The 68,029-nt window shown below is 40.0% G+C and overlaps 1 protein-coding gene across 1 annotated transcript; it reads left to right on the top strand.

The window, feature by feature from the left end:
- The first annotated feature begins 10,322 nt into the window (after window positions 1–10,322).
- On the top strand, window positions 10,323–58,804 carry IL17REL (interleukin 17 receptor E like). The gene is made up of 17 exons (XM_086739911.1): window positions 10,323–10,424; window positions 30,449–30,476; window positions 36,203–36,352; window positions 37,126–37,235; window positions 38,710–38,824; window positions 40,315–40,359; window positions 42,319–42,458; window positions 42,624–42,695; window positions 44,923–44,977; window positions 46,604–46,767; window positions 49,091–49,138; window positions 49,787–49,844; window positions 50,176–50,321; window positions 54,120–54,179; window positions 55,239–55,296; window positions 57,757–57,811; window positions 58,777–58,804. Exons 1-17 carry the CDS (start codon window positions 10,323–10,325, stop codon window positions 58,802–58,804), a joined length of 1,434 nt encoding a protein of 477 aa, XP_086596037.1.
- The last annotated feature ends 9,225 nt before the right edge of the window (window positions 58,805–68,029 follow it).

Here is a 68,029-nt window from a genome sequence, read left to right as displayed (position 1 = left end):
TCCAGGTAATCGGAGATTGTAGGGATTCTTACCACCTGTATATTCTGGAAAAGGGAAGAGAGAGTGTTAAAACACTGTGATTTGTTGTTTTGTATTGCATGGTTTTGTGCTTTACACCATCAGACTTTGGGCATCCAGAAGGAACTTGGAAATCATAGAATCATAGAATCATAGAATGGTTAGGGTTGGAAGGGACCTCCAAAGGTCATCTAGTCCAACCCCCCTGCAAGGAGCAGGGACATCCCTGACTAGGTCAGGTTGCTCAGAGCCTCATCCAGCCTGGCCTTGAACACTTCCAGAGATGGGGCCTCCACCACCTTTCTGGGCAACCTGTTCCAGTGTTCTATAACCCGCATCGTAAAAAAAAAATGTGTTCTTGTATCACCAGCTCTGCTGTCCAGCAGCTACAAAAGGCCAAGTGCTTCTGCAGGGCCTGAGCTGCTAGAGGTTGCCCCAACATTGCTTATTTTCACAAGTGCCACCAGAGGGGAGATGCTGATGGAGTGCCTCCTACCTCTGTAACTCCTCCCTCTGTGCCTCTGCGCTGTCTGTGTACTGTGTAGCCTCTCTTTCCTACTGGCCCCTATTGACAGTGCAGAGATCGTGACGGGTTGTTGGTTGTTCCTGGGCTCACCATTTAACAAATAACTAGGATTAATATTGACTACTCTGAAGCTTGTTTTTCTAGCAGAGGCCTTGACTCACTCAGGCTTAGTTCTGAGGATATGTAGTCTTTGCCAGCAGTCCTGGTTTAAATTATTCGTGTTCTTCTGCTGCTCATTTACCCATTTCCATTAAGTCTATGGAAAAAGTCTTATTTATTTAAATATGGTTCATCTTGGAGTTTTTGTATTTATTTTTATGTTCTTTCCAACATCTGATTTATATAACAAGTTACATAAATCAGAGTGACTTTATCTGCATTATATAAACACTGAAGTTCAAGATTGAAATGGGAAGGAAAAAAGATAGCATTAAAATTTCACCCTCCTCCATACTAGCTGCTACTACACTGAGTTCCATGAGGACAACTGTGATGCTTCAAACTGATCTGCCTCAAAAGCCCCAAGTCACTCAAATAGCACAAAATCATTTTTTGTTCTGAAGAACTTTTAAAGCTGCATTGGTTTCTTTATTTACTTTTCAGTGTGGCTCCACATCCTCAGTTCAGCTGAAGGATTGAGATTCTACAGCAGAGGACAGCAGATATAGTGGTATCTTAAGCCAGCATTATTGCTACTTACAACATTTGCAAACCCTATCCTAGACTTCCTGGTTTTTGAGGGCATCACTTTGTTGATAGTTGCCACTCTGCCAATTTTTCCAAACTTCCTCATATCACTGTCAGTGCTGGTCCATGCTTTTCAAGGAAAGATTTTTCCTAGATTTGGTGAGAAAGGAGAACATGGTAAGAGGCAGCTTTTCTTCTTTCTGTGACTCGGCTTATTTTTATTTCTTGTTTGGTCCTGGTGTTAATACAGTCTAAAATCTGCAATTCTACCCTGCTGATCTCAGCTGAAATTTTGATAGCTGGGAAGGAGTTTTTATTTCAGTCTTTCCAGATGATTAAGGATTACTTTCTGTTCTAGAAACTCCTGGTATCCTCATGTGCAGTATCTCTTGTGTGTTAACCTCCACTTTTGTGTGTGTGTGTCACGACCCAATACTTCAATATCTATTCTATTCATAATCTGATCCATAGATCTAGTATCTAATCAGAGAATCTATTTCTCTCTAAAACCTGGTCTGTCCTAATAATGATGCACTAGGACTTTAAAGGTGAGCCATAATCTTAGTCATGGAGATGTCATGAAGTATAACAGAATCCTGTCCTCACCCAAAGGAACCCTCAATAACCCAAAGCCTAAAAACAAAGATCACCAGAATGAAGTAGACCTTGTGGTAAGTGATCCAAGAAGATTTTGGCAATGCATTTTCAATTAGTAGCATGGCTGAATCGGTTTTCATATGCAGTGAGGTGGATAACTGAGAGCTTTTCATACAACTGGATACAACATTGTTCTTCACAGAGGCAATTGGGTCTGTTTATTGTCATTTGTTGTGATTGCTTGCACTGAGGATGATTTAAATCTTTGTGTCACCAAGGCTCATTGGTGTGGTCTTCACATATTTGGAACAAGTGAGCAGGACAAGAGGCTTCAGCCTGTTGAATCCTAAATACATGACAGCTCTTTCGGTAGGGATACCTTCTAATTCACTCATTAGCATTATTTCTTTAAGAAGCCATGATGGTAAAATATTGTGGGCGTAGCAGAACACCAAATTAGATAAAATTAATGTTTTTTATTGCTAAAATCGAAGGAACAATGTATTTCACGTACTTAGTTGCACTCATAACTGTGGTCTAGTAAAAAAAGGGTAAATAATATACATTCCAGTTCATATTTGGGAAATTGGTTCCTAAGGACTTGCCTTTAAATGCTTTTCTCTTTACAGATAATCTGATTTTCATCTGCAGTAGGAAACAAAGTTGGCCTATGTAAGCCCATAGTAAAGTCGGGAGATTGTGTTGTATTTTTGCGGTGTTACTTTATGTATGTTCCACTTTTATTTATGTTATTATATAGCTGTGGGAATATGTGGTGATAACAAAATTAGTATATACATCTGAATTTGAGAAATGTAATCTTTTGATTACATCATTTGAAAATGATTGCTTTAGACAATTTAGTGTAAACAAACTCAGATCTTATAAAAGTAATTGATCACAGGGTTTATGCTCTTCCTACCTAACAGTAGTTGACAGCCTCAGAGTTCAGGTAAAAGTGTTTTGTATCAAATTTGAAAAATTCCACATTTCTAAGACTTTGAGTATGTCAGTATTACTCTAAGTAGTAAAACTGAAAAAATAGGTAGATGTAGTCCTTAGCACAGAAATGGGAGAAAATTTTCCAATACTGCTTTTGTTTATTGCTGCTTGGTTTATAGTTCCTTTTGCTTCTTTTCCTCTATAAAGCCAAACCACAGAAATGCACAAGAACTATTTTCTACCCCCAAACCAGACAAATTCAATTTGTTAAGATTTCTAGAAAGGCAATTAAAGTACATATGTTTGATAATTGATTTACTCTTAATTGCAAACCCCCATATTTGCTAATAACTCCAGCTTCTCTGAGCTTTAAGTTCTTAAAATAATAGATTGTTTACAAAAAAGACGGACAACAAGGTAGTAAGTGCTAGAACTGTTTTCTGTCCATACATCTGAAGTCATTTCATTCAGAGCACTTTGGTCTTTGAAAAAAATGTGGGGTTTGCTTATTTCTAGGTTGTTTGTTTTGTTTTTAAATAAGACTTGAATAAAATGACGTTGAAGATGATCTGTCATTAAAAACTAACTTGCAATATTTTAAACAATCCTTAAATATTTAACACTATTATTAGTGAAAACCTGAGCATTGCTGGCTGGCACAGAAGGTGCCATAGATCTGAGTCAGTAATTTGCAGCTAATTTTCTATGTACAGAAACCTCAGAATACAGGCAGTTGTACTTTTTTTCAGGCTTAAAGAGTTCAGTCATGTTACTGAAGTGTCAGACTAGTGCTGCATGCAGAGGAAGAGCAGCACTGCGCCTTCAGCTGCAAGAGTTGCTCAGCTTGTCTTACCCAACATACACCTGAGGCTGTTTCTATAAACAAGAATGGTAACAGTTCACAGATTCTGTGGCGGTGAAAAAATCCCACCAACTGTCAATCCCTCAGTAAGTCAAAAACTTAATGTAGATAATTATATACATACCAATTCAAAACTATTGATTGTGCTAAATGTCTGCTAAGGGAGGTGCTCTGAAGGGCTGCCTCTCCAGCAGCTCCGAGGATAGGGGTACCTCCTGCCTGGCTGTTGGAGCCCACCCTAGGGTGTCCTGAGGCCCAGAGGTCTCTGTCCCAGGCTGTAGGAAAGAGATGAGGTTGGAGAAGAGAGTGAGGGTCACCTTGGATCATGTAGATGAAATAAGGTATGATAGTTTTTGGACATTAAAGCAGTAACATGCTGGATACAGGAGCACTTAGGCAGCTCCTGTTTCACCAGCCTGTCTCGTGGCTCTGTGGGACTTACGTGCTCTGCTAATACCCTCTGCTGAGTACCTGCCCTGGCCGTGCAGGCTCACTCTGGACAGGAGATGTAGGCACGCTCCTGGAAAAGCGCAGCTCCCAAGTAGTTCTGAATCATTGCGAATATTTTGTTGTGATGACAGCAGCACCCCGTGGCTCTGCTCCAGGCCTTGCCCGACATGACAAGAAGCTGTTAAGTTATAAACACTCTGCTGTCCTGTGGTTGATGTGAGTGGCCCTGAGGCAAGAAGTCTGCTGCCTGACTGTTGTCTATTGACTTATTATTAAAAGACATGTGTGCCTGTGTTGGTGAGACATGAAAGTATGTAGTGCTGTACCACAGGATACTTTTGCAAAATGGAGTGTGAATATGGCTATTGTGCTCCAGAGAAGACTGGGACTTCTCAAGTATGGATGTGACAGGGACATGTCTTCCAGCCTACGCATTGACATGTTCATCTCGACAAAATCAGTAAATATGTAGCCAAGGTAGAAATCCATGCCTAAACTCCTACAGAACAATACATAAAACCATGTGTAGCTGCTGAGGTATGTCTGGTTGTCGTAGTTCAGCCCCAATCGGACCAGACTACGCAGTCTCTCTCTCACTCCCCCCACACTCCGAGAGAACAGGGAGAGAAAATATAAGGAAAAACGGCTCGAGGTTTGAGATAAGGACAGGGAGAAATCCTTAAAGTTACCGTCACGGGCAAAACAGACTCAACTTGGGGAAAACTATTCATTTATTACTACAAACAGCAGGATAATGAGACAGAGAACAAGATAACCTCCATCCACCCCTCCCTCTTCCCAAGCTTAACATTATCTCTACTACCTCCTCCTTCTGAACTGACCTTGGCGTCTGCAGCCGTTCCTCACAACAGGCTGGTAGGTGTCTCTCAGGATCTTTTTTACATCTTATTCACTTCTCATCTCCTCTCCACTTCTTGCAGCCGGACTGGACCGAGTCGGGCCCAGTCAGCTGCCTGGCGAGAGGCCAGAGGGTGAGGCCTGCAAGGCCCATGAGGCCTGCACCTCCCCCTCTCCGCCTCTGCCCCCACTCAGCTCCTTCACATCTTCTCCCCTCTCTCTTTTTTTTTCTGTTTTCCCCTACTTAAATATGTTATCGCAGAGGCGTTATCACGAGACATTCTGCTACCAATCAGCTCAGCCTTGGCCAGCAGTGGGTCCGCCCTAGGCCCGGCCGAGTCCACTGAACAAAGGGGAGCGACTTCTAGCAGTTTCCTACAGAAGCTACCACCTTAGGCCCCCCCTCACTAACAAAACCACGACACTGGTCCTAACTTTTATTTCCATGTAATGCTCCTTGAACACACTTGATCAATGGTGGAATTATATTGGTGGTCTTTCTTGAAATGGGCCAAGTGTGTAGCCAAGCATGCAAAATTTGTGAAGCCAGAGAGGAATTAAGAAGAAGGCACCTGGGTTGATGGTTCAGAGATGAGGCTTGACCCAACAGAAAAAGGAGAATGGAAAATACTGGATTTTGCTCTGTACTCTAGGGTGTACCTCTGCATTTTATTAAAGGAAAAATTGAGGATCCAGGCTACCATCCTGAAATGTGCAAGATTTGGACTCAAACCTCCTTGGACTGAGAAATGTTTAGATTTTGGGTTTCTAGATCCTTGATCCGTGCTCTAATAAGGCTTTAGAGCATGAAGTGTCTATATTACCAAAGGGCAAAGGGAGGCACTTCCTAGTAAGCGTTTTTTAAAGATTCTTTATTCTTAAGATAGAGGGAACATTGGTAGAACCAGGATAGCATAATTTACTATAATCTGTTCTTCAGAGATGAAGTAATAAAAACTTAACATCAAACACAAGAAAAATGTTGATTAAAATATAGGTAAAATGTAGTGAGGAACAAGGAATAAAATAAATCTGTCATCAAGAAATTATTTCCAAGAATGATTGTCAAGAACTAGAGTCCCATTTGAGCAGGGAGCCTAGAAGCTAGTGCCCATATAAATTTCACATGCATAGAAGCTTCTACATACATGATAATTTTTTTAAAAAAATTGGCATGGGTGTATTTCATATTTCACTGCCCAGTTTTTAGTTGGAATGTTAGCCTAATGAGGGTTCTGTAACCTGACGTAATTAAAACAATGGATGAACACTGTAATTTCAGGATACAGATTATGTAGGAACAATAAAGTAGATTGTGCTAGTTTAGACATGATTTTAAAAAAGCTTACTGTCAAATAAAATAAATGACAATAAGGTTGTTGCCTGCTGGACTTAATAACAGGTATTACAGAAACTGTCTGGACTGAAACACTGTTCCTGCACAGAAAGAGTACACTGCTAGAGCAGTGCTACTAACCACTTATCTTGGAAGGTGACGGAGGTGTGCTAAGAAATACCAGACACAGTAAGAAAGGAGAAAACTTAATAGGGGAGCAACATAAGTAATTTTTATGGAAACTGGAGGAGCATTACCTCAGGGCATGATGTGGAAGCTAAATTTGTAAACACTACAAATGACTGTTGCTTGGAGCAAGTAATCACAGACCCCATAGGAAGAGAAAAAACTCTTGGTCCCTTTCCAAGCAGCCACTCAAAAAGCTGCTCTTCAATAGTGGCACAAGTTCAACATCCAAAAAAATGGGCTATACAAATATTTAAGTAAAAAAGGAACTATATAAAATAAGTAAGTCTCCAAAAGGAAATTTAAAGGAGCAGTTGAAAGGGTAGAAGCTTTCCAGGCACAAGGAGCTTCTTTAAAAGTAATGCAGAGAAAACTCACAGCAGTACATATATTAGTGTCGTGGTTTTGTTAGTGAGGGGGGGCCTAAGGTGGTAGCTTCTGTAGGAGACTGCTAGAAGTCGCTCCCCTTTGTTCAGTGGACTCGGCTGGTTCTAGGGCGGACCTGCTGCTGGCCAAGGCCAAGCCGATTGGTAGCAGAATGTCCCGTGATAATGCCTCTGCGATAACGTATTTAAGAAGGGGAAAACAGAAAAAAAAAGAGGAGAGAAGATGTGAAGAAGCTGAGTGGGGGCAGAGGCACAGAGGGGGAGGCACAGGCCTCATGGGCCTTGCAGGCCTCACCCTCTGGCCTCTCGCCAGGCAGCTGACTGGGCCCGACTCGGTCCAGCCCAGAAGTGGAGAGGAGATGAGAAGTGAATAAGATGTAAAAAAGATCCTGAGAGACATCTACCAGCTTGTTGTGAGGAACGGCTGCAGACACCAAGGTCAGTTCAGAGTGAGGGGGAAGAGTAATGCGACTCCTGGCCAAGATTCCCCTGCAGCCTGTGGTGACGACCATGGTGGAGCAGGTTGTCCCCCTGCAGCCCATGGAGGTCCACGGAGGAGCAGAGATCCACTTGGAGCCCGTGAAGGACCCCGTACTGGGGGAGGTGGATGCCTGAAGGTAGCTGTGGCCCGTGGAGGGCCCACTGGGACAGCTGTTCTAGAGGGACTGCACCCGTGGAAGAGATGACCCACGCTGGAGCAGTTCCACGAAGGACTGTGGCCCGTGGGAGGGACCCCACAATGGAGCAGGGGAGGAATGTGAGGAGTTCTTCCCCCGACGACGAAGCAGCGGTGTAAAACAACGTATGGTGAACTGACTGCAACCCCCATTCCCTCTTCCCCCCCTGTGCCGCTCATGGGGGGGAACGTAGTAGAGATAATGTTAAGCTTGGGAAGAGGGAGGGGTGGATAGAGGTTATCTTGTTCTCTGTCTCATTATCCTGCTATTTGTAGTAATAAATGAATAGTTTTCCCCAAGTTGAGTCTGTTTTGCCCGTGACGGTAACTTTAAGGATTTCTCCCTGTCCTTATCTCAAACCTCGAGCCGTTTTTCTTATATTTTCTCTCCCTGTTCTCTCGGAGGGTGGGGGGAGTGAGAGAGAGACTGCGTAGTCTGGTCCTGATTGGGGCTGAACTACGACAATTAGATATCCCCCACAGAAAGAAAACATCTTTTTGCAACTCCCAACACAATATTTTTAAGATAGGTCAATGCCATCCTTTAGCCAAAGATGAGAAGGAAGCCTCCTAAAATGTCTATGGAGCCGACTAATACTGGAGATATGAAAGGACACCTTTTGCTCAAGGAATTTAACAGCACAGTAAAAAATCAAAGTACTTGCTTGCAGTGTTCACAGAGTTCATTATAGGGGAACCTACTGAAGGAAGAGTTGGAGGAATTGTCTGAGATCTAAGTTTCAAACAAATAATCCAAAATAATAAGACTAATATCTGAAACAGTATTTGAGCAGTGTTCTACAGGGTCCCATAAATTGAAATTGAAATTGAAGTTGCAAAACTATTAATTGTGGTGTGTGCTGAACTGGCTCGCTGGTACATACTGGTAAATGATACACTAAGGAGAGTCAAAATGGCTTTTTGGTAGAGGGACATTGTACTTCTGATGATTGAGTCAACATCACCATGCAATTGTGTAAACAATCCTTGATCTACTGATTCCTGAATGTTGCCTGCAGGACCCTCTATCTTACAAAAAGGTGTAGTAAAAATGAAGAAATATATTCTTAATCTTGGAAAAAAATAGGGGAGATGATATGCTAGAAATCAATAAAATTGTGACTGTTTTGGCAAAGGTGAGATGAGAATGGGTATTATCTATTTTTTCTAAAGCGAGAACAAGGCGGGAACCCAACTGAACTGTTTGGAAGCAGTTTTAAAATCAGAATAAAGCAAATAAACATAATTTAATTATCTAATTCATTGCCAAAAGAAGTTTTGAAAACCAAAAGGATAAATAGCTGCAAAGAGTTGTTGTACAAATTCATGTAAGAAAGGTCCAGAAACAACTATTAAAACCAGTGATGTGCACATGGCTTTCAGTTCAGGAAATCCATAAGGTCCAGGCCTTGGAACTTGGTAGCATGTAGGTTAAAACAATCCACAAAAGTAGCATAGTTATCTTGACTTCTTTCTTATTTTTCCTAAGCCTCTGCTACCAATCCTGTTAGGCACAGAAGAGTGGACTGGGCGGATCTTTGATCTAGTACATTTTTCTGTGTAGATGACAAAATGTAATTATTGATTTTCTTAAACAAAAAATATAACAATTTGTTCAGCACTGTGGTTGAGACTGCTCTTTATCTTCCAAAAATAAAGTCTTATTGGAAGATGGACAAACTGGACTCACATGAAAGTATCTAAAATACAAGTATAGTAGATACATTGGCAGAGTAGATATTATCTTTTACCTGTTTATTAAAAAAAATATTGGTAAAGCCAGATCCTAGCAGATGGTGTAAATTGTGTATTCCCTACTTTGAGTGGTGTAAAAGGTATTGCAAGAGCACTGAGGACTTGGGCTCTGGCACTGTCCTATGGAAAGATAACTCTCTAAGTTGTGTGCAAGCCCTCTCTAAGGAGGAAAAACTCTGCATTCCACCTATGGGCTTAACACTCTACATATAGCCTCCATATGAACCAGAGAGTGTGTTTTTTGGAATACTTGTTCCTTGTGATACATGGTGGGACTATGCAAGGTAGGACTCAGAAAGACATTCCTGGGCACTTTCTTATGCTAACAGGCACTGAGGTGTTGTGACTCACTTGTACCCTGCTCTCAGAGCTGGTGGTGTTCAGCTTCTATGGCAAAGCACGCATACCTCCCATGTTGAAAATCCAAAAACTGGAGATAGGCTATAGAACAAGAGGCTTCTGTTGATACAATGAAATAGTAAGTGAAATAAGTTCAAAGCACAGAAATGTAGGGTAAAAGAATCTGGTTTTCCTGCTGATGAAAAACAAGAAACCAGTCTTTCAAGACTACCCACGTCAGCAAAGCTGTTGGGTTTAAATTTTTTTTTTTAAATATTTTTATTCACTGCATTTGAAAGCCAGGGAAATGAGTAAACATAAGAATGCATTTGGATTCCAGTGAACCTGCCTGGCACATCACTCTAGAAACAAAATTCCCATTTATACATATAATTTACAGAAAATTAATTTGCTAAAACTGATCTAAAGTGAACATGATGAAATGCAAAAGGAAAAGGCTTTTACTGTTATTGTCACAAATTCACATTTCCCATTTTTCACTACAGAACATAATAAATGAGTTGAACATGCTTTATATTTCCCACAACTAGCAATTTTCTATATTTGGAAAGTTTTAGAGGGAGGAGCTCAGAGGTGCTGTGGGAGGGACTAAAATTCATATTAAAGTTTTGGCATGAGAGGGAGAATTGTCAGAGTAGAAGGTTTCTTCTGAGGTTTTGCTTTTTTTTTTTTTTCAATTTAGGATGATCAGTATTCACATTCAGACTCTTCTAATAATTCTTTTTTGGAACTCTGATTGTCAGATTATTCCCAGGATTGAAGAATGTGGACTTTCATGTTCTCAGGTAATCTCTTACTTGTTCCTATTTGGTATAGTAGTTGTATGCTGCCAAAATAATTGTAAGAAAAGCAAGAAAGCAAAAATGGAAAAATATTTCAGCTATCCTGAACATTAAATTTATATTCCAGTCATTCTGAATTAAGTATCCAAAGTGGCAAAGATGACTGTTAGAAAAGGAGTAAAAAAATGCATCTTATACTATTTCCAACTGCTGTTGTTAGTACCTTTTAAAATCTTTTGTATTTGAAAATCAAGAATAAAAATTATTTAGTTCATATTCATTACTTTGGAGAGTCAATTTTTACAACAGCAGTGGTGCCAAAGAGATGAGGGAGGGAGGAACGGGAGATTTCAGAAATTGCTAATTATATTTGGAATATATGAAATGCTGACTTTCCTGTGAATAAATGAATTACTTCTGAGACACAGTAAAACCTGTTTTTAATTTTGTGGGATGAATGTAACTGCAGCATTAAATTTAATGACTTATGTATGTGCATAAGTGGAGTGTGAACCATACAATCTCTTCAATAGCTTTGAATTTTTTATGTTTCCAAATATCCCCACAAAGGGGCAGTATGGAGATATTCTGCTTCTGTTGGTATTCTGAAACTTCAAGAATAAATTGTAAGATAAATAAAAAAAAGGATAAAATACTACAGAATCTGACTTTCAGTCTTAGTAGAGGATGATACCTATGTACTTGCTACAGAGAAGTGGAATTGATAGCATGAAATAATTTGGCTTTCTGTACAGAATTCTGCTTGAAGATGTCAGTGGTTAGGACAGCCAATGAGACATACTAAGGAATGCCTAAATGTGGTGGTACTACCCAGATATTAAGTTAGTACATGTTACAGCAATTTATTCTGTATTTTATACGTATATCCTAGAAAATATCAGGAATAAAGATGTTTATAAAATACTAGATTGAGAGGAAAAAAAAACCTCTATATTTAAAGTTGTTTAATATTCCTGCATTCAAATTCTGTAGTCTCTATACACTTAGATAATATTTTTAGAATAATAAAATATAGTCATAAGAGATTAATCTCTAGAAGTACCTGAGCACGATTCAAGAATTTTTATGTACTTATGTTTATGAATGCAAAACCACATGCATTTTAAATAATTTATACTCCTTGGTCTGCTGCAATAAGAGTTTAAAATAGAAACCATTTACCATTCTAATTTATTCCTCCAAAGAGTGTACAACTGTCAGACTCAGCATGTCAAAATCAATAGCAACCTTTTTTTTTTGGTGGGATTCAGTCTAGGGGATAGGATTTACCTCTAGGGACCATAAAGGGCATCCTTCCCTGTCATATCTTAGGTAAGTATGCTAGGAAGAGTGGTTCACTAGATGCCTAAGATATAGACACAACCCTGAGCTTTGGTAGACTGGATTCCTTTCTTTGCCTTCAAGAGTTTATTTTACAACTTTTCCAATACTAAAGGTTGGACAACTGAGAAAGCTTTATTTTTTGTTTAATTTATAGGGGAAAGACTTCATTTCCAGTATAATGGAATCAATTATTTGTGATGTTAAAGATAGGATTCAGTTCATGTTCTCTATGTAATGTTTCTGCTAGTTGTATTCAGTAGAATCTTGAATGCATTAATGACTTTTTAAGACAAAAATGTTTTCTCACTGGGAACAATAATGATCTCAACAGGACAAATTGCTGCCAGCACAGCATTTTCAATCTAGTGCAAAGCATTTTAGCTACATGAACTTCAGATTTTCATGACTAGCTTGTTAGAGAAAACTCCTTACTTTCTTTGCAAGTAACTTCAATTTCCCTACATAATCAACCGCAATTGGTGGCCTCAGTCCCATTCCTACGTGACTTACTTTAAAAGGAAGCAGTTTATCTTCTCCATAATTTATAACTCAATAGTCTTTACAGGGGCGCTAACCAGGAGTCACAATTTGTCTTTCTCCATTTGCAATATGTGTGCGCTGCCTTCTGCTAGAGCAGGTCACAAAGCAGAGAATCAATGTATTTTTTCCTAGCAATTTGCTTAATGTGATAATGAGATATTGTAATTTAAAAACTGTCAGAGGTTTTCTGTAGCTGCTAGTGCTACAAGTAAGTATTATAGAAAACTGGTTTTTTTTTCTTTATGAAATTTTCCCGTAAGTTTCTATAATGGATTTCTCTTGTACAAAGTCAACCTTGAGGTTGTGTGGTTCTTCATAAAGCAATAGGGGAACGAAAAGCTATTCATTTGCGTTTTTCTGCATTTTTCAAACTGTGGGTTTTCTCAGAAGGTCTTGAGGAGGGTTAATTACTGAAACTGTTGAGTTTGACCAGCAGACTAGATTTTAAGGTGGCTATGTTCCTTGAATATTTGTAAGCAGTTTTGACCTCCTTGGGTACTCCTTATCAGAGTAAAGCGTTGGTTTTACTCTAAAGGGAAATAGTGACATAACTGTTTTCAGGTATATGACCTAAAACCTCTTTACACTGAACTGTTTAGATCTTGGATCTTGTTATGACTTTATGAATCATTCATAGTTTACCATGAGTATTCAGCAAGACATCCTTGCATTGCCTTGTATAAGGCAACATCCAGGTTTCATTACTGCACCACAAACTGTGCTTCTGTCCAGTAAAAGAAGGGGAAAAAACAGAAGAACATCGGGTGTTTATGCAAGTATTACATGAAAATTTAAACAGCCTGAAAGTTTAAAATTGTGGCTTGAGTGATGGCAGAGGAACAACCAAGCTTTATTATGTATTATGATTTATTTCTCCTTCCTTATTTTAATGGCTTGGCTGTAGAGCTCCCATGATATTCTGGTATTCAAAGGTTAAATACAATGGGCTTGGCCTCCATGCCTCACCCAATAGCAAACACAGTTATCAACCAAGTTTCCCTGCAAAAACATAGGGGAATCCCAGCCTGCAATTGAAATTGGGTTTGTGCCCTACTCATTTTACAATCCACATTTTTTGCAGGCTGTACACAAAGAAACAGGCTTACGCCAAATTTGACTCAACAGCTGGTAAAGATCAAGAGCACTACATTTAAAAAAACTCTCCAGAAAACTATGAAATAGTATTTGTATTGTCTGACATTAAATGTAGTAACATTTCCAAAGTCCATCGATAAAGAAGGAAACCCTAAACTGAATCTGGGATTTCCCTGCAGTTATGAAGGTTATTGGCAGTAAATTCTTGATATAGCTGCTCCATGTTTGTGCTATTAATGGTTGAAGTACGTGGTGTTTCTTTACTGTATATTTATGCCATGGATGAGACCATTCTGGCTGAATACTACACACTGCAAAAACAGGCCACTACCTCAGCTGACACAAATTGGCATTTTTTTGTTCATTATTAAGGTAAGCAATTTGTATTTTAAAAGTGATCCCGAGCCTCTGAAAATGGACTTTATAATCTTGGTGACATAATTCAGTTGTTCTTTAAAATCTGTTTGAAAAACTAGTTTTAGACATGGAAAATGTCTAAAGAGACTGATCAGAGATCTGTCTTCCTTTGAGTGAGAGAGAGATACAGAGTGAAGTCCCAACACAGGAAGATGATTCACCACAGACTTTTTTGTGTATGCATTGATATAATTAATGACTGGAGGAGTTGCATAAAAATATAAAATATATCCTCTGCTGATATTTGCTGAGATGTAGTACAATCCATGAGAGCATGTCCTGGATAAAAAGCCTGGGTTTCACATCCCTGCCTGTCACTGACTCACTTGTGTGGCCCTGTTCAAGTAATTTCCTTTCTCCAGTTTTCACAAGTACAAAATTGTGCTGACCTTCCTGGGTGATGTATCTTAATTATGTTTTTAATTAAGTGCTTTGAATACTATAATTAAGTGTTAAGTACTCATTAGTTAAAGCAGTCATACTTAAGGGGCTCAATCATGTTGAGTCACTGTATTAGAGTGATATTAACCCATTTGCTTAGATATCCCTGCTTACCTTCTCTGCTGGTAGTCAGGAGAGCTGCAGTTCAGCATGTTTAGGTGACTTATCTCTTGGATTGTGTTTTACATTCGCTCTTAGGGTCAAAAGTAGCTTGGCAATGACATGAGACACTTAGCTTTCATGTTTCCTGCTGTGTCCTATGCCACTGGTTGAGTGCCATCCCGTTTCCTTACCCCCTGAGAAGCAAACAGCCAGTGACAGGTACAAGAAGGGACTTAGAAAACTCTCCAGTGTTCCTCATTATTAGAGCATCTACCACCACTTCTGTCAGGAGAGGTGGAGATGGAGAAAGCTCTGCAATTTAGAACTTGCAAAAAATTGCAACAGTAGCTCTTGTTCTTTTCTTTCTTCTCCCTTTCTGAAGAACCCTGGAAAAAAAGGTTACAAGGTCTGGAAAGAGATAAGCCACTGGAGTACAAGAGCAGAGGCACTACAGATGGTCATGAAAGCTGGGGACAGAAAATTAATAGATGTTGGAACAGGACCTAACAAGGCGTCCTGAAACTGAAACACAAAGCAGTGCTAGAAGCTTCACCACCACGAGACATAAGTATGTGCAATCCGTACCTGTAGCAGGAGGTAGATACTAAAAACCAAAAGGGGATATATAAGCAAGATCAGCAGGAGATGGGAGCAGCTGACCTTTATTACTGGCAGCAAATTTTAGCTCACAAATCTCTCTCAGCTCTGATCTTAGGGAGGGAAGATATCATTCAGCTCCTTTTGGACTCAAAACTCAGTGGTGAACACTGAGACTGGGGAGCAGGTACTTTCCACAACTGCAGAATATTGCTGTCTCACTGACAGCTTTGCAGCTGGAAAGCTACTTGTAATTTGATCAAATGTAGGCAGGACGATTTTTTTTAGAAGAGGTAATAACTTTTCTGATTTTGTTAAGATTTTTGGCTGGTTTTTGGATATCAGGAAATTATTTGCCATCTCAAAAACACAAAATAGAAAATATGCCCTGAATAGCACTGCATTGCTGAGGAAATTCCAGGCCAGCTCTGAACTGCTTGGCTAGGAATAATCGCAGAACTGGTAAAATGATGTATACTCAGATGTGATACAGACACATCACAGCCCTGACCTTGCCTTCACAACTGTAGGAGTTCACTGCACCAGAATTTTCTGAGGTCATGAATAAGCTGGAAAGTCACAGTAACTAATGATGCTGAGCACTGGAATAGATTGCCTGCGGAGCCTACGGAGATCTCTGCACATGCTAAGCAAATATCTCTCAGATGTGTCTCAGACAAAGATCATTTTTCCTACGGCAGAAATGTAGAGTAGATGGCATCTTGAGTTCTTTTCTTATCCTAATATCTCTGCTTTCACATGTCATTTTCCCTTTTGTGGGATCTAAAGATGTTTTTTCAAGTCATATTTCACTTATTCCTTTGGAACAGTCAACAGAGCTGAAGACCTGTCTTGCTGTATGGCATATCTTGCCCTTCCAGCACACAAAATATGGGACTCACCATGAAAACTGTGAGGGACATACCATCTCATTCAGGAAGTGTCTATGCAAAAATGAAGAGAGTTTTAGTTTTACTTTGCAAATTCTCTCTTGCAAGAAAGTATTTCAACTTAGTTGCTTTGAATATCTGTGGTAAATTTCAATCATTTCTGGAAAACTGATTGTCTTGGAGTTGCCTCTACTTGCCTGCACATTTTCAGAAAGTATGAATCATATAAACAACATTGTACAGTGCTAGATGTGGATTCATTGTGCATTCATTTTTCTTGGAAAAACTTTGAGGAAATAGAACTTACTGCAGTTCATACATTTCAGTGTCTCTAGTTTTATTTTCCCCTTTTATTCCTACGTATGCAAACTTCCTTGATCTTTTCCCCACTTCCTCATCTCCCTGACATACTGTTCTTCCTTCCATGACTGCAATGAGAGATTTCTCCCTTACTTTTCAAATTTTGATATGTTTTGTTACATTTTATTCCTTATTTGTGTTTTTGGTTTTTTTTTTTTTTTTAATTTATTCTTGCAATTCTCATTATGGTATCATACTTCATCCTTAGTTTTAGTCTTGTGTTCTTTTACTTTTCCCCCTTGTTTTCAATGTATTATATTTAAAAATGATAGAATAATTTTTAGAGCATAATCACATCTGTGTTACCGTTCAGTCTGCCTTTGTAGCTTATTTTCTCTTCCACTTAGGGGGAAAAAAACACAAACACCTTTTAGGTGAATGTGTGGCATAGGTGGTTTTCAGTGAGAAAGGGCTATCATTAAAAATGAGACATAGGGTGAAGCAATATATGAAGGTACTGAACACTGATGGGTTTATTAAACTGAGGCCATGCCCAGGAATTATTGCTGCCTCTAGGGACAACAGCGTGATTGGGAGAGTCAGGTGAAACAATGCTGCTGTTGTAAAGTTGATGGGATCCTGCCTCTTTGGAAACCCTTATTTTGGACTTCTGCCTCCCTTAATTGGACTGTACTAACTTTAGCAACATGGAAGATACACAAGATAAAGCCGAATTATATGATTATTCCATAGTTGGTTTTTTTTTTCCTTTTTTTTTTCTTATTTTATTTTTCTCCCCATAAAATCCTCACAAGATTTTGAGTTAATAGTAAAAAGGGAAATAGACTATGTAATGACTTTTTGAGTAATTATTTTTCATTTGTATTTTATATGATTTATTGTTCTTTAATCGGGGGCCCAGCTGAAGTGTCTCTATACCAATGCACGCAGCATGGGGAATAAACAGGAAGAGCTGGAGATGCTTGCACATGAGCAGGGCTACGACCTCATTGGCATCACGGAGACGTGGTGGGATGACACATATGACTGGAGCGTCAACATGGAGGGGTATAGGCTTTTTAGAAAAGACAGGAAGGGGAGACGAGGAGGGGGTGTCGCTCTCTACGTCAGCAACCGGCTGGAGTGTGTGGAGCTCCACCTGGGGATGGAGGAGGAGCTGACAGAGAGCTTATGGGTCAAGATTAGAGGATGGGGACGGACAGGGGACGTCACGGTAGGGGTCTGTTACAGGCCGCCTGGCCAGGAGGATAGAGCGGACGAAGTGCTCTATAGGCAGATAGGAGCAGCCTCATGGTCACAGGCCCTGGTCCTCATGGGGGACTTCAACCACCCTGACATCTGTTGGAGAGACAACACGGCAGGGCACAGGCAGTCCAGGAGGTTCCTGGAATGTGTGGATGACAACTTCCTCCTGCAGGCGATAGAGGAGCCGACAAGGAGGGGTGCCATGCTCGACCTTGTGCTCACCAACAGGGAGGGACTGGTCGGGGATGTGAAACTAAAGGACAGCCTTGGCTGCAGCGACCATGACATGGTGGAGTTCAAGATCCACGGGGCAGCAAGGAAAATACACGGCAAGCTCTCTGCCCTAGACTTCAGGAAGGCGGGCTTCGGCCTCTTCAGGGACCTGATGGGCCAAGTGCCATGGGAGGCGGCCCTGGAGGGAAGAGGGGCCCAGGAAAGTTGGTCCATATTCAAGGAGCACCTCCTCCAAGCTCAGCAGAGGTGCATCCCGATGAAAAACAGGTCGGGCAAAAAGGCCAGGAGGCCGGCGTGGATGAGCAAGGAGCTCCTGGAACAACTGAAAGTGAAAAAGGAAGCCTATAGAGGGTGGAAGTGGGGACAGGTAGCCTGGGAGGACTACAAAGAGGCTGCGCGAGTGGCCAGGGATAAGGTAAGGAAGGCCAAAGCCCTGACAGAACTGAATCTGGCCAGGGATATAAAATGTAACAGGAAGAGCTTTTATAGGTATGTAGGGGACAAAAGAAAGTCCAGGGTAAATGTAGGCCCCCTCCAGAAGGGAACTGGTGTCCTGGTTACCCAGGACATGGAGAAGGCTGAGGTTCTCAATGACTTTTTTGCCTCAGTCTTCACCGACAAGAGTTCCTGTCTCACCGCCCAAGCTGTAGAAGGTGCAAGCAGGGACTGCGAGAATGAAGAACTGCCCATTGTACTCGAAGAGCAGGTTCGGGATCATCTAAGGAACCTGAAGGTGCACAAGTCCATGGGTCCTGATGAGATCCATCCTCGGGTCCTGAGGGAACTGGCGGATGAAGTTGCCAAGCCACTGGCCATCGTATTTGAGAAGTCGTGGCGGTCTGGTGAGGTCCCCGATGACTGGAAGAGGGGGAACATAACCCCAGTTTTTAAAAAGGGGAATAAGGAAGACCCAGGTAACTACAGGCCGGGCAGCCTCACCTCTGTGCCTGGCAAGGTCATGGAGCAGATTCTCCTGGAAACCATGCTAAGGCACATGGAGAGCAAGGAGGTGGTTGGTGACAGCCAACATGGCTTCACCAAGGGCAGATCGTGCCTGACCAATTTGGTGGCCTTCTATGACGGGGTGACGGCATCGGTGGACAAGGGACGAGCAACTGACATCATCTACCTGGACTTGTGCAAAGCTTTTGACACTGTCCTGCACGACATCCTCCTCTCTAAACTAGAGAGACATGGGTTTGATGGACGGACCACTCGGTGGATAAGGAGTTGGCTGGATGGCCGCATTCAGAGAGTGGTGGTCAACAGCTCAATGTCCATGTGGAGACTGGTCACCAGTGGCGTCCCTCAGGGGTCTGTGCTGGGCCCGGCCCTGTTCAACATCTTTGTCGGCGACATGGACAGTGGGATAGAGTGCACCCTCAGCAAGTTCGCCGACGACACCAAGTTGTGTGGTGCCGTCGACAGGCTGGAAGGGAGGGATGCCATCCAGAGGGACCTTGACAGGCTGGAGAGGTGGGCCTGTGACAACCTCATGAAGTTCAACCAGGCCAAGTGCAAGGTCCTGCACCTCGGTCACGGCAATCCCAGGCACAAATACAGGCTGGGCGGGGAATGGATTGAGAGCAGCCCTGAGGAGAAGGACTTGGGAGTGCCGCTGGATGAGAAGCTTAACATGAGTAGGCAATGCGCCCTTGCGGCGCAGAAGGCCAACTGCGTCCTGGGCTGCATCAAGAGAAGCGTGGCCAGCAGGTCGAGGGAGGTGATTCTCCCCCTCTACTCTGCCCTGGTGAGACCCCACCTGGAGTACTGTGTCCAGTTCTGGAGCCCCCAACACAAGAAGGACATGGACCAGTTGGAGAGGGTCCAGAGGAGGGCCACGAAGATGATAAAAGGGCTGAAGCACCTCTCTTATGAGGACAGGCTGAGAGAACTGGGGCTGTTCAGCCTGCAGAAGAGGAGGCTCTGGGGAGACCTGATAGAGGTCTTCCAGTACCTCAAGGGGGCCTACAAGAAAGATGGGGAAAGGCTGTTTAGTAGGGCCTGTTGCGATAGGACGAGAGGTAATGGTTTTAAAATAGAGGGGGGTAGATTTAGATTAGAAATTAGGAAAAAATTTTTTACAATGCGAGTTATAGAACACTGGAACAGGTTGCCCAGAAAGGTGGTGGAGGCCCCATCTCTGGAAACGTTCAAGGCCAGGCTGGACGAGGCTCTGAGCAACCTGACCTAGTCAGGGATGTCCCTGCTCCTTGCAGGGGGGTTGGACTAGATGACCTTTGAAGGTCCCTTCCAACCCTAACCATTCTATGATTCTATGATTCTATGATTCTATCATTTCCAAATTTATTCCTAACTAGCTTCTTTATCAGTTATCTCAAACTGTAAATGTTTCAGCTGGAATATACAATATAGATATTTTTAGTAGGACTTTTCTACACAGCAAATTTTGAATGTTTTTTGATTTTTGATGTATTCACACTGCTAGCTCTCTCAGGGAAAGGTGTTTTTGGCTTTGGTTGGTCTTGATAGGAGAGGAAAGGCAAGTATGCAGGGATTCTGGTGTAAGAGTTCTGATGTGGGGTTAAGACTTTCAGATGCCATAATAACAGAAATATGAATAGTTAGGAAATAATCCTCTATCTATCTCAAATATTTTCAAGTATACAGCTGCCAAAAAAAGTTTTTCACCTACATATACTAAGATTTTCCTTATTCTGCTATGAGTCAAGCAAGCACTATTAGAGCTAGTCAGGCTCTTTATCACTAAGTCTGTAATGGAAGTAGTTCTTTAACTGATGCTGTGGAATCAGGAAGGAACGCAGTGCCCTCTCAGGGCTGCCATCTGAGACTGCTCTACCACTGCTTCTAGCATGGCCTGAGGGATCATTTGTATGACCTTATATCCTCACACAACATAACAAGCTAGGGCTAGAATAAAACTATATTCAACACTTAAAAATATTTCTCAGCAGGAAGAACTACAATCAAGGGTAGTTCTAAGTTTATTTAGTTCTGAGATTTTTCTCTGTTTAAGGAGAAGAGGGAGGAACACCATTCTTATGGGAGCTACAAAAACCCGAAACATGTGCTCCTGCGTTTCTGTCCATGGCTTTGAAGGGTGTCTCAGCCTGACATGTGGCCTCCAAAGTCTTGAAACTGTTATAAGAAATTATTGCCAAGTGTGCTTTGTTCTAAATTTTAATATGACTTTGTGATCCATGCTGACAGGGTTGGGATTAGCAAGTTCATTTTTGTTTTTAAGACCCTCTGCCTCCAACATTTCAAGATAGATCTGTGCAACATTCACCCATTCTGTGGCCTTTCTCCTTTCCTATTTTTCCAGGTTATTAAATACAGATTAAATGGGGATCATGAGAAAGTATTAGCGACTTGTCAAGGCATTATGAGAAACCTGCATGCTCAGGATAGTGCTGCCTCAAGTTAGGCAAGGGAAAAAGTTAAGCACTGGATTAGTCTGAGCTCCACTCTCTAGAGCCCAGACACCTGAGTTATCAGCCAAAATTGGATGTTCTCTCTTCAGAGTAACTGCTGAGAGCCACTCTTCCAAAGTTTGAGTTTCTGGTTTTTTTTTTTTCTGATAACTGCTCAGAATAAAATGTAATTGGCCTTTGAAGTAGGAAACAGATCTCCCATTTGAATGTTGAAAGCACTCTACTTTAAAAATTACACTGCATCTCACCTGTTCTTTTCTCAGACCATTGTTCTTTCATTTCCACTCTATACAATATCAGTGCTTTGACAGCAGGCTTGGGAAGCCCTCTTGTTTACTGGTCAGCATGGCAAACAGACAACTTAGGGTTAGAACTGCTTCAGGTTAAGGAGGATGTTTAACTTGGCTGTCCCTTGAGGTAAGGACTTGAAAGCTAGAGTATAAAAGCTGTAACATGTCCATATTCTGCTTTCCTGTTCTAATATGTCCAGTTTGAAAGAAGCTAGGCTTGAGCTTTGTTAGTTTGACCTCTGTTATTTTCAAGTCTGTTATAGACCACCCAACCAGGATAAAGAGCCAGATGAAATATCCTGTAAGCAGCTGGGAGAAGTCTCACAATTGCTAGCCCTTGTTCTTGTGGGGGACTTCAACTGACCAGATGTCTGCTGGAAAGACAATAACAGTGGAGAAGAAACAGTCTATGAGGTTTCTGGAGTGTGTGGGGGATAACTTCCTGACACAGCTGGTGAGTGAGCCAACTAAAGCAGGCGCCCCACTGGACCTGTTGTTTGCAAACAAAAGAAGGACTTGTGTTTGATGAGGTGGTTGGAGGCCAACTTGGGCATAGCGATCACAAAATAATGGAGTTTTTGATTCTTGGAGAAGTAACAAGGGGGGTTAGCAGCACTGCTACCTTGGACTTCTGGAGGAAAGACTGTGGCCTGTTTAGGAGCCTGGTTGACAGAGTTCCTTGGGATGCAGTCCTGAAAGGCAAAGGTGTCCAGGAAGGCTGGACATTCTTCAAGAAGGAAATCTTAAAGATGCAGGAGCAGGCTGTCCCCATGTGCTGAAAGATGAGTCGGCAGGGAAGAAGACTGACCTGGCTGAACAGAGAGCTTTGACTGGAACTCAGGAAAAAAAAGAGAGTTTATGACCTTTGAAGAAGGGGCAGGCCACTCAGGAGGACTACAAGGACGGTGTGAGGTTATACAGGGAGAAAATTAGAAGCTAGAACTTAACCTGGCTACTGCCTAAAAGACAATTAAAAAAATGTTTCTATAAATACATTAACAACAAAAGCAAGGCTAAGGAAAATCTCCATCCTTTATTGGATGCAGAGGAAAACATAGTGACAAAGGCTAAGGAAACAGCTGAGGTACTTAATGCCTTATTTGCCTCAGTCTTTAATAGTAAGACCAGTTGTTCTCTGGGTACCCAGCCCCCTCAGCTGGAAGACAGGGATGGTGAGCAGAATGAAGCCCCCATAATCCAAGGGGAAATGGGTAGCGACCTGCTGCACCAGTTAGACACGCATCCCTTGGATGGGATCCACCCAGGGTACGGAGGGAGTGTAGTGTCTTGGCCCTGGTTGGATGCTAGGTGGCCACTAATGACTCTCCTCAGCTGAACAGGGGAAAGAAAATATAACAAAAGGCTCATGGGCCTGTCAGTCTGACCTCGATGACAAGGAAAATTATGGAGCAGATTGTCTTGAGTGCTATCATGTGTCACGTACAGGATAACCAGGCGATCAGGCCCAGTCAGCATGTGTTTATGAAAAGCAGGTCCTCCTTGACCAACCTGATCTCCTTCTATGACAAGGTGACCCACTTAGTGGATGAGGGAAAGACTGGATGTTTTTTACCTGGACTTTAGTAAGGTCTTTGACACCATTTCCCACAGCATTCTTTTGGAGAAACTGGCTGCTTGTGCCTTGGATGGGTGTACATTTCGCTGGGTAAAGAACTGACTGGATGGCTGAGCCCAAAGCATTGTGGTGAATGGAGTTAAATCCAGTTGGTGGCCAGTCACAAGTGGTGTTCATCAGGGCTCAGGATTTGGGCTGGTGCTGTCAGCAGAGCTGAGGGAACTTGACTACAGTTTTTTTTTTTTTTTTTTGTAGCCTCTTCTGTGCTACAGAGATCATTATACCATCCTAACCTCAATGTCCATGGTTGTCTGGAGAGATGTGGATGTCCTCCAGTTTTTCAAGAAATGGCCAAAGTAGTGCCTGACTTAATCTGGTGTTGCTGACAGTACTACTTCTAGCAGGAGGCTGGACTTGGTGACCTCCAGAGATCCCTTCCACTCTGAATTTCTTTGATTCCATTTTATCATCCTCTGTATGAGATTTCCAGTAATTCATTGAAATACCCATGAATGCTGTGTGAGAATGTCCCTGTCCCAGTGTTAGACTAGAAGTGCTGATTTGGTAGATTAGTTGGCCTTTCAAGTAACTGAGTGGTCTGAAATTTTTGACGCTATGTATAGGATGGTGCTGATTTATAGCAGCTGAGGCTATGGCATTCAAAGTGCATTTTAATTTTGCTTTGTCTATTGTATGCAATTCTGTTTTGTTAACAACTTGTATTAATATTTTAGGAAACATGACATCAAAATGATTGACAACTTTTTGTTTTGTTTTGCTTTGTTTTTTTTTTTCTAAAAAAAAAAGAAACTAGAGCGTACTGTTGCTTCAAGCAAATTCTGCGCCTAGTCCTGGAGTTGAAGCATACAATAGAACAGGCAGCTTTTATTTCAGACTCTCATAGCTCCTTTTGGTCCAATAAATTTAAAACAAGTGGTTTTTATGTAGGCCCTTTTTGTATCACAGCATTATTTTTACATACAATTCACTTAAAAAAAAACCCCAAAACAAGAGGGGAATATTCTTCCCAGTTGTGAGACCTCAAAGCAATATTGTTTTGAGTGGACATTCACTTACAGGATAAATGCATTTCACTTCAGAGTTCCCAGAAATATAATTACTGTGCTGCCAACTCTTTCTGCTCTGTGAAAGGGGTACGGCCATGCAGCTACTGTAATGGTCAGAAGATGTTACATACCGCGTGCAGTCCAGCTAAAATACGGGACAGTCCAGTTAAAGTATGGGAACAAGATTCTTTTGCATCAGTACAGTGCAGGAGGAAGCACATACTGACTTGAAGACCGAAATCTCTGTTATTCCTGAAAAGTAGGAGGTAAACAGAAGGACGAAAATCTAAGAGGCCTGAGGGTCTTGTTAGTCACATGCTCCTGGATTACTGAAGCACTACTAGACTGTAATGGAAGTGTTGGCCTTGCGATGAACATCAGGTGGTGGAGGACAGGGTCCATACATTTGCGTATGCATGTGAGACGGCAAATGGTGCAGGAAGCAAAAATTGGTAAAAGGCTATGCTTTAGGCCACTATGAAGCCTTACTAAAGATTGCCCAATTATCTTCAATAAACCAAGTAATCTCTTCCCTGTTTGTTCATTGTCATGTCACTGTTTAGTTGAGAGCACGTCAACATGGTGTTAACACAGGCAGACATCACCTTGCTCTCTTGGAAACAAGCCAGCTCTCATCCAAAAAGTGCGTGACCTTATTAGCATGCTACTGCGCCCGAGCTTAATATCCCACTTCTCAGTAGCACTTATCCTTCCCAGTTCAGCGCTGTGTTAATGTGATAGGATTGTTTTTGTTCCGCTTGGACCGCACACAGAGAGGCTTGGAGCTGGAAAATGCATAGGCATGACTCAGATGTTTTTTTTTTAGCATTCTGTAAAAAAATCCAGCAACATCTAAGTGGTCTTGTAGAAGCAGTAGTTCAAATTAGTCCAAAATAATGCTTTGCCAGAAGTTCAGGTGCCTATTTCTTTTCTGCATGGATGTCAGTCTAAATGTTTCCTTCAAGGATTGCTTAGCTGACCCCACTGCGTGCTGTTCACATGTATCTGATTACCACATTGTCAGTAAAAGTTGAAGAACAACTTTGCGGTTTGCCAAAAATTAAAAAGGATCATCAGTAAGATTGTTTTACCGTGGCAAAGAAAATAATTACACGACTTCAAAACAAATAGAGATGCTCTGTTTGAGAAAAGGTGTTTTGGGGATGCTGTATCAGCAGTACTAACTATGAATTTTTAACAGTTCTAAATTTTTATGTTATGTGTATTACTGATTATAATCCTCTGGTTCTCATTAAATATAACCACAATTTTATTAAATTGACAAGTGTATTCTGTAGGCCTATTATTTTTCCTTTTCACCTATTTCCAATAACACACTTTTTGTATAAATACTTGACCTTGATATCGTTAAGATTGCTTTTAGTAGGACAGGAATCATTATGCTATCTCTCTGCTTTCTCTTTTTGTAAAGCCTTCTGTTTCCTTACATTTCATATAATAAATACAGGGGTGACCTTTATAAGAATAGAATTAGAAAAGTCCTGTGAGGTTCCAGTCCCCACCAGCATCAATGACATCTAAAGTGCAAAGCCATTATCTCCTTTGCCTATGAAAATAGCTCTGGAAGCTAAAGCATACCATTTGTGAAGTCCTCCCTGTATATTTTCCATGTCTGAATGTCTCTATGAAAGAATTACAGTCATTTGTTGATAGTCTGAGAAGCTTGTAACACAGCTCTGAATCCTGTTTCTGTCCAAAGTTCTTAAATTGTATCTCAAATAATATTAAATTGATCTGTAGCACTTTAACTGTGGCTGTCCACTGCTCACAGACCCTTTTCTTTATGGAAGTGATTGAGATCCCCTTAGCATTGCCAGGTTTCTCACTAGAGGCCATGAGAAATAATTTAGGACTCCTATGGCCCAGCATCTGTAGGCTTTTTCCTCCATGAACTGAATGGAGGGAGCAGATGGAGAAAAGGCGGCCGCTGGTGGATTGCTTACATAGAAAGGGGTAAGTAGCTCCCTCTCTGTATTGGAGGATAACTGCTGATTTGACATGGTTGTGGTGCTCCCAACTGAGACAAAAAATATCACCACTTTACAAGGCACCAAATGAACCCTAGCGGAAAACTGTCTTCAGAACTGTGCACATGAAAGCACAGTTGACTGATTTTAAAATGAAGCTTTACCAGTTTTTGAAAAGGATTAGATGATGTGGCGCCTGTGGTTGTCAGGGGACTAAGCCCTGTGATCTGGGAGATCCTTTCTAATTGTGTGCAGAATAAGATGGATTTGTGCAGAGCATCTCCTCTCAACTGGAAATAAAAAGAACTTGATTAGATTAATCATCTTTATCAGCCTTTTGGCTACAGTTTGGTGTATTGGTTATTGCAAGACCACACCACATTAAGACAACACTTTCCCTGTGTTGTAAGCCTACGCACCGTCCCATACCTGCTTTAAATGGTGGTCAAAGAACAGAAGTTGCTGGAATAAAGGGAAGTATCAGAGGATGGTCATGTTCCTTTTTCTCTGCCCTCTCTGACAGTTGAACATAAAGTAGGAATGTAGGTAATAGCTTTGCCACTGAGGATCTTTCAGAAGGGGGAAATCCTGTTCGCTGTACGTTCACTGACTGTAATGTGGGCACCTTAATGAATGAATGTTAGGTGTCTGACAACCTGATCCCAATTAAAGAATACATTTCAAGGCATTTTCAGGCATATTACTGTTCCTTATGGAATTGTGGAAAAGCTGCCATGAAGTCTTCTATGAACAAGGTACAACAGAGCTAACAGGTAGACCATGAAACCAAATTTGCCTCAGGCTCCTTCCTGCATGACAGAACATTCAGGGAAGAATTTCCACACTTCTGTGCTTGATTCAGTGCTTGGAGATATGAGAGGACACGAGAAGCAGGTCTAATCTTTGTTTCTTTTCCTTGGCAATTTTGATTCATGAAAATACTCTCTGTGCCCCCAAATCCAAGTCTTCCTCTGTTGATCTCACTTTCTTCTCTACAGTTTTTAAACAAAACGATGTGATATTACAATTGGCTTAGATTAAGGAGAAGTTGCTGTTCTAGCTAAAAAGTTGGCACCACACCTTCTATTGAGAATGTTGCACGTTGGTGGTGTCTGTTCAGATAACCTCTAGCTACAGTTGAGTAATACCACAAATGGGGAAAACCCTAGAGAAATAGGAAAATCCCTAACTGTTTGTGCATTGTGTAAGTGTATTTTTCTTAGGCTCTTTGCCAAAGCAGATATGAATCAAAGATGCTCTCTGTATAGGAGTAAAAGGTACTGTCATGTTCAGGATCTTATTTTTGCATAAAAGACACCCACAGCATTTGTGAAAGGGGAAGAAAATTTCCATTCTGGTTTGAGTGGGTTATGTTTTTCTATTGCATTCATCACTGAAAATTCCTGAAAACAAAAGATACAGAAAGTGGGAGAGGAACTTGGTTAATTTATTTGAGTTCTTCTTTGAGACAAATGGTCTCTTTTGACTGTTTTGCAAAATGATTATAAAAGAAAATGGCCCCCTCCCTTCCCCCCCTTGGTATTGTACAATAAAAAGAAACACTTTTTAAAAAACAGGAATTGAGCTGTGACCAAGTGTTTGCTGTAACTGGCAAGTGTTTCTGCAAATGTTTGATTATTTATGTAAACCTTCCCAACAACTCCTCACCCAGAACAAAACCAAGTGCTCAAGAACAACAAAACATCTCCCTACCAGAACAAAAATCATTGATGGATATGTTTCTTTTTTCTCATGGAGAAGATGAGAAAATAAACACAAGATGGTACTGGAAAGTGCTCAGATGGTAGGATTCATCCGACTAATAGTGAAAAAGAAGATGTAGGAGCATTTCTGCATCATCCCACAGCCCCACAGAAGTGGGTGCATTTTTTTTCATATTTGTAACTTGAGAAAATTTATATACATACGATTTGCATTTTTCAGGTGTCGTAACAGGGACTCCAAAGCACTGGCCTTCTTTAAGTAAAAGACTGAACCCTCTGAGTTTTGTGAGTTTTTTGTCATTTACTTCAACGAGATCTTGATTTTTTTTCTGATGTATCTTTGTGCCATGATTGTAACCAGAAACAAGTTAGAGAAGTTAGTTTAAAGATTATCTAAGAAATTTTGGCTGGCAATTGGGAACTCTCTCAGGCCTCCTAACCAAAATATTTTCAATAGAATGACTGCAGAATGGGAAGTTAAAGATATGAAAGTAATTTGCTAAATTGTCAACCTCATGAGAGATTAATTCTAGTAAGCAGTAACTCAGCAGTTAGTTGATCCAACAGTTAGGTTTTCTCACCAAGAAAGCTAGCTCCCTAACTCACTAGTCAATTTTTTTCAGTAATTTTGTGTATTTGTCTATTCCACTCCTTAAGGCCATGGAGAACCTCAAGGAAAGAGATTGAATTCAAATTGTCCTTCTGTGTACTCCTGCAGGATTTGATTAGAAATAATTCACAATTAAGGCTTTGAAACAGCAGTTAAAATTCCAGTGCAGTTTTATACGAGCTAGGATGTTCCACTTTTATTGGTTTAATGCTGCACTGAATTATTCAGAAAGCTACAGTCTTCCCCTTTCTATTGATGAATCTGCATTGAGAGAATCAGCAAACTACCAATGAAGCTTTCAGACGGGGGACAGAAATAATTAATAAATGAAAACTATTTCTATGAACACATTGCAACAGAAATGAGGTCACATCAGTTACATTTTTCAGTCCTTCAGGGGAATTTGAGGAATTTATGAAACCGTTGAAATAGAAGTACCTCAGTCACAGAGCAGTTATGCAAAGAAGTTTGATTTCCTTTAGATTTCCTTCTTTGAGTGCCAATGTAGTATTGTGTAGAAGCAGTCAAAGTAATATCTTTAACAATATCACAAATAATTTTTATAATCTTCAGTCTGTGAAAGTATACGACCATCTCTGTCTTAGTATAATAAGTGGTTTAAAATATCACCTTTTATGCATCTGCAGTTTTATGAGCCATAGTGACAAACTGCCAATTGTAAAAGACGACAACTTCCCTCCAGAATTAAAAAAAACCCAACTGCTGAAAGGACAAAGAAATGAGAAGTAATACAGGTTAGATACTGGTGACTGGTTTTCTAAACTTAAGCTTTCTTAGCTTATCTAGCTAAAAACTTAAAAGCAGCGATGAAGGAGAGAAACCACACTTTTCAGGTGCTCGAGGCAGCTGCCACAGGGTAGCTAATGTGCTCTCAGTTCTCACCTGCAGCAATAATATTATTTTGCTCTACAGCTTTGTTTATGAGGAAGATGGAATTACCTGTGGACAAAAGCCTCATGGAAGACCAAGCAGTGGTTGTTTTATAATGTGCTAATGCTTACCCAGGCTGCAGCCTCTGTGTTTGTCTACAACTTTAAAACTTCTGAATGTCCACTGAGAGACTTTTCCGGGCTCTAAAACTTGCAAAGCCTTGGCTTGTTGACAAGATCTTAAAATGTCTTAAAAGGACTGAGAGCTGCCAGTTCGTTTGAGAGCAGAGGATGGTGCCTGCTCCTTTTGAGGGTGTGACAAATATGTCTCTGTGAATGAGACCCTGATTTTAAAGGAAAGCAGAGGGGAACATATATGACATATACAAAGGAATACTGGTGTAAGTGCTATGTCAGAAACTGGAATGCCAGAACAGCAGAAAACAATATTTACCAGCTAAGTAACAGCCTTTCTTTAGAATGTCATGAATAGTATTCAAAATAAGATTTGTTATTTTTCTACTCTACAGAATCTTGGTGTGTGGTTAAGTCTTTATTTTCGTGGGAAAATGGATGTAGTCTTTCTGAAAGATAGCTGGAAACCTGTTAAAATCTCAGTGTCAGGTTCACTTTGCCTCTTACAAAAACACTTTCCCACTTGAACATGGCAAGTACTGTGCCTCGGTAATTTCATTTTCAGGATTCTGAGCCTTATGGTTCTCAGAAATAAAAAGACAAGTCTTATTTCTAAACTTTATTTGCAATTACTGTAATAATTCCTTCCATTTCCCTAGTGTGATGTTCTAAAAAGCATATAATATTTCTAGATATCTTCCTTTAAAAAATTACTTGGATTCTTTGCCCTGGTATGAAGCAGTCCATTGTAAAGTTTGACAAAACAATAAAAAATCGGTCAGTGTGAATGGCAGTACCTGATAAAATGATGTCTGTATTTGATGGAGCTGTTATACTTGTTATAACAATTACATCTCAGTAGAAATACAGGAAAATAAGGATAATGCTGATCTTATATCCCCATATGTATCAGGCTGTCATATGCAGTAGTGACTTGCATTTTCACTGTATTTGAAAATCTTTTTTTTACCTTGAAAATGATTTGTGTTGTGGACTGTGAATATGTTTACTTGTTTAAGGTATGTTTATATTTGTGTACAATGATTAAGCAAATCTTTTTTAATTGTTACCTCAGCTTATATAATATTTTTGTTTCTATTTGCAGGGGATTCACTGTAAAAGCAAACCTTCCAGTGAGTACACATTATTCATAGTTTTACTATATTTGTTTTTGGAAGATAAAGATAATTTATTGCAGATAATAAATCCACTTTCCTGGTGACATCAGGTCACTGTCATTTGAAAGGGTATTTACCACCAGTTTCCTTGTAGAAAACATTAGAAATCGGTAGACTCTGATAAATAGTAGGTTAATAATAATTGTGCATTGTTGCTTTATAATTTTCCTTACCATAGATGGTCATTGGGAGAATTTGCTTAGTCACTTCAGATATTTTTATTGCTTCTACTTTTTATTATTTCCTACAGCAATAATACAGGCTCTTGAATTACCTGAACTCTCCATCAATCGCTCCTCCAGAGCACATAGTCACTTGACAGGGAAGTATGAGGCAGCTGCCTTGCAGGTAGTCCCCTCTGAGAGGACATTCCTAGCTGAAGTCCCAGCTTGGAGTGCTGCTTGTCTCCACAGGGCCTTTCCTGGATCTGTATGGCAGAGTCCACAGAGAGGGAAGCTGCAGCACTGAGCCGCAAGCGTGTGAGATGCTGATGCTATGGCATGGGACGTGAGCCGAGCGTCAGCTGTCACGAGTCTTACTCTGAAAGCAGGGTGTTTATGGGGCAGGTGTTGAGGTGGAGAGAAAGAACATGGGTGTGGAAGGGGTGCAGTTAAAAGTCCCACCTGAAAAAGTCTCAAGCCTTGAACTGGCACAGAGAGTGAACCGTCGGTGGCTAGTTCAAGGACTGCAAATTAATCTTTTAGGATTAGGCAGCTGAGCTGCTAGTTACACAAACTACATGGAAGGAATTGTAGAAGAGGAGAGAAAGAGGAGCTTTGACCTCTGCTCTGCCTAGCTGAAGCATGCCTTCATGCCCTCGGGCAGTACAGGCTGAGGAAACCAACCCTTCAACCCAAGTCTCAAAGGGAACGGCACCTGAAATACTGTTGGTTATGAGTTAAAATCAGTGCTGGGTATGACACAAATGCAGACCTAGATAGTGGAGACTCGCTACAGGTACCACGAAGTGGTGATTCATTCCACCCGTCTTAGGACAAGGTGAATTATGGGCTGGGAGGGAGGTGAGAGGTGTTCTCCCTCTCTTGACTGCCAGGGGTACTTAGATGATGCACATAAGCGTAAACTGGATGTTTAACTCTTAGCTGGATATAGACTTTGGGCACTGAAGAGTTTTAAACTAAAGATCCTTATCTTTCAAGATGATGTACGTGAAGCAGAGCTGGTTGTAAGTTTTCAGTGGTGCCTGAAAATGACTTGTCAGCTGTCCTTAATACAGGTAACATGATGACTCAGCTTTATAGGAGTGACGAAAAAACAGTTTTTTAGTCTTCATCCTAATCCACTTGTGCAACAGTGGGTGTATACTCATCTCTATACTTCCTTTTCTATAGTCATTCTTTTTTATTATTTGAGGTAAAATTACCTTAAAAGACCTTAACTGTATAATAGAGAACCTTTGCAGTAGTCATTGCTTTTATCTGTAACAAAAAGCTGACTTTATTTCCTAGAACTTGCAGCTATCAGCTCAGTAGTATTTGGCAATGTACCTTTGACTCTGCTCTTCTAGATTGTTAGTAGTACCAAAGGGCTACTGTAGTGTTTGAAATTCACTGTAATACATACAGACATTGATATTAATATATCAATGATTTTTAAAAAGCCTTACATTCTCAGAAAATGTATTTGGCATGGTATGTCACCGTGTTGTCCATTATCCTTGAAAGTCTGAAATACTTTTCGAATGTACAACTGTGAAACCCTTCTAATTTACTGTGCATTCAATATACTGTGAAAGAGAGGCTGTCAGTCTGAAATTTAATCAATTCCATAATTGGTGCACCTACTTTTAAGAACTGAATTTCAGTATTTATTAGCTGAAGTGCACCCTGTGGTTATCTTAGGAGAGCATATTTAGTTTGTTTGTGAAGTTGGTTGAATCATCCTAACGCAGAGATGCAGCAGATACTGTGGTAAATCATATGCAAATAGGCTTGAAATGCTACTGTAATTCATACTCATGGAATGATGCTCCAGTGAAGCAATTTTAGTGTGGCTATGCTCACAGATTTAGCACTGTCAGTATCTTAAGTAGTTCAGAATCTTGCATTTCTTGTAGGGAAGAAATATCAGACAAAGAAACCAGTTAAGAATTCCTATTGGGTGTTGGCCTGGGCCTGTTATTAATGAGTTTTCTCTGGAATTTTTTTTTTTTGCTGTTCTCCAATTTAATCTTCTTGCCTCAGGCTTTAAATTATCCGTCTAATCATTTCTATTGCGTATTCATTGCTCAGCTCTGGCTTCTATTATACAAGTGTACATAAGGTGTGTTTTGCTATTGTGACAGTTCTGAGTTGATTGCTGCATCATCAGATACGAAAATAATCTGCTGTGGTTAAGCTGATGGCAAATGTACGAGGAAAGTGTCTACATGCTGAATAATAAGCCTTGGCTTTTTTATGCTTGGGCTTATACGTGTCCATAATTAAGGAATCTTTTATTGCAGCAACAATTCCTCTCTCATGTAGGGCTAATTACAGTTATAATTCATAAACATAAAATTTAGGCAAGATTTACTCAGCAGATTGTTTGTGTGGCAAGATGTATCTTTATGTCTTCTGGAGTGTAGATCAAACTGCTCGTGAGAAAAGGAAAGAGGTGTGTGTTCCAGAGGAAACTATCTAAGGGGGAGATTAAAGGATGATAAGGTAACAGTTTACTGAAGAATCAGTCAGAAATGAGTCTCATACTGTGATGATTTATAGAATGAGAATTATTTTCTATCAGCTCTTCCTTGTTTCATATATTTATTGTGATTCAAACCTAATATCCTCATGCATGATAGCCATTTAAATTATTAATAATGAGTTTTGCAGCATCTTTTGCAATTATATCATAAAATTAATGGGGAAAAATCCAAAATGGAACAATAATGTAATTTATCCAGTGTATTACTTACTTGTTCTCAGTTTGAAGGTAGAAACTGTGATCAAGGAAGACAATGTCCCTGCTTATGGGCAGACAGTAGTCCTTAAAATTGTGTTTGTGCATCTGCCTGGTACTGATCCAATGGCAGCAGTGCACCTAGGTATGACTTAGGATTCTCCTGAGATAGTTCCAAGCCTGTGACATCTGATGATACCATACCTCAGGCAGTAATAACTAAGAACTGAATTCAAATAAATCATGACAATCTCTCCTAAAAATAAGTAGAGTTAAATAATATGCTCAAATTTGCCCAAAGGTAAGACTTTGCAAAGAACTGTCAGCTTTGACAATGTATATATATATATATATATATATATATTGCTCTTCCCTTAAGTAATTTCTACACAGACATGGGAATAGGCAAGATTAGGCCTGGATCAAGACATTTACACTAACACCCAAGGAATTAAGCAGAAACAGTTGCTCCTGGATACCATTTGGTGTCTGCAGCTGCATGTCATACAATGCAGTCAAGAAAACCCCTTTCTGAGCAAAGAGACAGAGCCAAAACTAATCATGACGTACCACATTATTAGTAATAATTATCAGGTAATTCTGCAATATAATAACCTCCCAATTAACTGTGGATGGATTGATTAGATGTTGTACAATACGTCTCCATCCTGAGATACCTTCAGGATTATTACATCACCCAGTCTTGGAACATGGAATATAGTGTTCACATCTGGCTGCTGTGCACCGTACTTCTTAAGGCTGCCTCATCTCTGTGGAAACATGCTTACAAATTCTTCAGAAGTCAATGTACTCCATTGCTCTTAAAGCCTAATTTGTATATTTTGAATGATCTGTATTTTTTCTTTGGTTTGCACAAATTGTCTTCGTTGCCAATATTACCTTGGATAATTGAGAGTTGACTCTGCTGTCAGTTGAGGTAAAGTGTCCTTGTTTTTCCATTCTTTTCCACTTGGTCCATATCAGCATATCCTGTTGCCTCCAAAAAATGCTTAATGGCACAAAACCAAGATAATGGAGTGGAGATTCAGGTGTGAAGCATTTGTCTTTTCTGACTTTTAATATATATAATGCAGGACTTATTTCTCCTGATGCCAAGTGTGAGGGTACCTTATGGCCGGACAGACTCGAGCCAAGGTACCACATTTACGTCAGCCTGTCTTCACGTCCTACACCTGTCAGTATCCGATCCCTGACAATGGGCTTCAGCTGCAACTGAACACTGTGAAAGTCAGAATCTCATAATATAGGAACAGGTTTTGTACCAGTTAATACACTTTGGTTATTTAAATTTAGAGCACTTTCCTTCATTGGAGGGGAAAGTAAGGATAAGCTTTGCTCTTCCTCCTTCACATCCTACCTTTCCTCTGTGAGAACTGTGGATGTGTCTTGGACATCCGTACTTGATGACAATTCTTGGCTAGATATTGAGGGAGGTACCTTTTCCTGATGATTTGGATTAAGAGTGTTATCCTGTATTTTATGGCAAGCACAGTATCATGGCACTGCTGTTTCATACTATGCTCTTCACCATTCTAGTTGGACTCCTCCTAGGAGTATGTTCAGGAGTATGACTAATGCAAGTCAAATGGTTTTCTTGCAGCCTCTCCCCAGGGGGGACAGAATGTGCAGTGAAATTCTTTGTTTTACTTGGGTGTCTTTTAACTTCCATGCTATGTACCAAAGTGAGAAGGGTAAGAAGTAATTCAAAGAAATTGCTATGATGTAGTTGCAGCTAAAATGAAGTGTGTTGCATTGTATACCACAAAGCCAAGGGACAAAATCCAATTCCCTAGCTATTTGTTCTGACAGTCTCTTGAATTCTTAATTTTTGGGATTACAAACAATGCATATGAGGCAGAGAAACCCAAGGAATGTGTTGGGGATTAAATCCACTGTACTGACATAAAGTCATAAACAAGTAACTGATTTCTCTGCAGGACAGTCTGAGAAGTAAAAAGAGATGAAAAATACCTAACTGATGAGATTTTGGGCCTTAAGACTGTTTTTTTCTTTTACATTAGCCTACAGGAGTCTGCTGTACAAACCCACATCCTAAGGCTTTGGGATGACTAAATTTGCATAAGAAAATAAGATGAGACAATAGTAGTTGTTTTCTATGCCTACTGTTTACAACTTGAAGAAGGCCTGGATAATATTTATTCTACTCTTGCTGTTCTGGTCTAAAGGTGAAGGAAATCTGTAGGTGTGAGGGACTTTTCCATGACTAGGAATGCAATGGTGCCCTCTTGTGTGAAAATGATATTTCAACAGCAGTTGAGACCATCAGCTAATCCTAAAGTTAAAACACTACCTATGAGAGTGCTCACAATGTACAAGTAATGGTTTTGAAAACAAGTTTAAATAAACTATTAGTCTAGCCATGATCTAGCAGATTGGATTACTTAAAACCACTATTAGTCTAGGTGTGCTCTGCTAGCCTTAACTGTTCAAAGTGTGATTCCTTCCTCTTGTGGGTTAATACTTCCCTAACCCAGGAAATTTATTATTAAATGCCATCCGTAATGCAGTTCTTTGCAAGCCCCCTGCATTGCTAGGGAAGCCAACTAGCTTTGTTGGTCACGTGAAGGTCTTAGGTAAAGTACTGGTTTTGCTGAAGCCAATGGAGACTTTCCTACTGATTTCAGTAGAGCTGGTGCTTCGCCTTTGGTGCTTTCTTCGACCCACCCCCCCCGCCCCTCAATATCCCCCAATATCCTGTGCCCAATGAAATTTCTCTGTCTTTGTATTTCCATTTGTAGGTGGCATATTTAACAGCTTCTGCCATGATGCTCCTGCATCTTTATCTTCTATGGTACTGAAAAGCATGAAGATCTCAACAGTGATGAAATGTATCCAAGGAAGCCCATGCTCTCTTCATTTAAATGTTAAAGGAACTCTGAATCTAGATGGTAGGAAGCAGATCTGCTACTGAATAATTTCTGTTTACTTTTTGTTTATAACTGTTCAGCCAAATTTTGTTCTGTATTGCAATATTTGTGCCAAAGCTGCTTTCATGTAATTGTATCAGTAAGATTTTTTTTGTGAAACCATTTTACTACAAACCAGGATAAAGCTCTGGCCCTTCTCAAGAGAATGAAAACTAGGATAATGAATTCAAGACAACTGAATTTTTACTTCCAACATAAAACACTTCACTTGTCCTCTGCCAGTGCCCCAAGCATACTGCTGCCCTTCTTTCTTGCTCTGACACGCATGCATGCACGCACACACACTAATTCTGTCTGCCCTGGTAACTCAGCCACGGGTGACGGCCCCAACTGAAGGAGAAACAGTTTATGTGTTTGAAGTTACAATTCTGCACAAAAATAAAATGAAAGCACTCAAACTTTTTGGGCATAGTCTATTTTTACTAGCACTCTGCCATTCATGTGCTTAGCATGTTACAGTTTAGATATTTCCTGGTGTGCTTCACTCGGAGTTAATAGGTTTATTTTTAAAATTTGCATAAAGCAAGCTTTAATTGATAGCAATCTGTATTAAATCCTTGCTCCTACCCCATGTGTGTGTTATATATAATGCTCTTTTTTTTTTAACAGAGATAAAATACACGTGCTTTTCACTTAGAATGAAAGCTTACAATATGGTATATTTTAATTTACTTTTTGTTTTTCTTAAAGATGCTCCGATTATATTTTTGAAATCTATTCCTAACTCATTTCAGAAAATATCCGTGGGCTGGAAATATGTTCTCTTTCACTGGACACACAGCAATCTCAGTGCACAAATGTGAGATTTGCTAGGAAAAAAAGCAAGATGCTTAATGGAAAGAAGGTACACTCCTTTTTTGGGTTACTTTTAATTTAAATCTTTATGTGCCTTTGGAAAAAAAATATATATATTGTATCTCTCTTATTTTATTCTCTTATTGATTTTGTGGAAAACTGCAATGAAATGTATGGTTCAAATGAAACTCCATAACAAAATGTCCCTTTATAATCTATAATTCAATTCTCCACCATTTTCGTACTTCTTACTTCCCTTTTTGCAAGAGAAGCTACCTCTGCAAAGCCTAATTTTCATATCAATCTTGCTATCTTTCTTTTTGTGCCCACCAAATTGTGGGGAAGCTTTTGTAACTCCAATTGCTAGGAACAACAATCCACAGGGATTTTAAGTGCATACATATGATTTAAGTCCAACCATGTCAATGCAATTTACATATCTAGAAGACAGCCAAGTGCCTAAACACTTGTACCCATCTGCCCTAAACCCACGGTAATAATTGCAACAGCAGAGTACAATTTTTTACTAACTAAACCCAGAAGTATTTGTTGTTAAAATTTGCAACTGAGGAAAAAAAAAACAAACCATCCTTGACCAACTGTTTAAGAGAGATTTAATTTTTGCTTTCAGTTACTGGTGGATAACTGTTATTAATCCCATGCAAAATGCGTTACTTAATGTGCTTTGTAAATGTTATATTGATTGCACATGTGAAACAGAGTTATTCTCCCAAACTGCAATTGCAATTTACGCTCTGTATCACTTGATGATCAAACGTCCCTATAGGCGACGCAGGGCCAGCAGTGAACAATTGGTAGCTTTTAGAGTAAGGTGAGTTTTATAGGCAAGACTCAGCAAGCATATTTAATTAAATTTTCTTAGTTTCAGTTCAGTGGCTAGAATGGTAACATAAGATGTCTTTTACCCTCCAAATGCCTTATACTAAATAGTAGTATATCCAACGTGAAAACCTACATGGAATGTAGTAATTACTGCTATCAGTGAGGGAATGACCTGCTACAATTCGACTTCAACTTCTGTCTCCTAAATTACTTTCTTTCTCACAAACTATTACTGGAATTAATAAATTTGCTGAAGTTGTCATTAAATGTTTAAACAGACATTTTTTTTTCCTGTTCTGCAAGTGTTTGTGCTTGTAAAATGCTACAAACTAGGACTTTTGGTAGTATGAAGACATTTTTGCTTTTGAAGTTCAATAAGCATTAGGTACCTGTATTTCTGTGGTTTTAGGATTATTTGATAGCTTGTAAATATTTGGATTTCTGGAAGTGAGGAAGATAGCAGCATCCTGGATTAGAAGTGGTGATGCTCTTTGAAATCCTTTCATTAAGTGGTATCTGCTTTACGTTCTTAATGCTACAATATCTGAGACTGCATAGTGCTCCTTGTAAATATAAATAAATCTAAACAAAGAATATTGTTTGCTTAACTCTGATAACCAGTGGTTTTCATGTATTCTGGAAGTCACGCACAAACTTGATTTTATAAATGTTTTAAACAGGTACAGGTACAATTCAATTGCATTGAAGTCAATGTAGCACAACACATCTATGTGACCATGAAAACAGTCCCAAATTACTGTGAAGTCAAGCTGAGTCAGGAATACTATGTTGAAGGTAGGAAAACATCTCAAACCAGATGTTTTTCAAGAGACATCTTTTCAAAGAAAAAAAACCCAGCCATATAAAAAAACCCACCCAAAGGCAAAGCCAAATCATGTTCTGGGATCTACTGATCTAAGAGATAGTAGATCATGCCAGAACCAGTCTTTTTCTACATTTTGATGGTTTATTTTGTGCATATAAATATCTAACTTGCTGTAAAAACCAGAGACCAGAGTTTATATCTAGAAGTACATGGAAAACTGAACTACACTATGCCCTTGTCCTAATTGGCCTTCCTGTGATTGGCACATGCTCTTTGTCTGCCTGCAGGTTCCATCCTGTGTGCTCCCTGTGTGTAAGATGCAGCCTCTGCTTCTCTTCATAGTTAGACCATGAGTGGTCTCAGAGATTGAGGAAAGCTTAATAAGAAAGTGTAAAAAAATTTCATTTTAATTTTATTAGCTAGCCATTCTATTGCTTGTTTTCATGTAACTGAATATTATAAGGTACCATTTTTCCATGTTTTCGGGGTAAAGTGCCAACCATATGCATTTAAAAATAGATTCAGCACTGTGGTCCAACCAAGATACAGTGTGGCTAGTGGAGACAAGTGCATCAAATGGTGGTGCAAAAATGAGACCCCTTCCTTGATCCAGTGCCTGGGATTGTCCTGCCTTCCCATCTCCAGAGCCTGTGGGTGTGTGGCTCTTGCCCTTGCCCCTTGGTACGGTATCACCCCTTGCACAAGATATCAGGCACATTGTGGCTGTTTCACACTTTCATAGAAGCAAAGCCTTTTTGTATTTAAAAAGCCTTTCATTTTCTGATAAATCCCAACTCACTATTGAAGTGAATAAAGAGGGGGGAAAAGAAGGTTTCATAAAGCCCAGTTTTAAGACACTTTACAAAAAATTTTTCCATATGTCTGAATCTACCTCCCTCTATTTTAAAACCATTACCCCTCATCCTAGTGCTACTCTAATACTGAGTTAGGCAAGGAGAGGTGAAAACAGTAGGCAGCACATTATGAGCTGATTTAGTATTCTTAAATCAAGATCTAAGTTTCAGAGATATAGATATTTGATATTAGTTCTGAAAATGTTGCCTGGCCTCTTCCACAACAGGAAGAGCTTTCAAGGAAAGCATAACTTAAATTATTATTATTATTATTATTATTATTACTTAAATTATTGTTAGATACTAGGTAAAAAAGTGCAGTGTTATATCCTAGATTGCCACCTGAAGCTGCTGATGAGGTTTTCCAGTGGAAAGCCCAAACTGGTGAGATAGCTCCTTAAGGCAAATTGTGATATAATCTCTGTGTGTGGTAAAGATACTTTTCTTTTTTTGCTGTTTATCTAGAAGTGGATGTAAATCTGCCTTTAAAAAGGGGTATAGGATAAAGATTTCCTGTTGGGGAGCTATTGGATAATTTGGCAGTTTATTTACACAGTTGTATAAATAAAGCAGCACTGAAGAAAACTCTGGCTTCTATTTTGCAGATTGCAGAAACAGTGATGTGGGAAAATATATTCCAGCTTGTTCAGGTGAGCTGATCTATACAACATAAAGCTGTGAGATATTTCTAGTGACCTATAGAATGATATGTTTTCATAGCTGAATAAGCAGGGGAAAAAAAGATGATTTGCAACTAGCTCTACTTAGAATTAGCATGTACTTGATAGGTAATGTCCTGGAAAACTTGTTTCTTTATGTTGACTTGTAAATGCTAGATAGCAGATAAAGGTATTGACAACTGTCGTAGTTCAGCCCCGATCGGGACCAGACTACGCAGTCTGTCTCTCGCTCCCCCCACCCTCCAAGAAAATAGGAGGAGATGATATAAGAAAAAACAGCTCAAGGTTTGAGATAAGGACGGGGAGAAATCCTTACAGTTACCGTCACTGGCAAAACAGACTCGACTTGGGGAAAACTATTCATTTATTTCTAAAATTAGCACGAGAATGAGACAGGGAACAAGATAACCTCCCCCTACCCCTCCCTCTTCCCGGGCTTAACATTATCTCTACTACCTTCCCCTCCCGAGCGGCACGGGGTGGGGGGAAAGGGAATGGGGGTCGCGGTCAGTTCATCACGCGTTGTTTTATGCCGCTGTATCATCGTCAGGGGAAGAACTCGCATTCCTCCTCTGCTCCAGCGTGGGGTCCCTCCCACGGGCCACAGTCCTTCGTGAAACTGCTCCGGCGTGGGTCATCTCTTCTACGGGGTGCAGTCCCTCTAGAACAGCTGCCCCAGTGGGCCCTCCACGGGCCACAGCCTCCTTCAGGCCTCCACCTGCTCCGGCGTGGGGTCCTCCACGGGCTGCAGGTGGATCTCTGCTCCTCCGTGGACCTCCATGGGCTGCAGGGGGACAACCCGCTCCACCATGGTCTTCACCACGAGTTGCAGAGGAATCTTGGCCAGGAGCTGCATTACTCCTCCCCCTCCTTCTTCACTGACCTTGGCGTCTGCAGCCGTTCCTCACAACAGGCTGGCAGACATCTCTCAGGATCCTTTTTACATCTTATTCACTTCTCATATCCTCTCCACTTCTTGCAGCCGGGCCAGGCCGAGTTGGGCCCACTCGGCTGCCCAGCGGGAGGCCAGAGGGTGAGGCCTGCAAGGCCCATGAGGCTCGCGCCTCCCCCTCTCTGCCCCCCGCTCAGCTGCTTCACATCTTCTCCTCCTCCTCTTTTTTTCCTGTTTTCCCCTACTTAAATACGTTATCGCAGAGGCGTTATCACGGGACATTCTGCTACCAATTGGCTTGGCCCTGGCCAGCAGCGGGTCCGCCCTAGGCCTGGCCGAGTCCACTGAACAAAGGGGAGCGACTTCTAGCAGTTTCCTACAGAAGCTACCACCTTAGGCCCCCCCTCACTAACAAAACCAGAACAACAACCTATTTAACACTTGAGCTTTTGGAAACAGGTTTGTGTCCTTTCACTTTGAATTGCTGGTTTTATATCTTATGTATGGTCAGATCTCATAAACACATTGAAATTAATTTGGCAAACTACTATCCTGATTTTGACATACCCATGGATATAACCCCCCCCCCGTATCTCCCTCACATATTATATTTGTCTAATATAGTTGCACATATTCTCTGTTGAATGAAGTTGCAACCTTGGGATAATCAGCTTTTGTAGTAGTATTAGTGTGTATATTTCAAGTATTTGTACATGAACTACATAAGATTTCAAGTACTAACTTTGAAGTACTGGTGGGGTACAACACTGGTGGGGTACAGGTAGGTGTCCTGGCCTCTCATTATTGCCAGTGCTAATTTAAAACTGAATAATATTGAAATTTATTGTCATGGAAATTATTGTATCTCATAATATCTTTAGGAATATCAGGATATAAAAATAATTTAAAAATCATAGGTAAGAATCTATAGATGTTGAATTTAATCTCCATTGGGTTATAAAGAAATAATAAAATAGAAATAATGCAGTAATAGAGAACCAGATGGGATAATTTCATGCTTGAATTTTCTTTTTCAGCCAGAAAGTTTGATTACAATGTAGACAGGGCAAGGAAAATCATATCAGTGAATGTATCCAACTTTCTTCAAGATCAAGATTATTATGTTCGCCTGTGCCACAAATGGTTTACCTGTGAAGATGTAGGAGCATTTGCTGTGGTGAGTTAAAGCTCAAAGCAGTTTGTTGAACTGATGGGGGGGGTGACCTGTAGGTGGAAATTCTCATTGAGGTCAAAGTTATAGGACATGGCCTTCTATATCTTTATTTAGCTTTATTAAAAGTAATTTACTGTCCTGGATTCATGACCATCTTTTTCATTTCAGATAAAAGGGAAGGAACCTTTAAAATCAGTTTCTTTGAAATATTCTCAGCTACTCCCTTGTCTTTGCATTGAGGTAATGCAGTCTCAAATTTGGTATATACTTGTGTTTCTGATTAAAGGAATTTTATCTGGGATTTGTGCTAAGAATGGAGGAAAAATCTATAGAAAAAGGCTCTAGGCCTAAGTTTTTGACTAAGGCTTATCTGACCTTATGATTATGTAAATGTAGAACAGATTTTTTAGGAAATACTAATTAAAACATGGAGATAAGAAAATGGGATACAATTTACATTAATTTATGGGAAGTATTGTGTAGGATTAATTTGACTGATTTTTTTTTATATGCAATGAAAAGAGAAAATTTAATCTGACTGAATTTCAGCACAGCATTTGATATAGTATTGCATGAGAAACTAAAAGAGGAATTGAGGAAGCTGGGAGTGAGAACAAGATTTATGTGGTAGATAATACCTAGCTGGAGGGCTGACTCGACTGCTCCTGTCGAATGGGGCTGTGCTAGTAGGAAGGTTATTTAAGGACCACACTTACAGCAGTTCTTATATAACTGTTTTCATCAATAATATAGGCACAAAAGGTGGGAATCTGTTAATGAGATTTGCTGACAGTACAGTTGAGAGGTGTAATCAAAATGGAAGAGGATCGGGATAATTGGAAGAGATTAGAGATCTTAATATGTGAAATAACTGAAGGAGAATGAAGTGTAATGTATGAAGTGCAAGTTCATGCACTTGCTCTGAATGAGAATTCTTGCTGTACGATGCAAGTCCTCTTTTAGAAATAACAGTGGAGGAAAACAGATCTGGGTGTAATAGTTCATCTCAGGATAATTAAACTAACATGCTTACATGACATAAACATGAACAACGGTCTAGTGGGTTAGATTATTTCAAGCTAACAGGAAAGTAGGGACAAGGACTTCTTTGAAATACTGTTGGCAATTCTTGTATCCATATTCAAGAAAGATTAATTAAAATGCAAGATGTACACAAAAATCTAGAATGCTTGGGGAATGGAGACACTGTCTTATAAAGGAGATTCAAAGAACATGTTTGCATTAACCTGGTAAAACACATGCAAAGAGAAAATATGTTTGTGTCTAAATACACATCGGAAAAAAGAACCGATTTTTTAAGCTAAAGCCATTCTTGCCAAAAGGACGAAGAGGGATAATCTTAATTCCATGAATATATTCAGGATAGCTACAGATTTTTTTTTCCTGATAATTGGAGAAGTAAGATTTTGGAATAGCTTTCATAAAAAGGAATAAAAAGTCACCAAACTAAAATTATTTTGGTAAGATATAAAGATACTATGTGAACCTAGTTTCTCAGTGAATTTTGGGGTAGAATTTACCTTGGAGATTAAGATACTTAAATGTAGATATCCAGATGTAGATATCTACATTTGAATTAGATGTCCAAACTCTTATAGTCAATGGAGATCTAGTTAATGCAGTCCTTTACTCAACTAACCAGATGTAGGTGGCTATTTTGGGATGTGCTGGATAGCACTGTAGACTCCACTGGCTACATTGGCTAGATCTTCATATGGCTACTATAAATAGCAATTTGGGCACCTTAGTCACACTCAGATGTGTATGTTGTAAGCACCTAAAATCACATGCCTTAATATGCAAGTTGAACCACAAGGTCCCTTCCAAACCTAGGGATTTTTTTTATTCCACTCTGAAATGTACAAGGTCACTGGAAAGATATTATTCCTCTCAGCATATACACATAAAATCCCACAATATGTTTGCTGAGCAAATAGATGGGAACTGTGAGTAATAGAAACATTTGGACATGAATCTACATAATTAAGGTATAGGAACAGCTATGCATATGTACTACTTGCAGATTGGGTTAAATGTTAGTCCTCAGATTTTAAGATTATATCCTTTACCGTTACAGAGGCCAAGAGATCTGGTATTATGATTCTTGAATGTCTTTTGATACCCCTAGAAAGTAATGACACTGTAAGAAACTTAACAAAAATCAAACTGGAAGACTTTCTAAATAACTTAGGCTAAATATATGACTCAGAAATAGTAGGGATATAGTGTTAGAAGGGATCACCTTAGTTCATTAGCTCCAGTCCCCCTAACAATGAACAATAGATATCTAGTGCAAAACACCATTTTAAAAAGCTACTTGCAAAGCTTTCTAATTAACATAGCATTTTTATCTTTGGTGGAAATGTTTTCTGTCACATTCTGTCTGAAATGTTAAAAAACGGTATATCTGAGAATATCTAGCTAATGGCCACTTTTTGGATTGTAGGGTTGGCTGGCAATTCCAGACGCAAGGAGGATACAACTTTGCCCCTTTGAAAATGGCGAGTACTGTGTCATTACTCTTTATATGAGTGATTTTCAGCAGCTCCCGTAGTATGTCACAATTTGAAATTTATCTAAGATGAATACCATACATTGCAAAAGTTCAAGGAAATTGTCATATTGGTTTGATATACTGTGGGTATACAAAATAACTTAATTTCAGACCAAATTGTTCACCAAGTTTATGCCAATATAAACACTAAGTAACTTTACAGTCATTTCCCCACATTTTCTTAAGTACATGCAAACTCGTCAGAAGGAAGAAAAGACACTGAGGTCAGCTTTGAAATTCTGATGTGAGAAGAAGGCTTCAAGGACAGATTTGAAGACGTCCAACACCTTAAAGGAGGGAACAGGGAGCTGAAAAGGAAGATAGTTAACTGCATATGGGAGTTCCTATACTTAATGGGAAATTATTCACACAAAATGTTCCAGCGAAGTCAGAGTTTGGTCTGAGATAACAGCTGAAAAAGAAATTGTCATACTGTATAGGTCTTTAGTGAACGTTTTACCAGGCAGATAGAAAAAAGCATAGCCTGAACAAATATTTTATCATGTTAAGGCCAACTTAAGTATAACAATATTTTTCCCCAGACTATGCTAAGATTAAGAGATTTTAGTATTTGATTAAAAAAAAAAACATGAGAGAGAATAAAAGCACCAACCCATAACAGCACTTCCAAACTCCATTAAACTGCATAGACATTCACTGCAGTCCTTTTACATTCTTGTAGGGAAGGAATTTCCTCTTTAGTAAGCCCAGCCTTCATTTCAAATTTATTTTATTGTGGCAGAATATAGTGTTTGTTACACTACCATTCCTTTGTAGCAATGGAGTGCAGTTTGGCTAAATAAAAAGGGATTTTTTTTTCCTCTATGCAACAGAGAGTACTTATCAGAATGCTCAAGCTCTGTCTGTACTTATGTCTACGTCATGTAGTCAGATCTGGCTTTAAGGTGATCAAAGCGAAGCCTGTTGACCATCTGCAGCATGAAGTCCTAACCTCTATTCTTAGTAGCTGTTCAGCCTGAGGCTTGGTCTCACGGGTCACAGTGAGATTATTTATTGGGAATTACTTGCACAGCTTTGTTTACTGTTGGAGTTCTTGATATTCAGCTAAAGGCTTGAATTTACCTTCTTACCTATATGTTGTGTTCAAGTAAGTCCTATGGAAGACACACAGAATCTGAGTCTCCAGTACCATGACCTTTAGTCACTAAAGTATGGATTCATTCTAGTTTACCACACACAGTTAACTGAAGGTCCTTGGTTAGGAATTTACTTGTGTTACACTCCCCCTGTGATTGATGAGCAGAGAATGCACTTCCAGGAGCTTGTGCAGCCTACTTAAGAGCCCTGGTGATGCCTATCTATCACCGTAGTGGGAGACTGGTAAGAAAAAGCTCACAGGTTGAGTATCTCAGTTAAATGCCAACACTTTTGTGGGGTGAATTCAATTTTTACATCATTACAGTGTGAAGCACTGTGGTTCTGATTGGTGAGAATGACAAGGAAATGGAAAAGCAATGCTTTTGGTTTTAAGCACATGTATAGGTACCAGATTTATGAAAAATTGTATTCATTTTTAGACATCTTGAATAATGTTTCCACTCTTTGTGCACAGATACGAAGGCGCTATGGGATAATATTGTTTATAACCCAGTGACACAAACCCTAGCTTGGGAGCCAGCCTGTCCTGTGCTTGTCATGGTTAACCTATGCAGGTTAATGAAGTCTAACGACCACTGTGAAGATATACAAAACTCTTCCAAAAATTTTCCTGAGAAAGTAAGAGCTATGCATATTTATTCAAACTGTGAGATTGAAGGCTATTACTAAAGGCATAATGTGAAGAGAGAGATTTTGGAATAAAAGTAGTTGCAAAGTCCTCTTTTCTTCTCTGATACTTAAAACTATTCATAATCACAGTCTGTTCTTGTACACTAACCACATGACTTATTTAAAATACTCACTGACTCACTATTAAGAAATAAAAAGTGGAGATGATTGTGAAGCTAGTCATGTTTGCTAAATTTTTTGGGGGTAAATAGGGTCTGCTTTTTGTTTACATAAAGGCATTATTAATCTGCCGTGACTTTCCTGTCTAAAAGATAAGTGTTCAAGTCTACACTATTTGTGTCAGATTCCCTTTAAAGTAAGTGAAACAGATGTATTGAGAAGAAAACTCTTCTAATCTGAAGACAGGCACATAAGAAAGGTTGGAAGGATTTAGCTCTGAAAGTCTCTCTCTTTTCACTGACTATCACAAGAGTCTACTGTGATTAGATTTGGATATTTAACATTTAGACACCTAAAAAGTAAGTGAGATGAAGCTAAATCTCTTTAAAGCTTACTGGAGCCATAACAGTACTTTGGTAGGGCACAATTGTTTTGTACTCTACTAAGATCTCTCTGAAGGGCTTTTTTCAACCTTGTCCAATGTCTTGAAATTGTAGATGTTGAAATATTGGATCCCTCATTTCTTCCAGCACTTATGTGCTGAAATTTAAAATGTTTTTCTTTGCATTTATCTTGAACTGCTTAATACTTCAATCTGAAGTCTCATGATGCTGAATGCACTGGATTTATAAGGTTGGTTAGAATTCTAGCTTTTGTCTTGAAAAGTAGGTTTCAGGCTTTCCTGGTTGTGGAGAGAAGCAAGTAAACTTGAGGTAACAACTGAAAAGGCAAATAAAATCAAATACAAAGTCTTAATTTTTGAAACTTTATGCTTACTCTTCTAGAGGGAGGCTGACTCAAGACTGTTGAATGCTTTTTTGATTAGGAACTCCTGGCCAAGTGTTTAGTGATTGTTCAGTGTCACCATTTTATGGGCTTCAACAAAGCTTTGATCTTGCAAAACCAAATATATTTAATTTTACACATATGAGGGTCCCTGTGGGATTTGTCATCTGCTGGCATCAAGCACGACTCATTACTTGCAGGAGAGGAAAAAAAAAAAGAATAAAAAAGGCTAAAATGAGGTTTGGCTTGTAATGGTCATATCTACTACCCAGAACACAATCCAAGGTTAGTTTATTACAGACAATGAGTATTTTCCTGTATTCACTCATTGCATTTAATGGCTGAATATTAATATTCATGGTCAGAGTGAATTTTCCCTTTTTTTTTTTTCCTAATTAATCCTAAAAGGTTTGATATTTAATTTGGTTCATTTATTGCACTATAACCCTGAAAAATGTCTCTATTGTGTGCTGGAAACTACTGCAGGGATTCCTCGGGTAGTGTGAGTGCCTTCAGTTGACCCACACAATGCCGCACACTCTAATACGATGCACGTGCACTGACGTAGGCCCAAAAGCTACATAACTATTCTCTCTGATTAGTCTGAGACTTTCTCAGTTGATGGCAATGCTGTCTCCATATCTGAGTGGACTCTTACAGAACTATCTTCTGTGACTCTATTGTAGACATACCCAAGGATATCCATTATGTTCTCAAAAAAGTTACAGGAAAGAGGTGTTTGGTCACGATGCCGTGTGTTGTGCTCAGTCACTTGAGCAAAGGTGTTCATTTAAGTAAGATCACTTATATATGTAGTAGTTGTTTATATGAGGCAAGGCTTTTTACGATGCAGCCCTTGGTGGGTAAACAGTTGTTAATCAAGAAAGCAACATTTTGTAGGTCACTTAAATGGATGTCTAAAATTCAGTCTACAATTAAGTCTTTTCTGGAACAGGAATACAGAAACTTGAAAAAATTCTGAACTAATGGTGGAAAAACACTTTTGGATGTATGTTTAAATGTTCTGCTGAGTCATTGATGAGTGGTAAATAAGGGACTGAAACAAGACAACTGTGTAATCAGAATTTTTCACATGAGCCACTGTAGAATCAATTCATTTAGCTCTAATGGATCAGGCTGACTATAAAAAATGTTACATGTTACAGATAAAAAGAAGCAAATTATTCAGTAATCCAAAGTAGCGGTTGTTTCTATTCTTACTATTTTATATGATTAACTTTCTGGGATGTTTATAAAGTTAGTAAACCAGTTCCTTTCTCAGTAATCAAACCATGAAAATTTTGGGTAATTGATTTTGTGAAACTAGTTAATTAAACTAACTAATGCTGAGTGCTCTCTTTTCAAGCAGGTTAAATATTCTCGTGTGGATACTCACCCAAGACTTTGCATGAAGGTAAACAGATTTCTTTGTAAAACATCTATTAACTGCTGTATTTCTGTCAGCGCTAAAAAAATGAGTTCCTAATATTCTTTAGGATCAGTATTTTGTTAAATAACTGATGAATGGGAAGTAAGAATGAAGGAAATGTGAAAGATAGATTAAAATGAGGTTCTTTGGAAGTGCAACACCAACGACAGATAGGAAATAGGTCAGATTGTGCCGCCTGTTTCCTCTGCTTAAGAAAAGCAGGGAAATAATGGTTTAGGTCAAGGCAAACTCTTAAGCATGCACTAAACTTAACACATGAAGTTTTCTGTATTAAATATTTGATAATAAAAATTATGGATACACTGCATTTACTGGAGAACCTTTTATTTTTCTAGTTGAGAAAAAAATGCCACATAAGGTTGATATAGGCATATTATTGTTTTCTTTTCAATTACTTTTCAGTCAGTAAAACTATATATTCTCTAAATAAGTATGTGTATAAATACCTGAAGAATTGGGGGACCTAATTTAAATCAAGGGTTGGAAGACACCGTAGAGCAGGAAAGCTGTGAATTTACCTTCTGTAACTTTCTGGAAAGCACTGATCATCTCTAGTTGAATCTGTAGCCACAGATTGAAATTGAAAATTCAGTTTTCCTTCTCTGCTTTCAGTTTACAACCAAGCAAGGCTCTTGGGTTAAATGTCCATTTGCTCATGGAGAATTTCCAGGTAAATGTATTTTTTAATTACATAATATTAAACTGTGAAAAATATTGGAATCAACCACTAGATATGAGCTTTCTCCAGTAAGCAAGTGAAATGTGTTCACATCACTATATCTTGTAAATTATGGCAAAGAGATTTAACAGCTTGTTACTTCTATGTATCCCCAGTAGATCAAGTGTTTATCAGTACAAAAATTAACTTGTAGAATCAAAATAATTACTTGCATATCATTTGATGACACTTAATTAATTAAAAAGACTTTTATATATAACAATTTTGAATATAATATATGGTCCTTGTACATCTAAAAGTAAGTCTTTTCCCCTGATATCAGCTTGGAAAATGAGAACTGCTGCAGTTGCAGAACAAATACATGTTTTCTTCACATCCCAAATGAAGGCACGCTTCTCAGTGCTTGTGTGTAACAGGACGCAGCTGGCTTCATGTGAATCTGTTGGGATACACCATTCAATCTCTGTGGTTTGTATATATTATTTCTTAAACATTGTAAGACTTTTAAACATATCTAACTGCATTAATTTATGATTCTATTTATGACTTTGCACCTTGAATCATAGAATCATAGAATGGTTTGGGTTGGAAAGGACTTCAAAGATCATCTGTTTCCAACCCCCCTGCAATGGGCAGGGGCACCTTCCACTGGACCAGGTCACTCAAAGCCCCTTCCAGCCTGGCCTTGAACACCTCCAAGGATGTGGCATCCACAACATCTCTGGGCAACCTATTCCAGTGTCTCACCACCCTTATAGTAAAGAATTTCTTCCTTATGTCTAATCTAAATCTACCTTCTTTCAGTTTAAAGCTATTACCCCTTGTCCTGTCACTACACGCCCTTGTCAGAAGTCCCTCTCCAGCTTTCCTGTAGGCCCCCTTTAGGCACTGGAAGGCTGCTATAAGATCTCCCCCTGCAGCCTTCTCTTCTCCAGGCTCAACAGCCCCAACTCTCTCAGCCTGTCCTCATAGGGGAGGTGCTCCAGCCCTCTGATCGTCTTTGTGGCCCTCCTCTGGACCCTCTCCAACAGGTCCACGTTCTTCTTATGTTGGGGGCTCCAGAGTTGGATGCAGTACTCCAGGTAGGGGTCTCACAAGAGCGGAGTAGCATTAATAAACTCATGCATGTACATATTGGAACAATTACTGGAACATTTTTAAAGCATGACGTTCTAATTCTGATCTCATACTGAAATAAGAAATAAATAAAGATCCTGAAGTCAAATGAGTCACATCAAAGGAAGTGACTATTGAGTGAAACTTTAATATTCTTTTAACATAATTTTTGTGGTGTACTATTTCTATTATGTGTACAGCAAATGTTACTATTAGTATTTCATAAATGGGTCACTGATACAGCTGACCTGGCAAATCTCACATCATGAAATATAAGACTTGTGGCATAAATCCATGATGATCTTGAGCCACTCTAAATCTCATAGCTGCCAAAACAAACTCAACACACAAAGAAGTTTTCAGCCAAATTAGCTTTTTGAGCCAGCTGACTGTGTGACTACACAACTGCTTTTTCCAGCAAAGCAGTGGGAGAGAGGGAAAAGATTATGGGAGTGTGAGATTTCAGTTTCAGGCAGCAACTAGTCATGAAATGGGAGCCTCATTCCTCTCTTGCAACTAAGCCTACATCTTATACATTTTTCATGTAGCACTGTGGCTTGCCCTTGCCCTTCAACCCTGCCTACCAGAGTTACCTTATTGGTCTGACCTGTGATCTACTGAGTGGTACATCTGGGAAGTGGGGTTGAAGAACAGAAGAGTGGCCATAGCATTATTTTTCAAATAGGAGAATATTAGCAGGATAGCTCCAAGCAGCAAGTAGGGCCACCTTGCTGAAAGACATCCTGCTGCTTCAGCAGCCAGCTCCTCAGTAGCCTTATGTGTGCTCCTCCTGTCTGCTTCACTGACCAGGTATATAAGATGTCACATGATGGATTTTGAGAAAGTTGAGAAATCCAGATGTTGTGATTTCTACTGTTATTCCTGACTGTGCCCATTGACTTCACTCCACTGTAGAGGGATGTGCTTTAGAAGACAGAAGCATGCTGTAGCTCCTACACCTGTCCTCTTTTTAGGATATATTCCAGACGTACTTCTTTCTTTGCCACTGTATGCAGGTTCATGCTGCAAATGTGACATTTTTGAGTACCTCTGATGCTTTCAGTGTGCAGGGTGCACATGTTAGGGCGTAGCTGAGAAGCAGGCAGCCTTCAATAAGGATGTCTTAAACTCAAAGGGGAGGACGCTGAAAGCTGAATTTATTTTCTAATGAATCAATTTATGTCTTTAGTACATCTCTGGTGCTGAATATAACAGAGCAGCTGTTAAAAGCAGAGTTTCCCAGCTCAGCTTTGTTGCTCAAGCTGAGGACATGCTTAAGTGGAACATGGTAACTGCTCCTGCAGAAGATGCCAGAGCTGAATAAGCATGGGGAAAGGCCTGCGAGAAACCAACTATCCTAAACAACACAGACCACAGAGGGCATTGGTGACGCTATCAAGAGTCTGTCCTAATCGGGCAAGGTATCTAGGGAAATGCTGTATTACTGGCAGAGATGGAGACCTGTATGGTAAAAGAGTTGTCAAACACTATGTTCAGCGAACACTTACAGTGACATTTCCCTTCAACCAGCTTATTTCACATGAAATCCGTGGAGTTTAGACTTTCCTGTTTTAAAGGTTCCCTGTGTGAATTGCTAAATGAGAAAGGTAATGAATCATAGAATCATAGAATCATAGAATGGTTAGAGTTGGAAGGGACATTCAAAGGTCATCTAGTCCAACCCCCCTGCAAGGAGCAGGGACATCCCCGACTAGATCAGGTTGCTCAGAGCCTCATCCAGCCTGGCCTTGAACGTTTCCAGGGATGGGGCTTCCACCACCTCTCTGGGCAACCTGTTCCAGTGCTCTACAACTCGCATTGTAAAAAATTTTTTCCTAATTTCCAATCTAAATCTACCCCCCTCTATTTTAAAATCATTACTGCTTGTCCTATTGCAACAGGCCCTACTAAACAGCCTTTCCCCATCTTTCTTGTAGGCCCCCTTGAGGTACTGGAAGACCTCTATCAGGTCTCCCCGGAGCCTTCTTTTCTCCAGGCTGAACAGCCCCAACTCTCTCAGCCTGTCCTCATGGGAAAGGTGCTCCAGCCCTTTTATCATCTTTGTGGCCCTCCTGTGGACCTTCTCCAACTGGTCCATGTCCTTCTTGTGTTGGGGGCTCCAGAACTGGACACAGTACTCCAGGTAGGGTCTCACCAGAGCAGAGTAGAAGGGGAGAATCACCTCCCTCGACCTGCTGGCCACGCTTCTCTTGATGCAGCCCAGGATGCGGTTGGCCTTCTGGGCCGCAACGGCACATTGCCAGCTCATGTTGAGCATGGTGGAGCACCAACAAATCACAGCTAGGTATTGAAGTCTGTGTTTCATGAAGGGCATTGATGCATTTAAAAATGCTGTTTTCTTCCTTCTAGTACAAAGCTGTTATGTCCTCTGCTACTGTGACAGAATGGGAGCCCACACAAATTACATACACTTCCTGTCTCAACACCATGAGCAATATACACAGTTTTCATCAAGACTTAGCTCTATGTTCCCAGATCCAGTGTTCATTCTCTACCTAGTAATCCTTGTTCAGTCGTGCTCAAAAAAGAACACATTCACCTAATTTGCCCCAAATTATTTTAGGAGTTTGCCACACTAAAGAGAGTTGTGTAAGATTCATAGCTATTAGTGGAGTAACTAATGTTATTTTGAGGACAAACCATAAACAAAGAAATGTTAAGTGTCAGAACAGTCATTTAGGACAACTTCACCCTAAGGCTGAACTTGTTCTCAGCATACAATGTGATGGGAAATCCAGAAGAACTGTAAAGAAAGGGTCATTTCTTCAACTCATGTACACCATGGAAAAGAAGTGAAGATGCTCATTGGCCTACATGGTGTGAGCAGCCACGGCGGGGAGGGTGTCCTGCCTTATGATGCTTCATAAAATGCAGGAACATTAGCCCTCTTCCTGTGCTGCCCAAATTGTGCTTGGCAAAACTAGACCAGCTGCTTATAGTAACTGACATCCAGGAATAGCTCTGAAGATAAATAACCTTCCATAATGAATATATACTTTATTAATTTTCTGACACAGAGGAACATATAGCATTGTTGGCAAGCAAACCAAAGAGCTGGAGAGACACAATACATTTTCATTGTTCCAGGGTATGTAAAATAATAGTTTTCAATTTTTCTCTATTCATTAGGGAGATTCTGTATCAATCACTGTGTCACGGGAAATGTGTGAGTCAACAATTTGCATTCAGGTATGTGTCTTGATTTTGCCAGGTACTCTGTACAAAATAAACAAATCATTAAAAAAAAACCCACCAAAGAAAATCAGCAGGCACTCTCGGTGCTTTCTCCTCCCAGCCAAATCTGATTACTGTGTGAACAGAGTTGGCAAAGAGCATTATTTATAGCTTGATGTGCTGCCACCACCTCTTGTTGAGATGACATTAATTAACAGAGAAGTTGCTCTCCATGATTTTGCTCCTTCGTCAACAGCAGATAAAGGGATATCATCAGGAAATTGCTAATCCTGTCTTTATATGTGCATTTGTAATAAAAAGTTCCAAGGTATCAAAAGATCCAAGTAAATCATAGATGAATTTTTCAAACATTGACATTAGCTGGAAAAGGTTAGGCACATAGGAAACAACACAGTAAGCACACAGTATGCTAGAATGAGCATTCCTGAAAGCAGAGCTGAGCAAATTATCTCTGACATTTTTGCACGCTGCTTCCGTAGCTGAACTTTATTAAGACAATATTAATAGAAAATGAGCATGAAGTTGATAGGTTTATTCATCTCTGGAGTTAATGCTCTCAGCAGACAGTGGGACGAGAGAGGCTGACACCTGCAGCTGTGAGGCTCCAGCATCTGCCCTGGGAGGCCCTTGTCAGCTTCCCTTTCTGCTGCAAGGAAGAAAGGGGCAAGATGAAAGTGGGATTGGCATGGGCCTTCTGCGTAATGAGAGCTGTTCTTTCCCTAGTGAAAAATCAGATTTGATGGTAAAATTAATGCTTTCCTGCATAAATAATTTATTTTATAAATAAGACATAATCTATCAGAATACAGTTCTCCCCCTCCCCCAAATTCTTCTTCTTCTTTCCCCAATTAACTTTATAATTTAGAAACCTAAAGGTGATTGCAACTCACTAAATATACACTAGACCAGCAGTCTCTATATGCATTTATTTAAAAACAGATTAAAAAAGCAGTCACTTGAGTAAACTAGTAAAGCCACCTCATTTTGTCTACACAAGTGTTTAGTAACAGTTCTGCTGAAAGGGGAATAAGCCTAAATTATTTCTTTTAAAAGGGCTGGAGGACAGATGTAGACTATACAGTTCCACTGCATATCTGTGATATCCACTGTGGTAAGTATGAATGATAATAAAAGAAGAACTGGGTCTTGACTGTTTAGAAGAGAGCATCTCGGGTGAAGTGTGTTTTCATTGGGAAACTGAGGTGGGATTCGCTTGACTGAATGTAGATGTCTGCATGTGAGTTAGACACGCTCAGCGTCTTTTATAGGCAGTGGACTCGTATGCCTCACCTAGCTTTTAATTAGCTACTGCAAGGGCAACTTGTGTGGCTGTCTATTTTCTCTGTTTCCTGGGTGAATTTTCCATCCTGTGCCAGGTTCTGCGTGCCACGCCTATATTTAGCTTGCTGTCAGTCCACCAGGTAACCACTTAAAAGCAATCCTTGGTAAGTAGGCAGACAGTGCTGTCATTACAGTGACTGCAGCACAGCCCTATGGTTAAATCCCCACCTCTGCAAAGGGAACAGTAGAACTTCCCTCAACTGCAGAAATACGGTGAGGATATTATTATGATTTGAGGTTCTCCCAGATACACTCATGGAGTCAGAATATTCTGAATACTCCAAGCCCTGAAAGTAAAGCTTTGTAGAATTTAATGAGTATGGAGTGAACTAAGGCTGTGGGGTTTACAGTGAAGAGCGCAGGAGTGGATTGACTTGTTTAGAACTAAAGAGTCTAAAAGGAGTCTAGCTGAAAGAAGGCTCAATCTGAGCATTGCCAAAAACACCTCCCCAGACCCACCCAAACAACCAACCTCTCCTCCCAGTTCACTGTAAACACAGTGATTCCTATGATGACAGATTGTCTCTGTTGTCTAAGAATACCTGTCAGTTAAATATAGCTTCTGATTTGGAAGCCTGATACTACAAAGGAGGTGGCTTGAATTTGTAGTCTAAATGTCATTCTTTGTGCAAGTATTTGCATAATGCTAGTTCAGGTTTCTTTGCCACTTAAAACTCAAAACAAGCCCACTCAAGGTGAACCAATTAAATAATCAGTGTTGTGATTCGTGTAGTCTGGATGCATTTTCCTGACTCATATTTTCCTTTTAACAAATGTGAAGGGTATGACAACAGCATGTAAAGTAATGAAAGGCTCCAGAGATGACAGTCTGGGAATTCCCCTCTACCTTATATATAGAAGGAGAGAATGAGTCTGCGGATTAAATGAAAATAGTGGAACACCAAAAATTGACTAAAGAGCTTTTTGGGCCCAGTATTTAATTTAAATGTGGAACTTTTTTGACACAAGTTTTTGTTCTGATCAGGAATTTGTGGAGATTCAGAAAAAAAATATGAGAAACTGCACATATCAAGAATATAGAGCTGTAATATATGATCACTATATTTGTTGTATAGAGGATATTAACCTCATGCTTCATGAATTCTGCCATACTTTATATTTTTGGGGTTAATGTGGTCCACATTAGTGGTTGGATAATTCCATCTCTGTCAGGTGACCAGGAGGGGGTTCCCAAAACCTCCCTCTAAGGCAGATGGTACAAGTCATTGTCAGAGGAGGAACACTGAACTGGGTAGGTTTGACTCATTGCTGTGATTCCTGTGTTCTTAATGACTTATCAGGAGCCATCAACTGCTTCTCATATGTAAGATTTTTAATGTAACAGTAATGTAACTGCTAAGGGTCTTTAATATTCTTAAATGCTTATTTTCTATAACAAAGATATTTTCTCAAGCACTAAGTTTTTAAAATTGGGAAATGATTAAAGTTTCTTAAAGACAATGTCACTGAGGGTGATATTTCTTATACTGAGATGCTATTGTATTTGAACCTAAGATGTTAAGGAAAACAATTCACATAAAGGTAAAGGGATTATTAAATCTAAGATTTGTCCATAATTTGTGAGAATTTGGATTATACAAAATGTCAAATTAAATGAGAAATAATCTTACAATGGCATAGTGAAACAGTGAAAATATTTGCTGCATACATCTTTGTGAAATAGAATTGTTACACTGTTAAGTATCACTATTACAGACACCAAGCAGTGTCAGTGTGTCCAAAAGAGCCATGATGTTATTAAAAAGTATTTTGTTTCTCAAAACCAAGATTCCAGTGATGACAGTAGATATTATAAAAATATCAGTGTAGCTAATTATTATGAAGGCTACTCTTTTTCCAGCTGCAAGAGGTGTTTTCTGCATGTAGAATGCATTGCATTTTTTCTATCAGTACCTGTGCTTTGGGATTAGAATGGCTTAGCCTTATTTGCTCTACAGAGGATGGAAATGGGAAAATATTTCCTTTTGCATTTAATAGCATTGACTTAGAGGCAAAACTTTGTGTTCTTTTTAAATTTTATTTTTCCTTTGGCCGCTTTTCTGGATTCTGTTTAATGTAGCCAAACATTTTGAGACATTATTTCACCTATTAAAAAAGATACGTATCTATTCTGAATGAAACAATTACCCAAGTCAGTTAATGTGAGAATAAATATGTGAATCATAATGAAAAAAAAAGTGGCAACCTGCATTTGAATTTGTTTCTTCAGGTTTTCACGGTCAGACATACGGTGATGGAAACCCAGCAAAGGCCATGACACACAGGTATTCATCCAATGTACAGCTTAAAACTGGAGCTGACAAGAGTTGTTAATCCTGAAAATGTATTATGGGCCTCTCTAAAGAACAGAAGCAATGTCTGAGTGAATTTTGTACTAGCCAGCAGGAATATCAGGTTCCTGTCTCTCCCCTTTCCTTATCCCTACTGAAGACAGCTCTTGCTCCTGTGCTCGCTCTCCTCTTGCTCTCTTTTCATTGCACCACAGTGCAGTCTGGCATCAGAGGTAGCTGCCTTGCTAGAGGACAAAGGGGGACAAATAACCAGTGGAAGTAAGAAGTTTGTAAAATAACAAGACAACCTTCAAGAGCCCTGGAACAATTTCAGATTTGCTAAGCATGATATTCACATTATTATCACCTGCCCCCTGCTTTCTCCCCGATATTTCCCCTCCGTGCTCTCACTCATTAGACGTGTCTGCTCAGCTGTTCCAGTGCATCTTTTTATTCCCCTAGCCCTTTGCAAAACACCTATTCCTAGGCTGTAAACAAATCAGTAATTAGTGCAGCCCATGGATGTATGATTTGGTAGACCCTGAGTTCTGAAAAATGGTCTTCCTTTAAGGATACTTTTTCAGAGGCAACCTAGAACAGTGGGAGCAACCTACAACTCCAGAGAGAGTAGAGATGCTCTCAAAAGCCCTTATTCAAAGATAGGAAAAAGATGCAGCCTTGCAGAAGTTATGCAAGTCATGTGGTTGAGGAGGGGCTACCATCTTTGCTTTGAGGCAGTCTTTGGCTTTTCCCTTGTCAGAAGATGCTGTTCAGAATAAAGTATCTTGGTTTTGTTCATTTGTTCGTATCAGTGCTGTTTGGACTGTGACAGCCAAGTCCACAAGCTGTAGATGAATGGTTAATTTGTTATTTAACTCCAGCTACATATGAATGCAACAAACTCTCACACTTCAGAGAAAAAAAAACCAATGTGCTTTCCTTCTTTGTTTTTCCCCTAGAATGAAGAGTGTGCATTCCTTGCGTTGAATTTAACAACACATTTTCAAGGTCCTTAGTGTCTTCTCAACATCAAGTTGTATTTTGGTGTAACTTGCAAATCTTAACTAACTGGTCATCTCTCATGTTAGTAGTTTCTGCAGATTACTGTGAGGTTATTCTCATGAGCGGAGAATTTAGCAGGTTAAGCCTATTCTACCATGTCCAAAAGAAGCTGGATTTTGATTCCTCATTTCCCAGTATTACAAAACAAAAAATGTCTTGGATCACTTAGTTAGATAATCAGGTTCACATTTTCCTTCTAAACTAATATTTTATATACAATATGCTATAAATGAGTACTTTCATAGTACCTTGTGTACCTTTAGAACAAGTATTTCAGATTTTCTTATTTGTAACCTTTGTTTTTAAAGCATAAGCAAAAGTTTTTGAGAAGTGAAGAATGGAGGAAGGTTTCTCAGCTTTGTTACATTATCCTTCTTTGTAATTCCCTTATTTTTCTGATACTGTTCTGATGATCTTACCACAACAGACCATATTCCTTAAATATCTCTAAGAAATGCTTTCTGTGTTTGACTTTGAGATAACTTTCATGTTTGTCTGAGGACTTTGTCTTTGGTTTGATAGCTATTTAAAACTGTCATGTGGAAATCCAGCCTAGAAGGAAACAGTTTAGTGGAAAGAACTGAAGTATTTTTTCCATTCTATCAGTATTTATACTCAATTGTTGAGAATACTATTACACACTGTACTGATTATCAAACATTTGGCCTTTATTTTACTGAGTACTCCTGTCAAACGTCCTTACTTCCTGTTGTGTAACAAGGAAATAAAGTCAACTAAAAAATGATTAATAACAAATCCTGAAACCATGTGGAATTGCTCATGTGGAATCAGGAATATGGGTGGGGAGTGAGGGTCTGGAACAAGAAGTTGATAAATAAAAAAATATTTTCCATCTGAATGTGTTTTTTTTTTTTTTCCAAGACGTTCAAAGGGCAATTTACAGGAGGAAAATATGGTGTAAGAGACATATCTGCTGTACTGAAACTCAACATTTTTAGGTGCCCTGAAGAGGACAAATTCTGCTTGGCTCCTCTGATATCAAAGCTTCATTGTGCAGACTGCACATTTATTAGATATATTCTTATTCCAAGCAGCTCTGCAGCTCCAAAAGCAGAGGCGGCAAGGCAGCTTTCCTAAAGCATTTAGTGACTTGCTTTGGCTGTGAAATAGAAACACAGATCTATTCAGACATCTGCTTTTCTTTTAATACCCTCCAGACTGCAGCCAGAAACAGCCATTCAAGTGAGAGAGCATCGTAACATTACTCTCTTCACTTTCCTCCAATGGAAAAGTCTTTTCTGTAGGAAAGGTTGATTTATACAGTGTGCTTTTTATTGCAGCAAAGTCTTAAGATGAACTTTTTGAATATGTCCTCAGACTGAAAATGAATTAAAATTTTACAGGTGTGGCAGGAGCTGAAAACCTAAGTGTAGCTAAGACAAAACACCACCTCCAATGATAAGTTCATATGAGATCCTGAAGCAACAATAGCTGTACTGAAGCTGGATGCTTTCGATGATAAGATCCTGTTTCAGCTGCACAGACACTAAATCTCTTGCAATGTATCTTCTCTTGTTGGCTGCAGGGATGGACATACCAAAGTGAATGTGACCAGCGGTGGCCCTGATCACTTTGGTGGTGTTTTACAGGAAAGCTTGAATGGTGAACATAGCAGACATGCCACTTAAAATAACTGTCTGAAAGTAAAGTATTCATTCAAAGGTAGCAGTCTAGGCAGCCATGGTGACCACTGCAGAGAGACAGGTACTTCCCAAGGATATTCAATTCTCCTTGGATACTTGTTTTAGAGGGAGCCTAGACAACCTAGCCTAAAAGCTTACCATTAAGACATTCCTGCTTAAGGCAATGTTTGCAAATAATCCCTAATAGTATTTCCATAGTTTGGCTTAGGTCTGCTTTTGCATTTGTGTAATGAGAAAATTGCCGGTAGCTTTTCTGATTGACTCCCAAGCCGATCTTTAAGACTTACTCTTGTTTCTAATACACTGCTTCAGGTAAAGATTGTCTCTCCTGTTTACAAAATTCCTGCTCTGCCTGAGACCAGCTCTTCCTGCTCTCCCAAATAGTGACTGGACTGCCCTATGCATGTAACGTACTGGAAGGAGGTGCCTTTTCTAGACATGTTCTGCATTACTAAGCTACCAGATGCTACTGTCCTTGTGACATTACAGCTGCAAATATAAAGGTTTTTTTTTTTTTTTTTTTAATTTTCCACAAGGCATTTTAAACATTGGTAGGTCAGTCATGAAGGAAGAAGGTATGAGAATCTTTCTCAACCCCAAAGGGATTAATTTCACTCTGCTGACCACTGAAATATTTTCTTTTTCTCACCCAAACTATGCAGTAGTTTTGCAATATTGACCAACATACAAGTAAGCGTGCCGTATAACAGTCAAATACAAAAATCCCCTATGTGATGGGCTATAGACTTGGCTAATTCTGTGGAGCTTCCATTCTTATGTCGAAGGAAATTCCTTTCTTGCTTATTGTGGGCCCAGTCCAATCACCCTATTTTGAAAAAACCTGCAGTTATTTGGTTTTAATTTCATATGTACATTCTTACTATTATCACAGACCATCAATGACCTGGTTTTTCTGAGATATTAGCATATCAGAATATCATTGACGTATAGCAAAAGCACTAATAGATGCTTTGTAGTGATCTTTAAAAGACTTTCAGTTTTGTCTAGTGCTTTGCACAAACCTGAAAATAACATTTCAAGTTACCACATACATTAAAGCAGATTTCTTCCGCTTATTTAGGGTCTTATTTTCACTTGCCACACTGTCGTGGTTTAGCCTCACTTGGGACCAAACTACACAGTCTCTTGCTCACTCCCCCCATACTCCAAGGGAATAGGGAGAGATAATACGAGAAAAAAGGCTCAAGGTTTGAGATAAGAACAGCGAGAGATCCTTAAAGGTACCGTTACGGGCAAACCAGACTCAACTTGGATAAAACTACTCATTTATTATCAAAACCAAAGCAGGATAATGAGAAAGAGAACAAGATAACCTCCTCCCACCCCTCCCTCTTCCCAGGCTTAACATTATCTCTACTACCTTCCCCCCACCGAGTGGCACAGGGGGAAAGAGGGAATGGGGGTTATGCTCAGTTCATCCCACATCACTTTATGCCACTCCTTCCTTGTCTAGGAAACAACTCCTCACATTCCTCCCCTGCTCCAGCGTGGGATCCCACCCACGGGCTGCAGTCCTTCCTGAAACTGCTCCGGCGTGGGTAATTTCTTCCACGGAGTGCAGTCGCTCCGGAATGGCTGCCCCAGCGGGCCCTCCACGGGCCACAGCTGCCTTCAGGCACCCCCCGCCCTGGCGTGAGGCCCTCCACAGGCTGCAGGTGGATCTCTGCTCCTCTGTTGGCCTCCATGGGCTGCAGGGGGACAGCCGGCCTCACCATGGGCTGCACTACGGGCTGCAGGGGAATTCTGCAGCCGTTCCTCTCACAATAAATTCTTCACAATCAGGCTCAGGCAGACGCCTCTCAGATTCTCTTCACATCTCATCTCCTCTCCTCTCCACTTCTTGCAGCCAAGCTGGGCCAAGTTGGGCCCAGTCGGCCGCCTGGCGAGAGGCCAGAAGGTGAGGCCTGCAAGGCCCACAAGCCTACACCTCCCCCTCTCTGCCCCCGCTCAGCTGCTTCACATCTTCACTTCTTTTTTTTTTCTATTTTTTTCCCTTTCTTAAATACGTTATCGCAGAGGTGTTATAAGGGAACAATCTGCTACCAATTGGCTCGGCCTTGGCCAGCAGTGGGTCTGCCCTAGGCCCAGCGGAGTCCACTGAACAAAGGGGAGCGACTTCTAGCAGTTTCCTACAGAAGCTGCCACCATAGCCCCTGCCTCACTAAACAAAACCTGGACGTACACCCACACTGGGTCTGGTGTGGGAAACCAGACTGATGCTACTGCAGTATTTCTGATGTCTTTATTCACAGTAGCGGATACATTTCCTTGATACCAAGTTGTAGCTGAGTGACACGCTTGAATTGCCACATCCCAATGAGTAGCTGCATATTCCGTAAGCCATAATAACAGCCACAGCAGATCTAGTCCAGAGCTCTGCAGGCTGTGCTCCTGACCCATCTCATCTCTTTTCTGGACTTTTGATAAACTACTTCAGAGAAATAACTGTGAAGAGAAATAATGACTACTTTGGTAGTGTTAGTTTCCTGCTGATTTCACTCCCTGAACTACGAAATCAGGCAATGGGAGCCAGCAGAAGGGAAGCAGCCCAGCTGCAGGGGAGTGGAAACAGTGCTGCTCCTGTTAGTTCCTTAGAGAGCAGATTGATTGAACTGTAACGTAACACTGCAGCATGACCTGTGCTAAGCAAACAGAAGAAAAGGTATTTGCTTCGATTTACTGTGAAAACTTGCAATGAGCAAATTCCCCTTGCTTATATCCTGTAACAGCTGGACTTAAAAAATGGTGATTTTATCTTATCTCTCATATCCCCTGTAAGTTTTTTATTGTACACAGAAATATGTTTCCTGGATTAAGAAAACAATTTACCTCTTTTATCCAGAAAGCCCTTTAGTGCAAACTTGTAATGCTGCTGTGTTTAGTGCAGCATTGGCGTGAGTCCAGTAGCAATGGTGGGAGCTATTACTCCCATCCCTCTTCTGGTTTTCTGCCACTCCAAGCCATTGCCAGTATCACTGACCCACATTTTTCAGGAATAGGCCCTTTTGTGTGGCATTATGTGCCACTTTTTACAAACTTCAACTAAATGAGCAAGTGTCAGTTCCTGCATTGGAGTCACAAGAACTCTAGGAATTATGATTTTATAGGAACCATCACTGTCAAAACAGATCTCATCTACTCTCCATTTTACATTAGTCTAAATGACTCCTTAATATATAGCTGATACAATAAAAACATGACATCTTATCTACTGAAAAGCAGATGATAATTTCTCTAGACTGCATCTTTCAACAGGTGGACTTCGTAACATATATATCCCGCCATTGACTACATTTTGACTAATGAAATCTAAACCATTCTCTTTTAAAGCTGAGTAAGTTCTTATCTAACTTCTAAAGGTCCAGTTTTCAAAACCAGCTTGAGATGAGATCATGTTCCACGTTACTGTCTCCACATGAGTGCTATAATATTTTGGACCTTTTCATATGGTAGCCAATGTAATAAAAAAACTCTTGCCTTTGAGCCAATAGCCGCTATTATCACGTATTTCACATCTTCTAGGACATGCTCAGTGACTGAACACCCACTGCAGAGGTTTCCAAGCTTTGCTCTCATAGCTTTTATGCATTCTGAAGCTGGATTTGCGCTTGGCCAACAGTTTTTTGCATGAGAGGTTCTCTGACAGGATGTGTCTGGAAGAAGAAAGGATGAAAGGCAAAAGTAGGCCCAGAGACAGGATGACTAGATAAAAGATGGGGAGAATGTACTTTGAGCCATCAGGGCAGGAAACGGTATATATAAAGCCTGCAGAAGGAGGCCCGTAAAGGGTGAAACATGAAGCAGACATGCAGAAGTAGAGGCAGGGATGATTGGAGGTGGGGTATGGGAGATGGACTGGAGGGGACAAAGAGTGTGAGGTAGGAGAGGGAAGGGGAAGGTGAAGCCAGCCAGTCCAGGTGTAATTCACATTGCTGGCTCAGATCTGCTCCTCACTCAGAACCTCCAGGTAAAATGAGAATGTGAGGGGAGAGGAACCAGGCATGTACTGCTCTGCATCCAATGCAAACTTTTGTCCTACCTTGTTGCTTCTCATCTTCATCCTATCCTATGCTATCTTGTCCCCTCCTCATGGAGCACAATGTCATGGTGACTGGGAGACAAAAAGACCCAGGACGTCCTTGTATGACAGGGAGTCCTCTTCAGCATGCCTATGGGCTTCTTACCTATAGGACTTCACAGTTTGTCGAGTCCTCAGCAAGTCATCTTACACCTCAGCTTCTAAGTGCAAAGCATGACTTAGAAGAGGTGTTGAAACAGCCTGTCATATTTTTCTTCTTCAATAAGAACAGTCCTAGCAGTGGGGAGAGAAAGCAAAGGTGTGATTCAAATGAGTGGAGAAACACAGAGTTACCCGAAAGCCATATATCTTTAATAGTCCTTTCATGAATATTTTCTCCCTTGAAAGTACTGGAACTTGACAGAGCTGTTTCTTTAAATTTTTTTTTTTGCATTACTGTCAGTTTCTCTTTATTTTTAGTAGTAGAACTTTCACTTCCTTTACTTACTTAATATTTTAATGGATCTCTTCCTCTCCTGCAGTGTTGGACTTCTGTGGCAGCCAGCTTCCTCTCTGGTGGCTTTTCCTCTTCTGCTCTCTATTCACATTCTTTGTGAAATCCAGAATATCCTCTTACATCTATAGTTTCTACCCTTTGATTTTTTATCTGCAAGACTCTGGACAGCTGAGTGCTGTCAGACTGGGCTGTTGCCAGCTCACCCTGGAAGACATGGTTCTCTATACATCTGCAGATCGCAATGTCATAACAACACTTAAATGTTCTGCTTGTTCCATTGATGTGTTCTTTTACCTACTCAGTTTCTTATCTATGCCCTACCCAGGTTACATTGATGAACCTTACAACCACGAGTATCTGAATATTTCAGAATATTTCTACACCATGCAAGCTTTTTCTGTCTGTACTCTAAGATGGCTGTGTATCTGAGTCCTGGAAGTCACATAACTGTATTTGTGTGGGAATATGCTTAAACTAATATGATTTACTGAAAAGCAGGATAGATCATTTTGACCACAGCACTAATGTGGTTTCCAGATTGAGGATAACTTGCTCTGGCCAAGTCAGAGCACAGACAGCAATCCGATATCTGTCCTCACCTTGCTATATAAACAAAACTTCAGCCTTTTTTTTTCTGGATATATGTTCTGTAGTGTTATTTGTTATTTCCCAAATTTGCTCCTTCTGTCTTGGCCTATTTAAGGCAGGAGACTGAGGTGAGCCAAATGAACTACCTCATTTGGGGTCTCTTCCTTCACAGGCTGTGGGTTTTTTTAAATGATTCAAGCTGAGGCATCCTTCTTATGTTCCTTTAATTTTCTATGAGTTAATGATGAGTAGAAAACTATCATAAATATCTAGCCTGACTCAACTCCTTTGGCCTGTTTTCAGGCAGTTGACTTCTGTCGCATTTTGTGACCATCAAGTTTCTTTCTAGAGGCATATTTCTAGCTCTTTAAGGGTGTGTTACAGATAACCTTTAGTTGTAACCTCCAAGGCAATCAGACTTCATCTGCTTTTACTGCCAGGAGAATATTCACCAAATAGCTAGTTGTTGCTGACCAGCTCACCAGACATGATCCCCACTTCCAAAAAGAAATGCAGCAAAAGGGCTTCCCAGTCTGTCAGTAAAAACTGCAGTCAAATTGAGCTAACATTTTGCTTCTGCTTGACTTTATGTCCTTCAACTGTTGCTGCAAAACCTTCAGATGCCATCTTATTGCATTGTTTTTAAATTTTGTTTGGTAATTTTCATTCCTGGGGGCTGGTCCATTGCAGGTCCATCTGGCCTCCACATGAAAATGAGCTCACAAGTTATTGAATTGGATATCTTGGAGAGATTTAGGCCTTTGTGGCATGCCTAAAGTGCAACAAAAGCCAAGGGCCAAAAAAGAACCTATGCCTTCACAACTGAAGCATGTGTTATTTCCTTGCTGATGAGCAATCTTCTGACTTTTCTTCTGTGAGCAGAATACTCTTGAAGTTCAGAGTGACAGCTTTATTTTCCTGCCTTTCTCCAGTCCAGAAATGGCTTTGGAGATCTGTTGTTGCATGAATTAAATTATTAATGAGTTTATCTCCTTCTCCTTTGTCCTCCTATTTTTCCTTGTGTCCCATGAGGTGGAACGCCTCCGAGGAGGCAGCCCTTTCAATCACAGCCAACTGGAACTAGCTTAAAGGAATACTTTGGAGAGACAAACACCAACAGCTTCCTGAGGTAGATGTGTTCCAGTTGCTACAAGTGTCTTATCAGGCACTAAGAAGTAATACAGGGCCAACTTTCAGGAAGTTGGGTCTGAAGAGGCATTGTGAAATGACCCCCAGTCTTTGGGGTATACAAAACTCTGATATTTTGTTATTTTCTTTATTTAAGAAGTATTTTGTAGTCCCTAGGGTGAAACTTTATTATTCCAGTTACTTCAGGGTTCTGATCATCCACATTACATACATAGTAGTTAACTTCAGGGCTTTCACTTTCCATCTGAGACAAAGCATGGGCTCCAGGGTATTTTCCCTCGCTTTGAGGGGTGTGGATATAGCCAGTCTGCTCTTGACAGAGCCCTGGAACAGTATATATATAACCTGGTCTGCACAAGTTGATATTGCAAACTAAGATTTACCCCATGGAAAAGATCACAATGATAATGTAAATACACTTGTGGGGGCTGTTTATCATTTGTCATTACCTGCATGGTGCAGAGACATTGAGTATCATGGGAAATAGCTGTACAAAAATTGCTGCTGTTGTGTCACTGCCTGAGATGAAGGAGGACTCTGTGATTCCTGAATGTGGAGCTCTGCTGTGTTCCAGCACAGCAATGGTCTGTCATCATTACAAGAGAAAAGTAGTGAGTGCATTTGAAGAACGTAAGCCACCGTCTATGTTTCTAGTATTTTATAAGACTCAAACACTACAGGCTAATTTGGTTTAGATTCTCCCAAGGTTTCATTCTCTTTCTCCATTAAATACTCCAATATTTTGGTTCCGGCTCACTGGAATGAAGAACTATTGCATCAGGTCTTTCCTGGAGATAGGTTTGTGTAAGACTCAATGTACAGGGTAGCAGCATTCCCTTATCTGTATCTTAATTTCTGTAAAGAAACTGCTTTTAAATATGATAGGCAATTTTATGGAATCCTGAAAAACTCCAGCAAAGTGGGAGGGTCACCTAAAGAATGTTAATTGTAATATAGTTCACAACCACAATTCCCATCCCATATCTAATCTGACAGTTGTGAATTTTTCTGAAGGGTGTGTGTGTGTGTTCATCTGTGTGAAGTGTGAGACAAAGGGAGACAAAGAAAGAACATTGAGAGAAACTTTCTCTTGCATATTATCTGCCCAGTGAACCACTGCTTGAAAGCAACAATTACTGTGCCTGCCAGAAACAACATCATTCATTGCTCACTTAGTATTGTCACAAAGAAAA

This window comes from Chlamydotis macqueenii, chromosome 1 (genome assembly GCF_036417535.1).
Source record: "Chlamydotis macqueenii isolate bChlMac1 chromosome 1, bChlMac1.mat, whole genome shotgun sequence".
NCBI lineage: Eukaryota > Metazoa > Chordata > Aves > Otidiformes > Otididae > Chlamydotis > Chlamydotis macqueenii.
The sequence above is the reverse complement of the archived record's forward strand: the minus strand, read 5'-3'. Positions and strand labels throughout refer to the sequence as shown.

Excerpts from the sequence above, each read along its gene's own strand:
- IL17REL (XM_086739911.1), top strand. The coding sequence starts at position 10,323 with ATGATCAGTATTCACATTCAGACTCTTCTAATAATTCTTTTTTGGAAC. Across the intron at positions 38,825-40,314 it reads TCAGGAATACTATGTTGAAG|ATTGCAGAAACAGTGATGTG; the intron begins GTAGGAAAACAT and ends TCTATTTTGCAG. Across the intron at positions 49,139-49,786 it reads ACCCAAGACTTTGCATGAAG|TTTACAACCAAGCAAGGCTC; the intron begins GTAAACAGATTT and ends CTCTGCTTTCAG.